This window comes from Lissotriton helveticus, chromosome 2_1 (genome assembly GCF_964261635.1).
Source record: "Lissotriton helveticus chromosome 2_1, aLisHel1.1, whole genome shotgun sequence".
NCBI classification, from domain to species: Eukaryota; Metazoa; Chordata; class Amphibia; order Caudata; family Salamandridae; genus Lissotriton; species Lissotriton helveticus.
In genome coordinates this window covers 1,941,185,937-1,941,258,025 of record NC_136059.1, presented here as the reverse complement: position 1 = coordinate 1,941,258,025, position 72,089 = coordinate 1,941,185,937, and positions in this window count along the sequence as shown.

The window sequence follows — 72,089 nt, the reverse complement described above, 5'->3', positions numbered from 1 at the left end:
GTAATCTGATTTTACCGACTCAAAATACCGAATTTTACCGAATTGGTATTTTAGAATCGGTAAATGGTATGTAGATAAAAAATCGGTAATAAATACCGAATCGGTAAAATTCGGTATCGGACAATCGGAAAATACCGAATCGGTATTTACCGATTCTGTATTTACCGAATCTGTAATCACCGATTCTGTAATTACCGATTCGGTATACCCCATACCCCATGCATTCCTATGGGCCAAAGGAATGCATGGGGAATACCGAATCGGTAAATACAGAATCGGTAAATACCGATTCGGTAAATACCGAATCGGAAAGCAAACAAAAGTGAAACTTAAGTAGGCAGCCAATCAGGTGCTACCACCCTCCCCCTCCCTACCAGGAAGTGGCTACACAGGCAGCTGCAACTAATCAGAAGCTTCTGGAAAGGCAGTTGGAGCTGAGCTGAGTCACTGAGCAGCAGAAAGGGTTTGGTGCACTTTTAAAACTGCAAAATGTCAAGCAGCAAAGATAAAGAGCAGCCTGGGAGGAAGAGAAAACTCAAATTCAGCAGCATGGAGTTTATTTATTATTTATTTAGTTAGCGATTTGTATAGCGCCTGGTGACCCAAGGGCATCCCAGCGCTGTAAAAAGGCTGATATCCATTGAGGGAAGGGAAGGGAGGAGGGACATTTATTTCGGGAATTGGTGCGTTTTCAGTTTTTTGCGAAAAACCAGGTAACTGGATTCCAGTCTGAGGGTGCGTGGGAGGGAGTTCCATCCCATGGCCGCTTGAACCGAGAATCGTCGTCCTCCTGTGCGTGTCCTTTTGAATTTGGGGATGTTGGCTAAGTGCTCATTCTCCGAGCGGAGGGATCTGGATGCTTTGTAGGGGGTGACCAAGCTGCTGAGGATCGCAGGGCCAGATCCGTTGATTAGTTTGTGTGTCGTGCACATGGCTTTGAATTCCACCCTTTGGCGCACAGGGAGCCAGTGCAGGGCCTTGAGGGCTGGTTTTGCTGACACTCTCGAGGGAAGGTTCATGAGCAGACGTGCCGCAGCGTTCTGTGTCCGCTGCAGTTTCGTCAATGTGGCCTCTGGGGCTCCGAGGTAGACCATATTGCTATAATCCAGACGGGACAATACTAGTCCCTGGATAAGGAGTTTCCTGGAAGCAGGTGGTAATAAGGGGAGAATCTTACGGGTAGTACGCATGAGCCCAAAACAGGTACCCGCAGTTTTGGCCGCTTGCGTCTTCATGGTGAGCTCAGGTTCTAGCCACACTCCAAGGGTTTTGATTTCACGCTTCGGAGAAGGGATTTCTCCGTACACGTCAGGCCAGACTGTTGGGGGGATGGTCGCCCATTGTTTTCCCAGGAGCATCACTTCCGTCTTAGACCCATTTAATTTTAATGATGAATCACTCATCCAGCTGTGGATTTGTGTGAGACAGTTGGCCAGGTTCTCTGGGTGGTCGACTAGTTGGGATAAGGAGACGACCAGTTGAGTGTCATCAGCGTAGCTTACCATTTTTATGTCAAATGGTGTCACCACGTCTTCAAGAGGGGCCATATATGCATTAAAAAGCGTCGGGCTCAGGGAAGATCCCTGAGGGACCCCGCTTGTGAGGGGGAGGGTGGATGAGTGGTAATTGCCGTCCCATACCTGGAACGTGCGTCCGGTGAGGAAGGATTCTATCCAGCTGAGTGCCGTCCCGGTGATCCCTGCTGCCGCGAGTCGGTGGAGAAGGACACGATGGTTAACTGTGTCGAAGGCTGCACTGAGTTGCAGGTCCTTGTGGAGGAGGTGGTGAAGGTGCACCTCAAACTTTATGGCAGGCAGTCCCTCACTGTGGCAGAATCTGCCAAAAGAAAAATCTGGCTGGACATTTTGGACAAAGTAAATGCAGTTGGGGTGACCACCAGAGACACAGAGGACCTTAAAAAACGATGTTATGACCTCAGGAGCCAAACAAAAAAGAAATTGGCAGACCATCACAAGCAGGCATCAAAAACCGGCGGAGGCAAGAACCCAGCACCCCCCCTCACTGACCTGGAGGAGATGGTGGCCTCAACCATTGAACCAGAAAGCGTCTGCGGACTGGTAGAAGTGGACAGCTCAGCCAGAGCTGCAAGCAAAAAAGGTAAGACAAATGCACAACATTCCCCCCATACCATCATCCTTACCTGTACCCTTTGTGGGTTAGTGAACCCCAGACCAGTACTGCTAGCACTATACAGGGCCAATGCATGATGCCATATGTAGTCAGGGAATGTAAGAACATGTCATACAGCACACCAACCAACTATTGAAGGAAATGACTGCATAGAGAATATAGCCAATGAGACATTTATTTAATTGTAGTGACTGTGAGACAGTAGCGCTTAGCTAATGTACGCTCATATGTCCACAGGTGAAACGTCTCACAGGCGTTCGCAGGAGACTGAAGGCACACCACCTGAGAGGGAGGAAAGTCAGGAGGCAGGTCCTACTACCCACAACGTACCACAGGACACAGGTGCATCAAGTAGCCATCCTCCTGCACAAGACTCAGATATGCCTCAAGAGTTCCTGGCATCCCCTGGCAGATCTCAATACCCTCTGTTGCTGTCATCCCCAGAAATGCCAGCATCACAGCATGATACAACACCTGCATCACAACCAAGCAGGAGGCATGTTGTGGCGCCACTCCTAGAAATGGAGTCAGCAGCAGCTGACATGGAGGGGGACGAAACACACAAATTGCCTGTAGATGTCAGCTCTGGTACAACGCACTCCAGTGCAGGGATGGCCCATAGTGGTGCAAGACGCCGCAGAGTCCAAGAAAGGCCAGCAGATGCACCAGTTGAGGGTCCAAGTGTGTTCCGTGGTCTGGAGGGGAGCATGGTGAGAATACAGAGGATGCAGGGAAGAGCCATCCAGGCATGCCAACGACAGGTGAGGTCCCTGAACAGTAACATAGGAGAAATAGGAAAGGGCATCAGTGAGCTTGTTCAAGTCAACAAAGAGATGGCAGCAGGGATGCGCAGAATTAGCAACTCGGTGCAGCTACTATGCACCAAACTAGACACTGATTTTCATGCAAGGCGCAAGGAGAGGCAGCGTGCACATGACCAAAGTAAAGCCATCAACTGCCTGGCCACTGCCACATCCCTGTTATGCAGGAGAAGCAGTAACATGCAGGAGGCTATGACCCAAAACACCAATGAGGTCTCTAGGGGCATGGGCAGAATGACCAGTGCTCTTGAGGCGCTGTTGAATGCCCAAACTGCACATACAGCAGCTCTGGATGTGCCTGTAAGTGAGGAGAGCACAAGCAGGAGCAACATTGGAAGCACCCTTGTCCCAGAAACAAGGAGGAACAGGCGCCACGCTGAGGCCACAGGCCAGCAAGAGAGTGAGCAGGGTGAGCAACCTACAAGTGGTAGTGGGAAGCGAGGAAGGAAATGACTTGTACAGTTCATGGTGAAGTGAGCCTGGACTGACATCATTGCAGTTAAATAGTTTGTGTTGCACATTTGTGCTTTAAAAACCTACGTCGTTACAAAATTAAACTACTTTGGTGCATACTCCACCTGTCTGTGTCTCTTTACTTACTTAAAAGTAGTTGCGTGTGATCTCCTCCCATCTGTGTCTGCCATCAGTTGGTGTTGCAACTCCAGATGCGTGTGGTTCAGGCACTGCTTCCTCGTCATCATGGTCCTCATAATCTGTGAGATCCACTTCTGTGCCCCTCTTGACTGCAAGGTTGTGCAGCATTGCACAGGCTGCAATCATCTTGCAGCAGGTGATTGGCGTGTACTGCCGGGCCCTTCCACTCTTATGAAGGCAGCGAAACCTGCTCTTCCACATGCCAAAGGTGCGCTCCACAATGTTTCGGGTTGATTTGTATGCCCGGTTGTATCTCCTCTGGCTTGGTGTTGTAGGGTTGAAGTAGGGAGTGAGGATGAAGGCCCGGAGGGCATATGCACTGTCCCCTAATAGTAAGAAGATAAAAATGAATCACATGCACACACACACATCCACCTGCAATACGTATCAAGGGACTTTCACACAGTCTGTTACCTAGCAAGTATCCTTCTCCAAATTCCCCTGCAGTCAGGTGTGCGTAGATCCCACTGTTCTGGAAGATGTAGGAGTCATGGGTACTCCCGGGGAATTTGGCTACTAGATCAGTGATAATGTACTTGGCATCACATATCACCTGTACATTTATGGTGTGGGTGGACTTCCTGTTCCGATAAATGTACTCTGTGGCAGCAGGTGGGCATATTGGTATGTGGGTACCATCAATACAGCCAATTATGTTGGGGAAATGCGCCATCTGATAAAAGTCTGTCTTTGTCCTTAGCAGTTCTGCATGCGTTGCAGGGAAGCTGATGTAGTGCTGCATTCACCGCAGCATGGCATCAAGGAATCTTTTAAAGAAGCGTGACAGACAACTCTGGGACACCCCACCTACCGCAGCAACCACACTCTGGTAACTCCCAGATGCAAGCAGGTGTAGGCTGCACAGCACCTGCACATGGGGTGGGATGGTGTGTGCCCTTGTGGTTGGATGTTCCAATAGTGGGTGGAGGTCCCTGATTAGGTCCAGGATAGTTTGGGGTGACAGCCTGTACCTTTGTAGGATCTCTGGCTTAGTTAGCTGGAATAGAGTGATCCTCTGCCTGTACACCTGCTCCTCCCTCCTCCAGACCCTCTCTCCTTCTGCCTGTAGCCGTAGCCGCCTCGCAATGACATAGAATGCCGCCATTCTGGTGAAAATGTTGCATTTTGGGGCCTTTTTTATACCCTGCACCTGTTTACCACCTGATTTCTATCCATGTTAAATACCGACTCTTAAATACCGAATTTCATGCAAATTCGGTATTTAAGTGGTTACCTACATCTCAAATACTCATTTTTACCATTTCTTAATTTCCGAATCGGTAAATTTACCGATTCGGTAAAGTTTCCGATTCGGTATATTTACCGATTCGGTACATTTTCCGAATCGGTAAGTTTCCGATTCAGAAACTGTACAGATTCAGTATTTTTACCGATTCGGAATTTTTCCCGATTCGGTAAGGTTTCCGATTCGGTAACTTTACCGATTCGGATGTTTTTGGCTCCCCTACATCCCGAATGCCCAATACCGGTCGATAACGGCCGAAATTCGGTAAATTCGGTCATTACCGATTGGTATTGGCCTACCTACATCTGGCCCTATGTCTTGCTCTCAGCGCTGGAATGAGACTAGGGCTGCTTCTCAATTTCTAGTGCTGGTGGGAGCTTGCTTCTGAAGCTCGCATGTGCTTAGCATCTGTGCACCTCTGAAGACTGAAGAATGCCATATCCCTACTTTATCCTCAAGGGGACACGTTTTGAAGCACTATAAGAGCATGCTCCAACCTCACTCTAAGCTACCACATCTGTGCTGCTGGAGTATGCCCTGTACTTACTCCCAGTCTCACTTCAGCTATTGGCAGCATGTCCATAAGCGCCAGAGTGGCAGCCTGCCCCCTGGGCATGCTGAAATGGAGGAAGGAAATCTATCAGTTCTTCAACTTCTAAGTTGTTAACCCAGTGCTTTGATGCTTGCCTGAAAAATAAGGACTGACCCCTCACCCCATCCCATCTCGGCCCCCCTCCCGACCGCTCCAAGCCTAGGGCATTCAGTTTACTTGTCAAGACTGCATTAAAGACACGCAGATACCACTGCGTTTTATAGTGTTGTTTCCCTAAATTAAGAAAATATTGGTATTATCTGATTTGCATATGTTTATCATTTTATGCCTGAGGTGAATGTGACAGTAACAAAACATGCTCTAGTTATTTAATGAGTTCTTTAATATGAAACCACTGCTAAAACATAAATAGAAATCGCAGGCTGTGATTGAGGGTTGGGTCGTGTACATGGCAGAAGGCACGGCAAAGAAGGTATCCTGAGTGAGTCAGCGGTTGAAACGGTTGCTCCTAACCAAGAGATGAACCGCATGTCAGAATGAAAGGCTACCGGGAGTCGAACTTCTGTCAGCAGGTGATAAATTTCGATTAGAAACGATAAAAGTGTGTTGTGAAGCGATAAATATAAACCAAGCTAATTTTATCATAATATGTATTCGACCATCTGTTACACGACTCTAGTTGATGGCCCACTGCATATGAAGACCTCTGTGGCCATAAAGCAGTTTCCTCCAACTCCAGGTTCCCTTTTCCAATAGGATCAAGCAGCTACAAGTAAACAAGAGAGTTTATACTCGGTTAATTCTGGGTGAGAACCCTGGTGTGCAAAATATTTCCCAGCGATAACCTGATCGTATTACAAGTTTTTTAAATTAAGGATTCTGAATATGTGTTGTAGCATTGCCTGAGCTCTTTCCTAGGGCAGGCAACAGACTTTGACCTGCAAAGTGCAGGTCTGTGACCTTTTGCATACCTGTGTTTTCTGAAATATATGAGGTGCAGATATTAATATAACTTACATCTACAACAATTATTCTTAAACAAAAGGGCCTAAAAGCATGGCCATGGATGCACCCATATTCTAGGGATGGTGGCAGTGAAATCAGGGACCTCTTTGCCCCCAAAACATCAGTGGGTTTACCTACCTTTGTTCCTGCAATGGCCAACTATCTCCTGGTATAAGGCTCAGGTAGGGGCAAGGAGTGGAAACTCAAAAAGGTAAACATGACTAAAAGAGCCCTGTTTTCCTTCTGTTCCTGCTGCTGCCTTCATGAGTCTGTAGGACTTACACAGGGGTAGCGTGGGGCGTGCCATGGGTGGCAATTGGCTATGGCAGGGGTGGGACTAGGGCTACCCCTATTTGACCCTCATAGACCAAAGCTATAGATTGGGAGTGGTCAAGTGTTAATGACCATTAAGCTGAACTTTCAGAGCGCCTCGAACATTGAGTGACATCCACAGAGAGGCTAATCGGTTCAAAATGGAAGAAGGATGAAATACTTCTGAAGATTCCCACTAATAAAGCAGCTGCTGCTTCTCTAAGAAGAATGCAGGTGTTGTGGGCTGAGGGTCCAGGTGCAGTCAAAGGGACAGGAGCAGCAGTGGAACAAAGGTGTGCCTGTGGCTCTCAAAACTGATAGTCTTATCTATTACCTTTAATCCAAGGTTGAGTTCCAGGATTAATGAGTCTAATCCTGCTCTGAGACTATTGGTCCTATAAATACGCATTCATAATGAAATACCAATACCTAGCACTTTTCTGGCATGTACTCCAACTGGAAAACCAGAGCAATAACTGTGTAACCCTAGGCGGCTGGATTACATGTCTACGGCCTTCCAGAGTTCACCATCCTTTGTCTTCATGACTGCAAGAAGATCAAACAGAGTTCCACTCTCACAGTAGATCAAGGGAGGGGGAGCAGAAAGCAGGGGTGGTGATGGTGGTGAATCTGTATAGTATGTCTGCCCATTTCTCTTTGCAGGGTTAAAGTATTATGCAGCGATCAGCAAAAGCGTCAGGGGAAATATCTGCTAGAGAACAGGCAAAAATGAATATAATGAATAGAAACAACAGCAACTGTTTTATGGACACAGTGAAAACGCCTGATGATTTTTGAAAAGCAACTCTGAATTGGTGTGCAACATACGTAAGAATTCGGATGAGTTGCCTTATTGACCAAAATGTGAGAGCCACTAGGATCTGAATGAGGTTACTTCTCAAGAGTTGGAGCCCCAGTACCCATTGACCCTCCTTTGCCACTCCATCTCCAACGTCCTGTACTTCTCACTACATTTCTTCTAAACTTAAGAAATCCCTGTGCAGTTTTCCACCAGAATATTGACTGCAAAATATCATGATAAAATATCGAGAAAAAAATATTGTGAAGGTAAGTGCACCTATGTTCCTGGAGATGTTATAGTTAGGCTCAGGTTTCACTCATACAAAACCAGAGAAATTCAGTAGTTATAGTTAGCTGAGCTAACTATATATAACTTGCACCCCCGCATGCACTGCTTATAACCTCACATATTACATCGTGATTATTGACACAAAGGCATTCATTTTGGACTACCTTCAAACAGGAGTGAAAGGGTTAATAGACAGTAATATTTCAGAAATGCAGTTACAAGACTGAAATATGAAAGCAACGTTTTTAATTTATGACTTTTGAAGTATCAGGCAATGCAAAGTTCAGAAGGTTGAAATTTAAAATATCTTGAAATAAGATGAATAATGTACTTTTTTTAAAAATAGATGACAAATACAACAATACGTGGTGCACCATGCAGATGTAATGTTCAATATCTAATTATAGAAAAAACTAAGGACATTATAGATAAGAAATAGAATTTTTTTTAAACTTAAAAATTCACTGAAAAAAACAAAGCTTATAGGGATGTTTAGTTAGGAAGTAGAATTGTTTTTAAATGTAGAAATTCACTGGAAAAACCAAAGGATACAGGGACTTTACAGTTAGGCGTACATTTCAAATTCAGCAGTTATAGTTAGCTAAGCTAATTATAACTTGCGTCCCCTGCAATGCACTGAATATGACCTCACATATTACTTCACTCATGGCATGGTCAGTGACATTACTGATGACATCATCCACAGATTCACTGACACATCCACTCACACTCCCATAAAACCTTTTATACACCCATTCCCATACTGTCATTCTCTACCCCATTCGCACACCCACACCAGTACTTAACACCCAATCTCTGATTCTTAGACCTGCACACACATCCACTCACTCACCCATATAGCTGTTCATACACCCACTCAGTCACTATTATAGCCACTGACATATCCACTCATATACCCATGCAGACACTCACAGACTTAGTCAGGCAGCCATAGAGCTACTCACACACCTAGTCACTCACACATCCAATCACACAGCCACTTAATCACCCATGCAGTTACATACACACACCCACTTACTTGCTCATACAGATACTAACACATGCCCACTCATCTATACTGTCACTGACACAAGCACAAACTCACCCATACAGCTCTTCTCACATTCACTCACTCACCCACACAGTCACTCAGATACCCCATCACTCACATATACTGCCTTCCACATACCCAGCTGCTCACCCATATACCATTGACACATCTACTTACTTACTCACACACACAGCAATACACACACTCACCCATAAAGCCCCTCACACACACACTCACTAATCCATACAGCCACTTACCCACTCACTCAACCATACAGGCAGTCACACAGCCCCTCACCTACCCCCACAGCCACTCAGACAGGTACTTAGACAATAAATGAATCATCCCTACAGCCACTCCTGTACACACTTACACATCCCTACAGCCACTTAGACACCAACTAACAGACTGATACAAACATTCACACAACCAGTCACTCACCCATACATTCACTGAGATACCTAATCACTCACTTATACAGTCAGTCACGCACCCACTGAATCATCCACACAGGCACTCATACACACACTGATTCACCAATACACCTTGGTATATATATTTAACACTCATAAACTTTTAAAAAAATACTCAGTCTCTAGATTCTGTCATCAGTGATGTGATTTCAGATGTCATCAGTAATGTCATCAGAGATGTCACTGACCAAGTCATGAGTGAACTAATTTGTGAGATCATAAGCAGTGCATTGAGGGGGTGCAAGTGATAGTTAGCTTAGCTAACTATAACTGCTGAATTTCTCTGGTTTTGTACGAGTGAAATGTAAGCCTCACTATAACATCCCTGTAACCTTTGTTTTTTTCAGTGAATTTCCAAGGTTTTTGCAATTCTATTTCCTAACTATTATGTCCTTGTAACCTTTGTTTTTTACAGTGAATATAGATAGATAGATAGATAGATAGATAGATAGACAGTAGATAGATAGATAGATAGACAGACAGACAGACAGACAGACAGACAGACAGACAGACAGACACACAGACAGACAGACACACAGACACACAGACAGACAGACAGACACCCACCCATATGGTGACAGTCCCAACTGTGTAGTTTTAGTTTTCCATGGGAAATAGATATTTTGTTTTAATAACTTTAAAATTATCTTGGCGTCCTTAGACAAACCTTCACAAAACAAAGGTTCATCCACCTCAGCTCTTTTTTTGGGGTGGACTTTCAAGTGGGGACTTCCAGAAAGGAGGGGGAGTCCCAAACACATGTACCCATGTAATTTTAGGGACAGCTAAAGCTAAAACAGTTAAACTTACACTAAATTTGGCAGAAAGCTAAATCTTCACCCAGAAAACATGCTTTTTGTGATTTGGTGTAAAGCCGTTCAGTCGTTTTTGAGAAACTAAGGTTCACAATGTATCGATATCTAGCACTGCAGGACTCTTGCCTGGCCGCACCGGCAAAAATTTAACATCATTGGTTGAACCAATGGGAGTCCTGTGGAATTTACTGATGTGATTGTCTGGCCAAAATGAAGAAAAATGTTGAGCCTCCATTACAGGAAAAGAAAATGTAGTCACTGTCCCACAGGATTCCTGGAGGACTCAGTGTGGCGCCCAGTGTGGTCCGATGGGACTCACAAAGGATGAAAAAAAGAGAGAACGAAAAACCACCAAAAACTGCCATGCACAGTTTACGTCCTGTAGAGAGGTATTTTGGGGAGGGGTCAATGCTCACCAAACTCTACTAAGCACAGCTTTTTTCCTGGCAAAATTCAAGAGTGGCACAAGGTTGGACACCTGCAGGCAGGCAGGAGGGCGCAAGGCCTGGTTCCCAGCAGGTCCTGAGCCCAACCCCACACAATGCACGGTCATTGGCCATGGGTGCCAGGGGGGGAGGGGGAGTCAGCTGCCCATGGTACATAGGCCACGCACTGTGATGTCATTAATTATGTTGTTTTAGATGTCATCAGTGATGTTCTCAATGAGATCCTAGAACAAGTCATCACTGTTGTAATTCATGAGCTCATATGTGAAGTCATAAGGAGTGCATGGCAAGTGCGTAAGTTGTAGTTACCTGATGTAACCTTAATTGGTGAATATTAGTGGCCGTGGGCAGCGAGGGGGTAGGTCCCCGCCCCGGGCTACGGACAAAGCACTGGGACACTCTTTGGAGTATGCTTGCGCTCTATAAATCCCTCAGCTCCATTATCATCAAAAACAAAGGTTAAAATAACATTGTTAGGAGCTGTAATAATATTGTTATGTTGAAAGAAACCTTAAGAATTCGCTAACAAAATTATAGGTTAAAGAAACATTATAGTTAGGTGAAAGTGTCAGTTAAAATACACAATGTCATACAAAGAAAAGTACAGAACTTCACCACTTATGGCTATCTCAACTAACTATAACTTGTGCCCTAAAATAACTGTTACTGATGAATTTCAGTGGTTTAGTTCATTGAAAATGGTATGCTTTAATTGATGTTTTCAGCTAAGTATAATGTCCCTTTAACCTTTGTTTTTTGTCATTGACTTTCAAAGGTTTTTTTAATGCAAAGTTAGATATTCTTACCATACCTAACTATAACATCAATTTAATATTTTGCTTTTTCAGTGAATTTCTAGGTTTTTTGAAATATAAATTAATATTTTATCACAATAGGTAATGCCAACCCCATGCCTCTCACAGACTTCATCATTCGGCCCCACATTTAACAACATGCTTGGTGGTGCCTCAACCTCTTTTAGGGGCACCTCCAAGTTCAAATAAATATAATTTAAAATCCTCCGCAGGGCATTATGGGGCACCCCAGCACAGAGCAATGAATAATAAATCAGTGGCTTCTGCCATTAATTTTTCCTTTGATATATTTATTTCATTTTAAACTATAGTGGGTGCTCCTGTGCACAGTTGGGGCATCAACACCTTTTTTCAGTGTGGTGGCTCGCAAAGGGGAGCCTTCCCAAAACTCTGGATCCAGTCACAACAGAGACCTAATCCGGTTTCACTGAGTGGGAATCTGTACCTGGTGAAACCAGATGAGAGGTGGTGGCAGGGTAGAGCTACATGTAGAAGCACAGCCTGGTCCCTATCCACCCCCTGAAGCACCATGGAGGTACTCTCTGTGCTCCTCCAGGCCTCCAATACCAGAACACCCTCTGGGCATACCACTGTCGGTCACTTGTAATACATATTGCAAAGGGGAGATGAAAGGTGCATAACTGGTTTAAGATCACTAGAGTTTGTTTCCTAAACTGACCCTAAACTAACAGCAGGAATGGAGAAGAAATATAAAGAATGGGTGGGAGAAGAGCAACAGTAAGTATGAGTAACGAGTAGATTATATTACAATGTAGAAATAGTTAAGAAAGAGAGGATGGTAGAATGAAGTAGATAACAAAATAATGGAAGGAAACTGAGATATTGGAATGAAGAGACATGGAGTAGTGGTGCAAGAGAAGAGTGAGAAGGAAGCAATAGGGATTCACCCTGATGAGAAGGGTAGAGGACAAACAAAAGGGAGTAGGCAAAGGGTTATAAGGAGAAGAGAGTCATGGAAAGTAAGGATTATGCTGTAGAAGGAGGAGTTGAAAAGTCTAACCTGATTAGTAAGACAGTTTGAAAAATCAGAGAGAGAACAAAAAGGAAGATTTAGCAAGAGAGGCAGAAAGCAACCATGCAGGAGACTGAAAAGTAATTAGAATGGAAATGATAAATGTGGTCCTGATCAAAACTCACTTAATGAGACAACATTTCGAGGTAAAAGGCACTCACCAAGTTGGATTAGTTAATTTGGCGAATGTCTTTAAAATTTTCATGGAGACAGGTTAGAAGGCAACGTGTTCCACCAAGTTGATTTTTCACCAAATCACATAGAGCCATTCTCTGTACTTGACGGTTCTACAGGGCGGCAGCTAGCTATGTACGATTCCAAAATACTGAGCTTTAGTGACTCAGCAGTGCAATCAGTCTTAGTGTGGGACTATCAAAGCCACCTTTAGGGAACATTCTGGTTCAGGGCCCAATCCTTTGAGAAAACACTGCGAATAATCATCAGATGGTGTGTTTGCAAACATGGACACCAGATAGGAGAGCTTTTCTTGTTGTAGAAACCTCTCTCAACTGCACCTCTGCCATTTAAGGTTTGGTAGAGGGAAAGGGTGTGCCTCTCTTTCTTCCCTGACTGTGGGAAACCTGTAACAGAATACTCAAGTTTAATTTCATTATCATTGGTTCATGTGCTATCTTTGTGTGCTTACTGTCTATTTTTGTCATAGGAAGGGTGGCCTTCATAATGTGCTTGAGACTTTGGGAGATATGTACCAGGAAGTGGAAGACAGGGGCGTTGGGTGACATTTGAAAGTGGTGGGGCGCAAAGTGATTTGCATACAGCACCGTAGCGAGCGAGCGCAGCGAGGGAGCCCGAACCCCTTAAGGGGGGTTTGGGGGGATAACCCCCCCCCCCCAGAAAATTTTGAAAAAAAAGAAGAAAAATCTCAGCTCTAAGAGTAGAAGAAGTTGTACAGCAGTTGGGAGACAGCCTTTACAAAGCCCTCTGTACCACTCGTTTTTTGTACCTTTCTGCCCCCTGTTCCACACGTTTTTGTGCCCTTCTGCCCCACTCGTTTTTGTGCCTTTCTGCCCTCTGTCCCACTCGTTTTTTGTGCCTTTCTGCCCATAAGGGGGGTTCGGAAAGTTTTGAAAAAAGAGAAGAAAAATCGTGCATTTTCAAGCAAATTTGAGAAAGCAAGAAGGTTAATAAAGCAATTGTGAAAGTGCAGTTATTACATTACAAACACACGCCCACACACAGAGACATGCTTTCACATACAGACTCACACACACACCCACACATCAATCCACACACACACTCACACAGACACCCCCCCCAAACACACACATGCTCACACACACATATCTAGATAGATTCCACTCTCCACAGTCACTACATGAGGTGCCAGCTCGCTATCACACATGCCTATTCTTTCGAAAAGGCAAATAAAGGATCTAGCATACACACACAGACACACACACTCACACACACACACACACAGACACACACACTTGCTGTCAGGCTGTTTGAGGCCTAAGTACTTGCAGCCAGTTTTTACAGTCTGTCTTTGTTTACATCTTAGATGTACCCCAAAAGTGAGCACATCCCACCAGCAAAACCGCAAAACCATAAATATTGTAGCAAGGCCAACTCTGAAGCAGTGTAGTCTTACAGGCTAAGGGAAAGATGGAAGCAGCGGGGCCCACAAAAATATGGTGGCACTGTGGCAGCCATTGTGTGCTCTTTAGTCACATTAAATTGAAGATGACCTGATTTTACTGCTTTGGCATCGGTTCTGTTTTTCTAACAACTTTCAACCTATTAACTTTTAATAAGCAGTCTCTTTCACTCACACCCAAAGCACCGCCTATTCATAGCACATTCACTGCAGAGTGTGTACAGGTGACGTTTATCAATAATCTGAGCAGCCCAATAAAACAGGAGGAGCGTGAGCATTGCTCTCACTTACAAGCTGAGTATAGCATCCTCTGGCCCAACACAGTTGAAAGCTATAAAGAACGCTTGTGTTTGAAAGAAATGTGCAGCCCCTATGCACACCAGATGAGTCCTGATCCAGCTAAACTTGGCATATAAATGACCCAAGAGAAGCACACTTCCTGTTGGAAGAGAGCATGAACCCACTCATCCAAAATGATGGAGGCTCCCTGCAGTGTGTCATGAGGGGCCTCGAGTCTCCTATATCTGGCTTTCGGCCAGGGCTGGAGTGTACAAGTGCAGTTGTGTACCTACAGTGGGTTCAGGGGCCTGCTCTACCCGTCTGCACTCCTGCACTCTTTCTGGAAGTCTGCACAAGTTTATCCGACACAGTAACCAGAGTACAAAACTGTGAAAGCAGCGACAAGCCCCCTAGCAATGAGCAAATAAGGCAAACCACGCCCCAATTTGCATGACCTAAATATTTTCTACATATATTGCTTCGAATGAGGCACACATAACAGAAACCAAAACTCTCATTAGCAGTTGCACTGCCTTCTCCTGAAAGGAACAAAAAATAACTTTGAAAAAGATACAACGAATATAAAGTCTCAGATGCTGGCCTAGTCATTTGTGAAACCTCACTCAGAGAGGCCAAACATGAGAAGGAGGCTGTAAACATCAGAAACCAGAAAGCTGAGCAGGCCTGTGTACAACATGGACACAATACAAGACAAGGCGTTTGGCACTCTAATACTGCAAAATGGTCTTGGAATTGTCAAGGGTGTCCAGTCGGTCAAGCAGCCACGACAGCGGTAATACTTCGAGATTTATTGCTTTATCGAATATAATTAAGTTCATGTTACTAATCATCCTCGGAAGTTTGATATGCTCGCAAAGGATATTTTTAAGGTAATGATGGCTTTATAAAGAACATGACTGGCTGCCCTTCGAGTAAACTACTTCAGGTAGAAGACCTGCTGCTTTATCTTCAGTGTGCAGTCCATCCTCCACAGTGATACACACTGTTTACCTACACCAATACAAGAAGCCATGGCTCGCTGACTTCTTAAGGTTTGCACCCAAGATGCAGAACACTCCAGCACTGATCAGACAAACGTGTTCACTTCAGAAATGAACTCAAAGCACATCTCTTGAATGACCAGTTCATAGCTAGAGCTTTTGCCACACGGGGGCATCCCTGAGTTTTCCACCCAGTGACGGCCGGTGCTGGTAAGAGCGGGGGTGGTGGCGACAGATGATGAGCGGGAGGGGGGACAGACAACACCGAGGGAGAATAACATTTCAAAAAAGAAAACTTACCTTGCGCTCGCCAGCGCCCCATGAAAGTGCTGCCTGAGGTGCCCCCCCTCACCTCAGCCAACCAACTGTGAAAGAGCACTGCATCCTTCACCGCTGAGCAACCTTCCTGTTACCCCCAGCTTCAAGGCAAAAACATCAGGCATCTCCACACCACTGTCAATACAAAGCTGCACAATCTCAAATCGCTACCCCCGAGTGTTAGGTACATTATTTAGTCTATTTTTTGGTAGCACATTTTGAAATATAGCAGTATCTGTAGCAATTCCAATACCACACAGGTCCTGAAGTCCGCAGCTCTCTGCACATACATGAATAAGGACAATCATTGTTATTAACTGTCAAAACCGTTCCCATCCCAAAAAGAATAACATTAAAAGATATCAATGTTTCCCACAGCGTGCTATAAAGAAAATAATTAAGTCGAAAGGAAGGTATTTACAAAAATAGAAGACAGAGCTCTCAGGCTGGCGCATCCATTCGAAAGAAAACCTAACAAAAGAAAACAACCACAGGAGGCCTTTCTGCTAGCTGACGTCTCAGAGGTCAGATGCTAAAAGGTTTCTTCTAGTCCTCGGATTACAACAATGCTCGTCTCCAAAAAACAGTAGTGACTGCACAAACCCTTGGGGTACAGAGACTTGAAAATTAATCCTTTACCAAAGTTGAATGCTTTTCAGTCAGTTTACAGCATTTCGGAAAAAGCACACAGATCCGCCCGCGTGTTGATTTTCTGGACGCAGGGTAATATTTGAATAAAGAAAAGGATGCAAATATTATGCTTACATTTCCTAATTGTCGATGGAAGCAGAGAGGAGGAATACAAACTAAAACAGTTCCCTGATGCAGAGGTCAGACCCGGGACCAGGGTTCAATCCCCGACGCGGCAGGGTCTTCAGCTCAAAATGTCCACGGACTCGATAATTCTCGCCTCGGTGCCTACTCGAATCGTGAGTTCACAATCTGCAACTCTGGGCAATAGCTTGCTTAATCTCCACTACGGCCCCACCATGATGAGATGCCTGGTCATCACCTTGGGGATGCCCAGTAGGGGTAATCTCGCAGGGAAAGGCCAGGACGGGTTCCCAAAGCAAGCGCCTTGAGACCTTACGGTGAAAAGGCGCTATATAAGAACGTATGATTTACGATTTATTTCTTGATGTAAGACAGTCATCCATTATCATAAGTTAGCTTCATCATCAGCCAACACTGAACTGAACGAAAACATAATTATTAGGGCGGCTACAAAGTGCACAGGTAGTAGTAATCTCTGTGCCTTTAATAAAATCAAGATTTTATATCATGTCAGATTTGTAAAATATCATTTTATGTAAAGACTGAGGCTTAAATTATGCTCATTTTCAAGTTGATCACAAGTTGATCACAGCAATTTGGGAAGCATGAACAACCATGTTGAAATCCACCAATTACAATAAACAAATACATATTTAATAAATAATATTATTATTATTAATATTGAAAAATATTAATTAGGCTGAAAACACGACGGTAATCGGGGCCTCACTCAGGCAGGTCCCACCCCGTAACGGCCCTCTCAGAAACTGGGGACAGATTCGGTCCGAACTACAGTTTGTTTTTTAGACATTACTGTGCACGCAAATAGTCATCATGTGTACACTACAGTAGTAGTTAAATGAAAATACCTGAAGTAAGTAGTAAGCAGGGCAGGGCTGCGAGTCGGGTCGAGAGAAAGGGCACACAGGCTGGCTCATGCACACGGTCCACACGAGGCGAGACTGGTGGCGAGTAGAGGATCTGACGTATGCTCAGCAGTGCCGCAAAATGGCCAATCACTGCATGACTACATGAAGTCACACACAGTGATTGGCCATTATGCAGTGTGTGTGTCACCACCCACGCGCGGCATCCAATAATGGATTGCCCTGCCCTGCTGCGCGGTGACCGGCCAATCCTGGCGCTGCAAGCAGCGCCAGGATTGGCTAGGGGGGCTCACTGACTGCTCGCCCTGTATCGCCTCTGTAAAGCCGGGGGCTGCGGCCAGGTTAAACGAGCACCCCCCCCGGTCCCTCTCTATGGGGGACCTTTCATGAGCATGCTCGGGCTAGTTTCTGCCCCAAGCATCACTTGCGCGCTAGATACCTTGGCTGGCCTGGCTGTCTGCTGCTGCAGCTGAGTGAATGCGTTGCGTCACGTGGACTGTCACTCAAGCTGCGCAGCAGTCCAAACCAGCCCCCCTGTGCAGCGCTCTCCCAGATTACTCGGGTGCTTCCCGGATTCCCGCCGGCGCACGCAAGACTTTTACTAAATTTTTCATCAGTCAGTGTGACTGTGTGTTTAGAATTTCTTGCAGCAGCCGAGCAGTGTCGTCCATGGGCTTGTGGGGCTACGCCCCTACGCCCCAATGGACGCACCGCGGCTGGTGGAGGAGAGATGCGATAGCCTTCCTGGCTTGACGCCTCCCTCCTCCACTTCTAAAACGCAAGGCTGCACCATATTTATAAGAATGTGGTGCAGCCTTGCGTTACCCACTGCGATGGCGCTATGTACAGCAACTTTTTAAGAAAACAAGATGCCAGCCCTACAATTCGTTTTTTTTGGGCTCGTGAATTCGAGCAACAAATCAGTCTTATTTCTAGATTTGTCCGGTATAATTTATTTATACCCTTTACTTTTTCATTTGATCAATAGAAAATATTTTTGCATGAGAAAAACACATTACATTAAACATTACACATGAACATAAATTATGACATTACATATAGAAACAACAATACATTCAATGAACATTACATATACATTGCACATCTATTATCTAGCAAATATTCAATCTTTGCATGGTATTTCTTCTAATGTATCATTTATAGGATAAATGAAATGAAATGAAATGAAAAATTATATTTATATAGCGCATACATACCCGAAGGCCTCGCAGCGCTTGAACTGAGTAGTGTGGTGAGCAGATAACAGGATTTAGCACATTTTAGCAAACAGGTGAGTTTTTAATGTTTTCCTGAAGACCATCCGGTCACTGATCTCCCGCATATTCGGCGGGAGCGAGTTCCACATCTTTGCCGCCATGTGTGAAAAAGCCCGACCTCCCCAACGAGCCTTATTGACTTTAGTTGTAGTGGCAAGATGTAGGACGCTGAAGCGAAGGGTTCTCGATGGAATGTAGGGTAAAACCAAAGAGCGCAGGATAGCTGGGCCTGTTCGATGAAATGCTTTGTGCACAATGCACATAGCTTTGAAGTGCATTCTGGCAGCTATTGGGAGCCAGTGGAGTTCTTTTAAGGCCTTCTTTGCTGATTGCCAGCGAGGGATGCCAAACAAAAGTCGAGCAGCACAATTTTGTGTGACTTGGAGTCTGTTGATCACTGCTACCGGGGCTCCCAGATATAACGCATTTCCGTAATCCAGGCGGGAGAGTATTAAGGCCTGAACCATGATTCTCCTCGCCTGGAAAGGAAGCAGAGGGAGGATCTTCCGGAGCATTCTCAACAGTCCAATACAGATGGAAGCAGTTTTGGTGGCCTGCACAGAAAAATCTAATGCTTTATCAAGCCAGACTCCAAGGCTCTTGATGTGGGGTTTTGGTGAGGGAGGAGAGCCAAGACAGGCGGGCCAGATGGAAACCAGAGTGGTCGGTGCGAGATTGCCCAGTAGCATAATCTCTGTTTTCTCCCCGTTGAGCCTGAGACATGAGGAATGCATCCACTTTGCTACAGCCTCTAGACAGGGCCCCAAGGTGTTGGATGAACCCTTTGTGTGATCAAGTCACGTTCAAAAGGAGATAGAAAAGATTTGACTGGACGTATTAATCAATATTGCAGTCAGTCCCACAGTTTGTTTTCTCCTATCTGCGGACGCGTTTCGAACTCGTTATCTCAATCTACGAGTTCTCATCAGGGCTTTATCACTTTTATCTGCAAATTGTGCAAAAGAAAAAATAGCACTGAGTTAGTTTATATATCATTACCACCCTTTTAATATCACACTATGCAGTTTTGTCACAAATAGTGTACCTTCGACCTATTTTTTAGCAGGTTTCCCGGGTTCACTCTGGGTGCCTGTCGTGGTTAGGCTTTCTGAAAGATAGCAATAGTCCAAATTTAGTCATTGCCTAGATGCGTAGCCTGTAGTGTGACTCTCTTAACACTATTGTGTCCTACCTGTGCTTTTCTTAGTTTGCTTCTGTGTTTTGTTTGAGCGCACGGGGGATGCACATTCCCGCGTCTGTCTCAAGTTCTTAAATGCCAATAAGGTTCCTGTAGATCTATGAGGGAAAAATATATGTCACTGGGCGTGCCTATTGAATACTAAAACGCCTTGCCCACAGTAATGGGCATATACCTGTGTTATTATCGGCGCGGCGTGCTCTCTCAATTTCTTCAATGTGATGCCGGTTCGCCTGAGAAACATAAATGATCCGTGTCACTGGTTGTGTTTTTAGAATCATAGAACACTTCGCCCGCAGGAATCAACACATACCTGTGTTCTTTGTTTCCAGCGCGGCGTGCTCTGCACTGAATCCTTGCATTTGTGGTTCCACCACTCGTGATCTAATCTCGGTCCTGTCAGAATTTTAAACATGCGGTTAACAACCGGTTCCTAATCCTTCTCTACACTTAAACCATTATCGCATTCTTTTCACCTACCCGGTCTCTTCTCATTAAACGCTGCTACACTCATTCTGCTTGGCTCTCGGTGAGTGCGCCATGTTGGGAACTCGTGATGTTTATCTTATCACGTGATTTCTGGAATGTGTAGTCCCTCAAGTCAAGCTTTGCTGATTTGGAATTGTGGACAGTGGAATCGGCTGGATTTCTCACGTGAAGCATTACACATCCACCTATGGCGCTGCCTTATTCTTTTACAATCTCGAAATTTCAGACATGGTATTCAGGCCTGTCTGAATGCTGTTAAATCGCAATATTAGGTATGCCTCTTTTCTCAATATCACATCATCCACATCTCTAGTGCATTTTGTTTGGGTCATTGTGTAAAGAACCGTCCATTTGAAATCGGTTTCTGCGTGGCCCCTTTCTATAAAATGTTGGACCATTGGGGCGTTCATCACTTTATTTTTTAGTCGTGACCTATGTTGCGTGATTCAAGTATTAACCTGCTGGTTAGTTTTTCCAATATAGATTTTGTTGCAACCACACATGATTGCATACACAACATTCCGGGTCTTGCAGTTAGAAAACCCTTCATTTTTCCATTTTACGTCCTTGTGGGTGAATTCACTGACCTCGATCGTTGTGTCACAAGATACGCAGTTTCCGCATCTGTGATTGCCTCCTATGGGCTTTAAGCCCCATTTTGAAAGTAAATCATGTTTAGGTTTTTCCACCATTACGTCGGCACGCACAATCTGTTGGCCAATGCTACGATTTTTCTTATATGCGAAAATCGGTCGAGGAAAGGGGCATTCTAGTTGGGATAACGAGTTCGAAACGCGTCGGCAGATAGGAGAAAACAAACTGTGGGACTGATTGCAATATTGATTAATACGTCCAGTCAAATCTTTTCTATCTCCTTTTGAACGTGACTTTATCCTATAGATGTTATATTAGAAGAAATACCATGCAAAGATTGAATATTTGCTAGATAATAGATGTGCAATGTATATGTAATGTTCATTGAATGTATTGTTGTTTCTATGTCATAATTTATGTACATGTGTAATGTTTAATGTAATGTGTTTTTCTCATGCAAAAATATTTTCTATTGATCAAATGAAAAAGTAAAGGGTATAAATAAATTATACCGGACAAATCTAGAAATAAGACTGATTTGTTGCTCGAATTCACGAGCCCAAAAATAACGAATTGTAGGGCTGGCATCTTGTTTTCTTAAAAAGTATTATATGGTCCAGCTGACCCTACGTGCCAGGACCTACCTCCTCTATTTCATAAAATGTATAGCAACTTAGCACCAACGCAGGCACCCTTGCACCAGAGTGCAAGGGTGTCTGCATGCAGGGGAGGATTGTTTATGTGTAGGAGGTGTCTTTACTTGCGCATAAACAATCCTAGAAATGCCATTCTGTCACTTTCATGCATTCTGCTTCATACAGCACACATGAAAGTGACAAAATTGAATTTTTCTAAAAGTTTGTTTATGTATAGAAAGAACCACCTTCTTATACATAAACAAACAATGGCATTTTGCTTTTTCCATGGTGCTGCACAAGGCAGCACCCATGGAAAAAGCAAAAATGAGGAGAAATAATGCATTTCTCCTCATTTTGCTATCTTAAGACCAGTTTTTACCTGGTCTCAATTTTGGCGCTGCCTCCTATGTACGCCACACTTGTACATAGGGGGCAGTGTCAAAATTAATGGGTGTTGCGGTGGAACGCCCACCGCAACACCCACTGGCCACCCCTTTCACGCTAACCATAGCTTGAAAGGGGTACTTATGTACAGGGCAGCGTTAAGCCACATGAAGTGGCTTGACGCTACCATGTGCATAAGGCGCAGCCCCTATCGCCACCACAACATCAATATAGGTGACGTTGTGCTGGCAATACCGGCTTGTACATATGCCCCTTAGTCTTCCACTGAAATGATATTTTGCTCAGTGCATGGGCAGTGACTGCAGCCTGTGTCCAAATCATCCACTTCAACATGCAGCAAAACACTCTGCTGTGTTTCTGTTGCACAGTGTTGGTTGACCAGTGTGCTATAGGCTGGCAGCCAGGGGCACGCTATCTCTTTTATAATAATAAATTATTTTTATATTGCGTTTCATACCACACTCCTACGATTTTTAAGGCCTGCAAATAAAAATCGTTATTTTATACAATTTACAAACAGCAGAAAAGATGGAAGGCTGAGTTTCCATTTCCAGGATTCGAACTCAGGTTCATTAGATCACAACATTTAACAGTACCAAAAGTTCAACTCACTGAACCATCCTGCTTGCTGTATGGGATGCATGGAGATGTAGATGCATGACAAATAGCCACTGAGGAAGTCTACTTCAACATATAAAGTGGCAAGTGAGGAGAAATCTGCAGGATCATTTTTCTGCATTCAAAATGTTTCTTTTGAACCCACCTCCTTAATAATGTTAATGCAAAATTATTGTGACAATTTTTCATGTGCCCAGCAATACAGTCCATCCGCAAGATGGTAAAAATACCCAGATGGTCATTGTGGTCAACATTCAACTCCTGTCCTTCCATGTTCGTGGGTAGTGCAGGCCACTCCTCTCTGTGGGAGCTCATTCCTCTTGGACTTGCTAGGAAAAAACATATTTTTCTGAAATATTATTTATAATTTTCCAGAAAGCATACATTTTGTTTTAGATTTACCTTTGTGCTTTATAGAGAACCTGCGATTCCCTTGCTAAATGTCTGTTGTAGGATTAAGTGGAAACACCTATCACCTTGTGATGCAGCTTAATGCAAAAACATTCTGTCAGATAAATAACTATAGAAAGAAAATGTAAAAAAATGTTTAACTTTATTTATTATTTTTCAAAACATACACAACACAAAAATATACCAAGTCGTGGTTACCATATTCACAAACACATAACTCTAAATCAGGACACGATAACATTTATATATAAAGAAAAAGAAAAAAAAGGGAGAAAAGACAGTGGAGAAGAAACAAAAAGTTAGATCGATACCCATTATAGAAAATAAGAAGCATAATTGAAAGAGAAGGCTAGATGTAAAAAAACAGGAGATTCTCAAAGCTTGGACGAATGCTCTAGAGGGGCCCAAATCTTAGAGGCCAACCGACGCCTTCTTCTCCCCCTTAACAAATAGACGGAAGACTCCAAATTATGCTGAGCTAGCATCCTAGCTCTCCAATTAAAGAAAGTAGGAGCCTCCAAACTTAGCCACTGCGAGGTTATACAAAGCTGTATCATTGCCATGGCTATAAATAAGAATGCTCTAATATATCTTGATCTTTCAATAGTTCTAGAGTATTCACACCCCAGTATGACCAACGCTGGAGAAATCTCCACCGGGATGTTAAGCACCTCGTTGATAAAAACCTCAATATCCCCTAGAAAATCCCTCAAATTTGGGCATGAATAGAACATATTAATTGCATCTGCCGCTTGGAATCTACACCTGGAGCAGGAGTCTCCCTTTCTCCCCCCCCCATTTAGCAATCTTAGCCGGAGTGAGATATAAGTCAAACATAGCCATGTAGCTTTGCGTCCGTAAGCTGCCTGCGACTAGAACATAGCTAGCTAATTCCAACGCAGGTCACAAATCCACACCTGCGAAAACCAATTTCCCCACCCACTTAATATTCTGAGCATCCAAGTCGTCAGGAAGGTCTGATAAGAGACATCGATAAATAGCACCTATTCTGGCCCTCCTTTTAACAAGTTCCATTAGAACAATTTTATCATAAATAGTAGGAGTATTATGATCATTTTTATCTAAGAAGCTCCTAATTTGAAGATATTTAATAAAAATCGCTGGAATGCAAATGGAACTTTTCCCTTGGAGAGGAGAAAGAGGCCAGCTGCCCATCGAGACCCAGGTCCCCAATATCTTTCAGGCCCATACTCTGCCATTTAAAAATAACACTATCCTGAAATATAGGTGGCAGCACACTTACAGCATTGAAGGGCGTATAGAAATTAACCTTCGAGATTGTGAATTTAAGGCGGATTTTCTGCCAGACTGAAAACATGGCCCAGATAACCTTAAACCTTGTTTTAAAATAACTCGGCTCCAGCACCCGCATTAGGATGCCCTTGGCAGCGTCCCTCAGGGCTCTCTCATATATAGGTGGCCTGGTGCAAAGGGGAACATCTGCCCTATCACCCAGCAATGGTGGCCCAAAGTGTTGCAGCATGGCAGACCAGTAATAGAATAAAAGATTAGGGACCGCCCAACCCCCGCGATCCCTGGGAAGGCAGGTCCACTTAGCCGCTCTTCGTGCCCGGCGATAACCCCAGAGGAACCGAAGACAAATCCTCTCAGCCCTAGCCAACGTTGCCTGTGAGATCACCAGAGGGATTGTCCTAAATAAGTATAAAAACTTTGGAAGGATTAACATTTTCAGAACGTTGCAGTGGCCATACAGTGACAAATGCAGATGATCTAGCCTCTCCAACTTAGTATTGAGGGAGTCAACAACCAGGAGAAAGTTTAAATCCGAAATTTCCGTAACTGCAGAAGAGATTTGAACCCCAAGATATGTTGCTTCCATTACAACCGACACATCAGAAAGGGGCATGGTTTCCGACTGAATGAACTGGGTTTTTGTAATATTTAACTTATATCCAGAAAGTGCTCCGAATTGTGCAGCCAGGGTCTCTAAAGCAGGGAAGGCAGATCCAACATCATTAGTTAAAACCACGATATCGTCGGCATAAGCCAGTGTCTTATACTCTACCCCCTTGACCCTAATCGGACAGATGCCTTCGCTCTCTTCAATTATACTAAGAAAGGGCTCAATATACGGGCGAAGAGCAGGGGCGAGCAGGGGCATCCTTGTCTGGTTCTCCTGCTGATGTTGAAGCACCCTGACTCTTGTCCTGAAATGCGAATTGTAGCAACTGGAGAGATATATAATGACTGAAGGGCCTGGAGGACCTCGGGGCTAAAACCCTTCCAGCGCAGCACGGCCCACAGGAACCCTCAGGAGACCCTGTTGAACGCCTTCTCAGCGTCCAACAAGATCACACCAAGGGGGGATCCTGTGGTCTGGGCCCAGTCCAGGAGCGCAATGACTCTACGGACATGATCGGCTGTATCCCTGCCCGGGATAAAACCGTGCTGGCGCAGCAAAACCAGGGGGCAATGACCTGAGCAAGTCTAGTAGATAAGATTCTGGAATATATTTTACTATCTGTGTTGATAAGTGAAATTGGCCGATAAGAAGAAGGATTTAGCTCAGGTTTACCTTTCTTTTTAAACAATACCACCGTGGTTCGGTGCCAGGAGTCATGTATGACACCACCCTGTGTGGGCCTGAACACTGAGAGCATATCCTGGCTGACCAGTGCAGAGAACGACTTATAAAATTCTAAAGGAATAGAATCCGGGCCAGCAGCCTTCCCATTGGCCAGAGATGTAATTGCCGCTTCAGCCTCTTCCCAAGTAATTGGGGCAGAAAGTGCCTCATTCTGCTCTGGTGTGATCACCAAAGTGTCTAAGGTCTGGAGAAAGTCATCCGCCGAAGTCTCACTTTGGGAAACACCGGAGTCCTCATCATACAGCGAGGTATAAAACTCTTAAAGACATCCATTACTCCCACTGGAGTATCCTGAATGCGGCCCTGCTGGTCCAAGACTTGAACAATGCGATTTGCAACACTTTTCTGTTGTAATCTTTTAAGCAAGAATTTTGCCAGAATTTTCACCAAATTCATACATCAGTGTGCAAAATTGCACGTATTTTGCGGCTAGGTCCTGGCCAAAAAACTCCAAAAGTTTGGATTTTAATATAGCAACCGCCCTCTGACTCTGATCGGTCTCCCGGCTGAGCTGAATATTAGATGTTAATTCCAATTCTGCCGCCCGTAACTCCTCAAAGCAGCTTTTAATCTGCACCTGCATGCTCCTCCAACGATAAGCTGAAAAGCTTTTTGTCTTGCCCCGCAATGCAGCCTTAAATGTATCCCAGACAATACAGTCTGAGGCAGTTCCCCTATTGATATCCATAAATTCAGTAATCCAACATTCAATATGGTCCCGATATGATTGATCTAGAAGGAGCTTTCTCTCAAATGTCCAGGATCTAGGGAATTTAATAGAGCGCTCCCAAGGACATTCCATCACTAATGCATTATGATCTGATAGAGTCCTTGGCAGGATAGCAATGGTGACCGCCCCTACATACTGATCAGAAATAAAAAAAATAATCTAAGCGGACCATTTTGTTATGGGTGACCGAATAATATGTATATCCATCTTTGTCTTGATTATGACAGTGCCAGACGTCAATCAGACCATGCTCTAAAACTACAGTCTGGAGGGCCTTAAAAACCCAAGGTTTACTGTCAGAATAATTTTGATCACTTGCTAGATTAAATTGGCTTGGCAAATTAACATTGAAATCCCCACAAAAAAACATTGGGTGTGGCCAAGTTGCTAATTTGATATTTAGATATCTAATGACTTCCGGGTCGTCTAGATTGGACGCATAGATCGAGCACACAGATAAAGACCTATTATTTATAACAATTTCAGCTATCGCCCACCTGCCCGCCTTATCCTCTTTAACTTCCTTAGTACACCCTACTCCTTTCTTTAGCAGAATAGCCACACCTCTGATCATAGATGTCTGGCGGGAACAAGCTATAAGATCGTAACCAGGCAGTTTTAGAGATTCGCGCTTCCCCCATGGTATGTGGGTCTCTTGCAGACATAATATTTCAACCTGCATTATTTCAACAATCTTAGACAGCAGCCACCTCTTTTTCCCATCATTCAGCCCGCAGATGTTCCATGAACTAAGTCGCAATCTATTATGCCCCATTAACTAAAAAAATTAGATCCTGCTCTCCACTGATACAGAACATATTTTTAATCATCATCATCCAGAAAAAAAAACGTTACAACACCTGCAGACACCAGTTCCATGACTAGGACTCAAAACCAAAAAATAACTCACCCACCACACCCACCAAACCCCCCACAGCCCCCACTCCCTCACCCTGCACCCACCCCAAACTCCTCCCACCCAACCCAACCCAACACCCTCACCCCCCTTATGTGGCAACAGGACCGAATTCCTTGCGATGGTTTAGGTTGGTACCCCCCACTCTCCCCTGGATCCTACCCCCCCTTTTAACAACATCTGAGGGCCCGCACTGATCACCAAACACGAGAATACCAAATATAGCAGAAAAGAAAGAAAAAGAGATCAGGTCTGCCCTCATTATAATACATCATCATCAATGGATACCCCAACCCTAATGAACAGCAAAAACAAATTGTTATCTAAATAGAGTTCAAGAACTCCTTCGCCTGGACCTCGGAACAAAATACTTAGATGATACAAAGTTTGTTTCCCTCAGGTTACAAAGTATCGTCTCCAAGGTAAGGTCTGGGTGAATACCAAGCTCGGGAGAGATTCACCAGAGGAGACCAGGAGACCTGACAGCAGCCTTCTCAGCCGAATGAACGGCCGCCATCTTTCCTCCCTAGAAAGAAAATGTAAACTGATGTTTTTTTACTGATCTCTGTGTTATTTGAACAACAACGTTTTTTTGTTGTAAAAAAGGGGTGTACCTCGGTGGAAGTGTTTACAAGAGTGGCGTAATTGTGCTATAAGCACACAAATACTGTGAACGAAAAACAGAATAAAAGGTTTGGGACGGATTACAATAGTCTCCGTCTGTTACAAAATGCTCATCAGACCGATTCTTGCTCCTTATGCCTAAAAAAAAAAGTTTTTTACGCAACGGAAACTGCTTTTTTTAAACACTGCATTGCATATACAGTACATCATTCAAAATAATTAAACATTATTAAAATATACATGTTTGCAGTATTTTGCATCACTTCACCACATTCATGAAGGCAGCACACCATCACACAGTATGCCCCAATGGCAGGGCACATGGATACCAATGATAGGCCATTGTATTTTGCATTTGTACAGTCTATATTGGACATATTATATTGCTTTAGGATATGCACGAATAACCAGCTGCTAAAACACACATTGAAGACAAAGGTTGGATTCACAAATCTTTTAACATCTGCCTACAGATATCATTAGCATTTACCAGAACTCATGCCACCCGCACCAAAACACGGACACACAGAGCCGAACGGTGCCTGATTGGAGAACATAAGCCAATGATTTCATTGTGAACATTGACATGTAATTTATGTTCGATAACTCGTTCCCTTGTCCTTTTATGCTAGAACAAGCTTTGGAAAAGTCGATAGGCCTGGCTGTAATGTTCTAAAACATGCATGAACAAATGAGCACAGACTACTAGTACCTTGTCTTTGTACAGCCTTCCTCTTTCTCTGCCTCCCATGCACATGCCTGTGTACATTGCCAAAGTCTGTGATGTTGCATGGGAGAGCAGAACCAGGATTCCACAAGTGGAACAGCATCAAGGTCATAGCCTTGGATGACAGAATGTAAGCAGATATAGTGGTTTCATTAAAGGCCACAGAGCTACAATTCTGAAGGACATCTTTACTGTGATGTCTAGGAAATTGATCACTAGATTGAGAGTTTGCCTGAGGTTGCATAGACAGACAGTTGAATAACGTAGTTAGGACATTTTTAGTTCTAGAGAGTTTGGTAATGTGAAGTGGTGTAAACTCTGTAATAGAGAATTTTGTGTACGTGAGATGTAATGCGTGTGCAGGAATTCTCCAACCTTGGGGGTTGGTGTTGATGTTGAATTCTTCAGGAGTAACTTTGTCAAGTGAGGAGCATGGGAATGTGGTAGGAGAGCAGTTCCTCAGAGATGAGCACTTGTGGAACAGAGACTGAAGTTTGGAGTGTAAACACTATGGGGTCAATTAGGATGGTGGAAGGACTGCCACCGACATCCATGCTGTGGCGGTCCTTCCGCCCACCAACCGTGAGTTTCCCCCCCGCCAAATTAGGATGGCGGGGAGAATCATTTCTTGACTGTGGCCAATGGAAAGACCGTCCGCCAGATTGCCTGGCGGACGGTCCAGGGACCATAAAAGGGTGGCAGTCCCTAACAGACACCGTCCACCAAATTATGATGATTGAAATTTCAAACCTTTCCATGGAAAAGCATGTGGGGATTACTCAGGGGGGCCCGTTGCGGGCCCCCATGTGTTGGGGGGAGGTGAGGGTGCACTTGGGGGGTACCCATGGTACTCCCCTACATTTCACAGCACTACTTGGCAGGCACCGTGTGGTGCCTGCCACGTAGTGCAGTGAAATGCACAACATGCTTTTTCGCTTCGCGGCGGGTGCTGCTGTGAGCAGCATCCGCCGCAATGTTAAAAACCAAAATGCAACCGCGAAGGTGGCGGTCACATCCTGATTTGGTATGGGGGACCGCCGCATGTATTGCGGACGGTCCCGGTTTACTACAGGATGGCGGACGGACCCTGTCCGTCCGCCATCCTAATGACCCCCTATGTGTTTCAGTGCAGGTTACCCAGTTTCAGTTGCATGTCAAGCACTTCATTTTGTGGCGTAGATAATAGATTTGTACTCTGATCAGTAGTTAGTGGTGAAAATTAAGTGAGAGGTACTCCTATGGTTAGTCAAGTCCTGTGAAAAGTGATTCCAATTGGTTTGATGTAGCTACACTGGTTAAGGGGGGTCATTGAGGGATGGAGGCTGTATTGAGGGCTACCAAAAGGGCTCTAGGTTTTGGTCCTTGGCAGTATTATGGTCTCTATTAGTGTAGAAGTTGTTTTACCCAAGCTATGTTCCAGAAACTCTGCTTTATTCTTGCATTATGCTGTCTGGTTGCATTCCCCATAGCAGGTGTGGGAGATAGTGGGGGCGTGGGTAGATAGAAAAATTTAAAATAAGGTGCCCATGTCATTTCATAGATGCTCATGATTGGTGAAGAATACATGTGTTTTTGTGATGATGCATGTACACACATTAGTCATCAACCATGAACGCCCACAAAATGACGCAGCCAGTGGTCATGGCATTACATTTTTTTTCTTTTAACTAATGCTGCATAGCCTTGGCAAAAATACCTTTCGCAATGCTGCACAGCATCAGCAAAGAGCATTGGCACAGCCTATAGGGCCAATGGTGACACCTATTGGCTTTGCCACTGCTTGTTTTTTTCCCTGAAAGATTGCGATACTGTTTCTCGTGAGACCAACACATCTTTTCTTTGATTTTGGCTTCGATTCACATAACCTTGTAAGTCTTTACCTTCACGCTCCCTGTACATTACAATATTTTACCAACATTAATTTACCCTCAATACTTCTTCCAGGGTCTCAAACCAGTTACTGTGCTCACAAAGGTACGCCTTTATGGCTCTCTAGTACCTTGGCTACCTCACTAATGGTGCAATGGTTATCTGCTGTAACGTTTCCATCACTGCCACTTTAGGGAACACTTTTTTGTAAATAGCATAGTTGGACTGGTTTTCAAAACAACATGTATGGACAATATGTACTTAAATTATTTAGAAGTCTTTGTTGTTCCCTTTGTGCAGGCATTTTGCCGTCACATATTCTATAAGCACAACATTACATATGAACCTGTGATGTCAGAACTAGATGGTGCCCCATTGTTTATTTTGTCGCAACTGATTGTGCTGGAGATGCACAAAACCGCTGGATGATATTCTTGAAAATGTTGGATATTTAACAATGTGGCCTGTTGTTATGTTTTCCTTTCTAATAGTGACTTTAGACAATACCAAGCTGCTCTTCATACATTGGATTTTAGTGGCCAAAGCACGGTCTTTGTTTAACAGACTTTCCGATGCAATGTTATGTTTCTACTTAGAAAACAGTCAACTACCAAAAAATGTAGGGGTATTTCTATTGAATTGAATACCTTTTTCACTTTAACCATTGCTCACACTGCACCTTTTTTGTTATACTTGTAACGTTTTTTACATAATGAGTATCACCATTCTTATCTTTTCTAACGTCAATGACTCATAGGATAACGAAGACCAATAGACTAGTTTTTCCTATACATTTTTTAAGCCTCCATCGATGCTTACTGATGTGCTCTCAATAACCAATTGATTAACATAAGCAAATGGCTCGTTTGGAAAGCGTTTTCTAAGCACTTCCTACTCCTCGAAAAAACAAACTTCAGCTTTGAGTACGACACAAACCTTTACGAAATCAGGCCTAGAAGTACAGATGTCTGAATATTTCTCAATTCAGCAAAAAAGGTTTGTTAATAATAAAAACATGTTATGTTATGTTATGTTATGTTATGTTATATAACTTTTATATAGCGTACGGCTACTCGGTAGGAGTGTCCCGACGCTTTCCACCATCAACTCATAATGAAATAACACAACACAGCTAAAAACAGACATCAGAAAAAAACAAAAAAAACAGTAAGCAGTAAAACAGACTAAGAATTAAAAAGCCAAGTCTTCAGGCCCTTCCTAAACTGGAGCAAGTTGGCAGTGCTACGGAGAGGAAGTGGAAGCAGATTCCAAAGCTGGGGGGCTCTGCAACTAAAAGACCGCCCTCCCGCGCGGGCCTTCCTCACCCGCGGGACCACAGCTTTAAAGAGGGATTCCGAACGGAGGGAACGAACTGGACGATAAAAAGTCAATCTCCGCTGCAGATATCCAGCTCCTGATCCATGCAGAGCTTTATGCATCAGGGTCAGGGATTTAAACTGGATCCGCTTCCTAATGGGGAGCCAGTGAAGCGTCTGAAGCAACCCAGAAGCTCGAGCTCGTCTCCCTAGGCCAAAGATCGCCCGGGCAGCAGAGTTCTGCACCACCTGAAGGCGCTGGACCAGGTAATCGGGGAGGCCAAGAAAGAGAGCATTGGCATAATCTAGCCTCGAGCCGACAAGAGCCTGCACAGTAATCCTCCTGTGCTCCTCAGACAACAGAGGCAAAAATTTGCGGAGCATTTTTAGTATTCCATAGCAGGTGCCGGCCAGGCCAAGAATGTGAATTCGTAGCGACAGCTGGTTGTCCAGCTTGACGCCCAAATTTTTGGCCACCACGGAGAACTGTGCAGGAGGGCTCATGTCGGACGGCCACCAATGCTGCCACTCCGGATCGGCAACGCAACCAAAAAATAAAATCTCGGACTTGCCCGAGTTGGCCCTCAGACTGTTCCGCTGGAACCAGTCGAAGACCAGCGCAAGGCAGTCCCGGATTCTCTCTCCATCAAACTCTTGATCTTTCCCGCATGTGAAGAGGAGTTGCGTGTCGTCGGCATAAGAGACAATCTGGGCCCTGTACGCCTCCACCAAGGCCGCCAAAGGGGACATAAAGATGTTAAATAACGTGGGGCTCAACACAGAGCCCTGTGGAACCCCAACTCCCAATAGCGGCATCTCGGCGGAGCTCTGGGAAACCCAGACCGTCTGGCGGCGGCCTTCAAGGAAAGAAGTAAACCACCTGAGCACCGTCCCCCTAAGGCCTATGTCAAAAACATGGGTTAATTACTCCTAATTGTGAAGCTCATAGAAAAAAATGCTTCATGAACCAGGTGCTACAATATGTGTAACATTTTCATTTAATCTGTTCTGCCTGAAAGCCGCACCTTGATCAAATCAGGGAGAAAACAACAATACTCGCAGCAACATTCTCTTTTTTTTCCAACGTGAAATGAATATTGCATTCCTGAAAATATTCAGAATATGCAAATATATATATATATATATATATATATATATATATATATATATATATATATATATATATACATGTGTGTATGTGTGTGTTTCTATGGAAGCATCTATTCCTATATCAGGTACTAATTCTTCAGAATTGTTGGCGCTGTCATATACAAAGAAAATCGAGGAACTTGCTTATTGCCTGTTTGCCGAACTAGACCTCATTTACAGGGTTTTATCTTCCATGTTATGGAATAACCCCGCCTGCACCTCCACCTCCTATTGTATTGCTTCTGCAGAATCTCACACTGCTACATAATTTACACAAAATATAATACCATCTCCAGGAACCATCCCTCCTTTATGCTGTGCCTAAATTAAGGGTTCAAGAAAATTGTTAAACTGAGCAACAAGGTAATAACAATGTATGCTTAACTAAGCTAGTGACAACATAAGTAAAGGTCCCAAACTTAATATGCCCTCTACTTATATTCACATAGGTACCCAGCCCCGAAGCCCTGAAGAAGAGCCTGAACAAGTAGAGAGACAGGCTCAGAAACGCGTCGGCTTACAGGCTTTTTCATTCGTCTTAAATTCGAATGTCTTTTTGTTGCACATAAGGCTTTGTTTTATACAATCAAACATAATTGAATGTTCATTGCAATACTTGCCTTTGCGCCATTAGGCCAAAACATAGAAAAACAATTGCATCCTAGTGGCCTGATACAGAAATAGTGGACAGGGTACTTCAACAAAAAAGTAATTTATTCGTTGAATATGTTCTGTTTGGAATTGTTAGAAATGTCTAATTTTTTTTCGTTTTTCATAGTAATGTATGTTTGTAGTCACTTGTAAATATATGTGTCTTTGTGTAGGACAGTGAGTAAATCTTCGGACTGTCAGAATTATGTAAAAATTGATGCAATCTTCTTTTTTCATCCACTTAAAATAAAAATATACATCTAAGGATTAAATACCTTAGTGTATGACTCTGCTCTAAATAAAAAAGACAGCAGAACAAAAACCAGTGACCGGGTCCTCTTTTTCTTTCCAAGTGCCTAAATTAAGAGCATCATGAACTTAAAACTAAGTACTGCGCCATTATACAACAGTCTGTGGCACAATGCCCTAGATGTACTGACTTTCGTGCAACAGAGCACTGCATAAAACATTGCAGAGCCACACTGCACAAATAACAAAAAATAGCGCCGCTCCAGATTTAGCAGGTCACCCATTGATTTGCATTAACAATGTCTGTGGTGCCTGAACCTCAGCCTTGCACTGTGGCGGTAAGGAAGACCGCAGTTTTCATCATGGGGTTTGTACAGGAGGCATGTCCTCCAGTACAAATTCCTGCGTGTAGATCAATATAAGACTTGTGCTTCAATCTAAAGCACTCATGTTATTCATAGGTATACCAGGTGATCACTTGGTGTTAAGATTTGCTACAAAGCAAGATGTACAGATATGTGCAATTTCGTAGTAGCGAATTTTAACTATTCGGTATTAGGAAATCGCAAACAGCGATGTACAACAGTGTGTTTGATACTGCTAGCGATTCGCAGTGGGTCGCAAATGACGTGTCACATCATGTAGACCACCATGTCTGTGACTGCTTTTTAAATTAAGCAAATTTTTTTGTAATGCAACCCGTTTTCCTCAAAGGGAAACAGGATGCATTTCAAAAATAAAAATGTAAGGCTACCTTTTTATTTTTTACACGTAGGAAGTGGTCCGTGGGACCACTGCCTGCGCTTAAAAGATGCTGGTGCCTACATTCACAAAGGGGAAGGGGTCCCTTAGGAACCACTTTCAGTTTGAGAATGGGCAACCACCAACTTGAAGTCAGTGGTAACTGTGAAAGTTTTGCGACTGCATTCCCAGTCGCAAAATATTCATTCATACCAGTGCTATACAGTATTAGGAATGAAGCCCTAAACACACCCTTTCCTAATACAGAATCCAAAAAGCAAAATGCGATTCTGCAACAAGTTACTGAGTCACATTTTGCCTTCTGTACATAGCTGCAAATGGCCCTGTGGGCCATTTGCAACCTATGAAGTGCTTCGTACATCCGGCCCATCGTACTTTAATAGATTTGGATTTGAATTTGAATTTGCACAAAACCTAATTTTTCCACTATTCCACAACAGGCATGCTCACTTTGCGTGCATTAAAAGTGTCTTAGTGAAAAGCTGTTTAGGGACTGTACAGTGGGATAACTTTTGGTGCAAAATAGGTTTTGCGTTTGAAAGTTGATTGTCTCTGCTGTTTGAGCTGCTTAGGCAGTGTTGCTTCGCTTTCTATTATGCGAGCACCAGCTCAGTTCTTTAGCAAATGTGGACATCTGGGCAAATACATAGAAAGCCATGCAATAATCAGGCACTATGTACACAAAGAGCAGCAGATACCAGGCCAATTAGCATATTTTGGCACATTGACCCTGTAGCACTGCAGTTTTTGCACCTGCTGCGGGGCATCACGACAACAAGCCTGGTGCCTGGTCAGATGAAAAGAATGAGGGCTCATAAATCACTCGGACAGTGATGTGTCTGTCATCATCTGACAGGAGACCCAGAGGCATCTCCTGAGAGGTGATCCGGCAGATCCCTCCTAGCGCTCTCTCAGATTCCTTCCATGGTCAGATTTCAGCGGGGCATGTCTCATTCTCTCTCCGACGCCACTGGTTTACACTCCAGAGTCATTTTCCTCCACAAAAAGCCGAGACCCTGCTTTATTGGTCCAGCTCATATTACCTCGTGTGTGCATTGATAGTAGCAGAAGTGCCCAAGGGAGTGGAGGGTACGTATCTATAATAGCAAAATACTAGGGCTAAATATTATTTATATTTAATGACGCACTACAACAACCATAATAAAGGATACCTCGCTTACCGAGTATAGCACTAAGCAAGGAAATCGCATGAACTGTGTAAAACTGGTCAATACCCTCCGTTCTTCCTAATGTTATGCTTTGGAGCGATTTTTATCAGCAACTGGGATGCGCATGTCTAAATATCAAACTGTTTAATGTGAAAAATGTTGCAAATGGCAAAAAAAAGGAGTCTTGTTGTTGGGGAAGTAGTAGAAACAAAAAACAGACCAACTTTCTTCGTGGAGAGTGCTATAAAGAAGGGTGGGAGCTCAAATTTTTCACAGTGAGTCAATATGGAGCCGCATTCCATTTTTGCAAGCTCATTAATGAATGACTAAGCACCAGGGGCCTCATTTATGAAAAGTGACGCATCGCTGCGTGAAAACAGCGATGCGTCACTTTTCACTGCTCCCTCCTTGCGAGACTAATGATGCGTCATATTTACAGTATGACGCATCATGGCGCAAGGAGTTACAGATACGTCAGTGTTTCTGACGTAACTGTATGGCGCAAAAGTGACGCATTGCTGGAGTGTGTCACAAAAGTGACGCAACTCCAGCAATGTGTCCTTTCACATGGGGCAAGCCCCATGTGAAAGGGCCTGCGTCAGTCTTACACCTGCTGTGAGGCAGGCATAAGAAATTAACGCATTTGTGTCCTAGAAGTGGCGCAGTGAAATCTTATAGATTTCACTGCGTCACTTCTATGACCCTGTGTTGCGTCAGAACCCCCCCCCCTGCATACATTATACCTGGCGTAGATATAATGTGGCGCAGGGGTTAACAAAGTGACGCATCTACCTAGATGCGTCACTTTGTAAATATGGTTCAACAAGGCACATTTTTTACGCTGCTGGTGCGTCACAAAAAGTGACGCACCGGCAGCGTAAAAGTGACGCACGGCCTCATAAATGAGGGCCCAGATTTAGAGTTTGGCAGATAGTTTACTCCATCACTAACGTGCCAGATATCACATCCGCCATATTAAAAATCTGATATCCAAAACAATAATAATATGGCGGACTGGATATCTGTCACGTTTATGAGGAGTAACCCGCCCACTGAACTCTAATTCGGGCCCTTAATCCTTTATTATGGTGTTCTCAGTAAATCTATAGAGACATTCGGATACTGCTGAGATCAGCTTAAAAACATTATTACAAAGAAGAATGTTGCCATCCTGCATAAATATTTCTGCGTGCAGTAATTATGTGCATTTTGGCTGCATGCAATGTTAGCAATGCACTAACAATGCTTGTGATATTACAGCATGAAGTTTTAATGCAGGCGCAATCGCTGCACCTAGTGAACATCCAGAGATCATGTTTCAGAGCACTGCAGACATGATAGATAGAGTATGTTGGAAGTGTGTGAGGGTACCCTCCATATTTTGAGAAGAGAGCACTGCCCAAAACAGAGAACAGCATCCAGCTCCATGCTCGACCTCAAAGAAAGCACCAATAGCAATTTGAGACTCTTTGCCATGCATGAATTACAATGACATTCACATATGCCAGTAGGTCATGCAAGCTCAAAGTAGGAACTTGAAGTGCTAACAGTAGCATTGGTCAAAGATAAGAAAAGACTTGTTGGCCTTATAATGGCCAAAATCTAAACCAATGTTTGTTGGAGACTATGGCGTGGTAAGGTGAACAGAATATCTGACATCCTTCAGATGTTCTGAAAAAGCAGCAAAATGACCTAAAAAGTAAGGTTCAGAACATTAAGGCCATACATACCTTGGCCACCTGTAGTGACATCACACCTCATCTAAAGCTCTAAGCTTTTTTGTGTAACTGGCCAGAAAAGTCTGTAAACAACAGGCAACTCATAATAAGGTGGAGTGGTATCCTCTCCTGGAACCATCTGTCAAACTCATAATGAGGGTCGAAGTGTAGCATTACGTTTAAGGAAATGTGCTTCAAGGGACATGCTATGGACATTCCAGGGAAGCCTGCACAAGCTGGAGTACACACACAAACCGGTGAGCTTGGACGTTCGCAGATTCTTGTAGGCACACTGCCTCTCTAGATATGGTCTATATTTGATGGGGATATAGGGTAAGTGGTTTCTCTGTGGGAACTTTCACCCCATATTGATATTTAAAAAAAGAAGTTTGCAAGTGCAATACAAACTGACTGTCACATTTACTCATTATCAATTTACACTTACTACATGTAAGCCATTTGAAATTCACAAAGAATACTAACTCTACTTTGGAAAATCTTTCTTAGCTTCCCAGAAGTAATCCACGCATTAATGGTAAATAAAAAAGAAAAACAGAATTGTAATACAGATCTAGCATAAGCTTAGAGGTGTACTTTTCTTTCTCACCTTTTTTAGAATAAAGGCCTGTGGAAGCCAATGTAGTTTCAATATTGTGTTTGTGGGCTTTACTGAGAGGGTGCACGAGCTAAAGATGTTGACCACCCACAAGCCTTTGTAGATAGATGTACTTCCTGAAAAGTGTTGCAAATGTACTCCTGTCAAAGGCAAGATAAAATGAATTCCAAAATCAGACTGGCGATAAACATCCCATTAAACTGATGGTGTGTACATAAGAGGTATGTACTTGAGGAAATTATTCGCCCTGTGGAGAAAACAAACAGTTACAAAGTGAAAATAAATTACAGCATCACTTTTTGTGTGCATATGTTCACCTTTGTTACATTTCCACGAGTGGAAATGTTTATGCCCGTAAGCTCTACTTAGAATATGCCAAGCCAAGATTTTTTTGAATTCCAGGTCGACCAACAATTTGGTAAATATATGGTATCAAATTTCTGAATTTCCCCAAGAAAGCTTTGAGAATTGTGTCCATTGCATTAACTAACATTCGCTCGTGGCGCATTTTTGATGCTGAGATGCATAGAGAATTGTCAAGCCAACTCTGGGACTTAGGAAAATTGGGAAATCCTGTTGATAAATGCTGGCTATTGAACATGGAAGCACAGCAACCAGATAACCTGCCAGCACACTGAATTCCCAAGCACTTGCAGTGGAGGGTTAGCGCGGAGAGCGGTGTGTGGCGGGGGGGAAGTCGTCAGACGACGGAATATGTATTATTTATTTAATTATACCTATTCTGTCATCTGTCGACTTCAGCCCCCTTCTTCCCTACCCCGCCCACGCCTCACTGCGCTTACCTGTGCCGGCCGCTGCTGAGCTCTTGCTTTTAGGTTGTGAATGTCAATGGGTATCAAACTCAAAAAAGCAGGGCTTATTCTGTGAAGAATGTGTTTTTACTGTCTTTGCCTGTGGTTATTACAGTTAAAGATTGTAGTTTTAGCCTGCCTTTAATTGCATATTTGATCACCTGTGTTGTGTTTTAAACTAGTGGTTTTCCCTGCTCAAGATTGCCTCCATTTAGCGTGTTGAACTGTGGGATTTGCAGTCCAACCTCTGTAGTTTGTCCCTCTCATTCCTTGGTGACAATTCTGTTTTCACTCCAAATTTCTCCTTTGCTCTATGCTAAGACTAGTATGTTAAAACAGTGCCCTCCCAGCCACCATTTTGTGTTCACAAACCAGTGAGACCAGCCCCCCTGCCTCCCCCCCCCCCCCAGCAACAGGGATTTTCTACATCAGAGGGTGCTTCTGTGAGCTATTTAAACTGTATTTACTAGGGCCTGTGCACTTCGTTTTTTGGCCAGCAGAGGGAGTAACGTTTTATTCAAACAGTATTTTTAGATTTCAAGTTAGTGAGGCCCTTACCTGCTGAAGTCCGAAGTGTGGCTTGAGCCTGTCTGTCTCCTAGGAGATTCTGAACAGTCGAAGAAGCTGCCCAGCCCCCACCCCCAGGCCAGCAGACCATTGGCTATTCAGCTACCAGGCAAGTCTGAGCCCTCCTCTCACACCTGCCCAGGCCCCTTAAGGCCTTTCTGGGTGCACCCCAAATCATTGTCCTCCATCTTGTGAGTTGCAGCCTACCTGTGCCCCAGAATGCAGTGAGCAGAGTCCAGGGAGTGGTAAGGAGACAGACTAGTGCTGTCTCGTCCCAAGACAAAAATTTGTTTAAAAAAACGATTTTCACTTTCTGTTTTTACTGTCTTTGCCTGTGGTTGTTACAGTTAAAAATTGTACTTTTAGCCTGCCTGTAATTGCATATTTGATCACCTGTGTTTTAAACTTGTGGTTTTCCCTGCTCATGATTGCCTCCATTTAGCGTGTTGAATTGTGGGATTTGCAGTCCAACCTCTGTAGTTTGTCCCTCTCATTCCTTGGTGACAATCTGTTTTCCCTCCAAATGTCTCCTTTGCTCTGTGCTAAGACCTGTATGTTAAAACAGTACACTCCCAGGCACCATTTTGTGTTCACAAGCCAGTGAGACCAGCCCCCCTGCCCCCCCAGCAACAGGGATTTTCTACATCAGAGGGTGCTTCTGTGAGCTGTTTAAACTGTATTTACTAGGGCCTGTGCACTTTGTTTTTTGGCCAGCAGAGGGAGTAAAGTTTTATTCAAACAGTATTGTTAGATTTCAAGTTAGTGAGGCCCTTACAGCTGAAGTCCAATGTGTGGATTGAGCCTGTCTGTCTGTAGTGTTGGTGTAGGAAGCAGGAATCAGACGAAGTGGAAGGTTAAAGTATTTATTCCAAGTTTGGGTTACATGTATAAGTCAAGGAGGAAGAAACCCCACCAGGAGCAGTATGTTACTTGCTCAGCCCAGTTATCAACTGACTCCTAGAGTCCAGTACCTAGTATTCCATGACATCACATGAATGATAACATTCCACAGGATAACTAGACAGGCATAGAAGAGATGCCAGACACGACACATCTTCCCCTTTATAATGGAATCGAAAATGTAAAGCATAACCACAACAAAATAAACATAGATTGGACGATGAAGAAAGAATATAGTAAGAAACTAAAAGGAAGGGTATAAAGGACGAAGAAGAAAGAATAAGGTAAGAAATTAAAAGGAAGGGTATAAATGGAAGAAGACATAAATGGAAGAAGACACTACACATCTTCCCCTTTATAATGGAATAGAAAATGCAAAGAATAATCACAACAACATGAACATGGATTAGAAAAAGAATAAGGTGAAAACTATAAAGAAGGAACATCAAGAATAAGAAGAGAAGACAATCAAAAGTATTTAGAATATAATGGAAAGAATATAAAAGGTCAAAAGTATTGAGAATATAATGGAAAGAATAGAAAAGGTAAAAGAAGTAAAAAGAGACACATCTTCTCTTTCAAGGACAAAAGAGAAGTACTCACAACGTTCAAGGTTATAGTAAAACACACCAATTGGCCAGACTGGTATGAAGACATGAACCGGCGAACGGAAGACAATAGAGAAAAACACAAAAAGGATTACAAGAAAAGTGCTTAAAACAGGAGAAAACACAAGAATCTCCCGGAAAGAAGACATAAAGAAAGGTGTAAAATTACATCGAACAGGAATAAGAATAAATAGAAAGAGAGAAAAAATTAATTGCCAGTACAATTCTAGACAGACATTTTTAGAAAGAAACCCTTGCGCAAGGTAAATTAGAAACTGGCAGAACATTTAAAAAAAATCATTCAGAACTGTTGAAGAAAATTCATATAGGATTTTAGGAAAGAATAACAAGGAGAAGCTCCATGCACATACTGATGTCAGTAACATAAAGTATGAAACATGAAAAGTGCTACAGAACTTTTGAAAAAGAATTACATGAAGAAACTCCGTGCACATACTGATGTCAGTAACAAGGTATAAAACATGAAAAGTGCTACTGATGAATACCCACTCACATAAAAGAGAAATGGAAATTACATCACATAGTATAAGCAGTACTCAACTACCAACTGTTACATCATGAAGAATAAGCAGTAATTTTTTTTAAACATTACTTAAAATGCAAAATTTACTGAAGAACATCCACTCACCTAAAAGAGATATGGAATTCACGTTATGAAGCTTAAGCAGTATAATTTAAACATTACCTAAACTGCAAAAGTTACTCAAGAACATCCACTCACATAAAAGAGATATGGAATTATATCACAAAGTTCTCTCTTGTTGACTCTGCGGGAGTGCTGTTCCGGTGTTCCCTGTTGTTTCTGGCTGTTACGCCACACCTCGCGGCCCCCGCTCCGCGGGTGCCGCTCGAAGGAAAAAGACTCTGCTGGGAGTTTGTTCTTGGGTCCCTGTCGTGCATTGTAGCACCAACGCGCCTGCAATTTTGATCATCCACTGACCAGGGCTAGAGGCGGGACTGCGAGGACCAGCCTGCTGAGCGGCGCTGAACGGCCGCAGCTGGTCCTCTTCCCGCCCCCTCCACCCGTTAAAAACAGCGCGAAGTGAGAGCTGCCTTGGTTCTCTCTTGTTGACTCTGCGGGAGTGCTGTTCCGGTGTTCCCTGTTGTTTCTGGCTGTTACGCCACACCTCGCGGCCCCCGCTCCGCGGGAGCCGCTCGAAGGAAAAAGACTCTGCTGGGACTTTGTTCTTGGGTCCCTGTCGTGCATTGTAGCACCAACGCGCCTGCAATTTTGATCATCCACTGACCAGGGCTAGAGGCGGGACTGCGAGGACCAGCCTGCTGAGCGGCGCTGAACGGCCGCAGCTGGTCCTCTTCCCGCCCCCTCCACCCGTTAAAAACAGCGCGAAGTGAGAGCTGCCTTGGTCCTCTCTTGTTGACTCTGCGGGAGTGCTGTTCCGGTGTTCCCTGTTGTTTCTGGCTGTTACGCCACACCTCGCGGCCCCCGCTCCGCGGGTGCCGCTCGAAGGAAAAAGACTCTGCTGGGACTTTGTTCTTGGGTCCCTGTCGTGCATTGTAGCACCAACGCGCCTGCAATTTTGATCATCCACTGACCAGGGCTAGAGGCGGGACTGCGAGGACCAGCCTGCTGAGCGGCGCTGAACGGCCGCAGCTGGTCCTCTTCCCGCCCCCTCCACCTGTTAAAAACAGCGCGAAGTGAGAGCTGCCTTGGTTCTCTCTTGTTGACTCTGCGGGAGTGCTGTTCCGGTGTTCCCTGTTGTTTCTGGCTGTTACGCCACACCTCGCGGCCCCCGCTCCGCGGGTGCCGCTCGAAGGAAAAAGACTCTGCTGGGACTTTGTTCTTGGGTCCCTGTCGTGCATTGTAGCACCAACGCGCCTGCAATTTTGATCATCCACTGACCAGGGCTAGAGGCGGGACTGCGAGGACCAGCCTGCTGAGCGGCGCTGAACGGCCGCAGCTGGTCCTCTTCCCGCCCCCTCCATCTGCCCTCTTTTCTCCTTGATAATCAGTGCCAGTAAACGCGCACGCGGGACGCGCACGGGGCAAAGGCCGGGGCGAAGCCCGGGCAAAGGGCGGGCCGTCTGTGGCCGTCCGGGGACGATCGAGGACGGGACGGGCCACCCCCCTAACGACACCACCCGAAAAAAATTTGCGCCCACCAAGGAGACAAACTATCGCAAACTAGGTAACTCCCTCTTTTCGATTTAAGCGTCACATCTCCCTTAACTGAGCAAGGGGGGGTTTTTTGTCTTGAGTTATACATCTTACTGGTACGACATTCTCCGTGATTTAACTAGTAAAATTACTAGGAAAACCGTAACCGGAAAGACAAATGGGTTTAAAAAAATTACGTTCGCGTACGATATTTATGAAGCGAATGGGAACGGAGGAAGCAGTAAGAAAATCTACAGACAAGGCAATAAAACCTGGTCGAAGTACCTTAACCCCAGCAATTAACGAATATTTTTCTTCTCTACCATCAAAAAAGAAACTTGATAAAGGAATGACTGGGATGGAAAACGAACCACCTGGGAGTTTAGGGGATATAACATGTCTATCTGAATCCCCCAATTTGTCTAACAATGAAAGTGACAAGGCGCCTATTAACAAGTCTATTCACTCAATATATGATCAACAATCAAAAGTCTGTGATTCTACCGCTCTAAAATCATCAACCCCTATAAAAGGCAATGAGAGTGTGTATAAATCAGAGGCTCTAAGCATACTCAATCACAAGTCAGAACAAAATAGTTTGATCTCTAAAATAATCACTACAAAGGACAACGTGACTCTACAAAAATTGGAGGATTCAAGTATATTCCAACAAAAAGCAGAAGAAAATATCTCTGAAAAAAAGTTTCACAAAACAGATACAAAGAAAAAATCAATACAAGAACAAGATTCCTTTCTGGACCCCTTTCTAACTGAAATTAACAATCTCGATAAATCTTCATTGCCTCTATCTAAGGCTCTCTTCTCCCTACAAGAAATATTAGAATCGGTTCTCTCCTTCTTGGGAAACATCCTCGAAAACTCAGACCAAACTCTTGATGTCCAAATTGGTATTCTAAAATTTTTAGTAGAAGAGAAAAGGAAAAAGGAGTCCTCAAAAATTATAGAAAATCAATTAAAGGATACCACTAAACGAAATGAAAATGAACAAAAGCAAAACAATTGTCACTCTTCTACTCAGACATCAGAAGGAGCTATTATAGAAACCTATAAAAGGAAAAAAACGGAACCTTTCAACGAATCTGCACTCTATTCCTTAAAAAAACTGTTTAGTGAAAAATCGCAAAAAAAGCCAAAGCAATTTCCGATCTTTAACAAACACGGATAAAAGGACAGTCATGACAAAGACCTTACAAAGGAAGATGAAGATTCCTGTACAAAAACTACGTTAGAACCGTTAATAGGTGATATAATTGCTAATAAACCTAAGGAAGTTGAGCAAAGAGGAAAAAATAAAAAAAGGAAAAAACCTTTCAGAAGGATCCCTAAAAAGAAAACTCGTAAACTAAAGTTCCAAAAAATTAATATATCGCAGGAGAAAAACAACGAGAAAAGTACGCCACAAAATAGTAAAAAAGGAGAATTCCTCAAAGGAATAAACACAGATACAAAGCCAATACTGAATCCAAGGGCGGAAGAATATTTCCCAACTAGGATAGAAATGAAGATAGAACATGAAAATATTGACGTCAATAGAAGTAATGAGAAGGAAAATAAATGCTGCGTTGATATACAATCAAATGCACTCCAATTTGAAGAACTTTTCCCCACCGATAATACTCCACTCAACAGAGGCAGGATACTCAACCTCTTGCAAAACATAAAGCCTCTTGAAATAGATCTAGTAACCTTTCCCAAGAGAGGTCATAATAAAATCGCCATGGTCTCCTTTTGGTCTCCCGTAATACCGGGGATCATACTTCGAGAAAAGGAAATAATACACAGATTTGGATATGATGTAATCGAGAAGGTCGAACTTAAAGGAAATAAAAACTATAAAACCGTAAATAACAACATGCAATCAATCTCTAAAACATATCCAAACAATGGCCCTAGATCTACCCTGATATCTGAAAATGCAGGGGCTAGCTATCTTATAGATAAGCGACAAGGAGAAGATATCCTGAAAATTCGTGTGAAAAGAGGGGAAAGGGAAGTGTGGTACTTGGAACCTAAGGAGAATAAAGTTACTGAAGTCGATATTGAGAAATCATGGACCTGGCTACCAGGGACGCTGAATTGTAATAAAAGTTCTAGCCAACTGAAGTATCCAGTTTAACCAAGGTCTAAAGTTTATTTCGTGGAACATCGCAGGGAGAACAACAAAGAAAATGAAGGAAGTCCTCAGCAATCATCCAGATATTCTTACCCTGCAAGAAACTTGGGCAATAGATCCCTTCTCACAAAAAGGCTACTATGTTTATAACATATCTGCAAAAGCCAGTAATCGGGGTCATGCCAAAGGAGGTTTGGCTACTTTAATAAGAGAGGATTACATATGGGCACAAGAGATAGTAGAGACTAATAGTGACAATCTACAATGTATTAAGCTTTTTCTAAAAACCTATAACATGACTCCACAAGGAGCAATGTTGCTCTTTAATATATACGCCCCCCCTGGAAAAAAGTATGATACCTTATATGAAGATACGCTGGAAACCATAATGCGAATAATAGAAGTCCATCTGTTCCCATCTTACATAATCTTGGGTGACTTCAACGGGAAAATTTCCAATCCCGAAATAATAAAGTGGGGAAGAATCTTTGAAGAGGAAAGCCTGGAATTATTTACTCCCCAATTCCCCAAAGACATTCGATCCAATAAAAGGGGGAAAATATTGTTATCAATGTTATTGAATATAAATGGAGTAATCCTGAATGGGAACATTGAAGGAGACATCCCGGCAACATACACAAGACAGGGAAACGGGAGATCTTCGATAATAGATTATATTATCTGTGGCAAAGATCTATTTGAAACTATGTTACATCTTCAGTCCAACTTCACATCAGACAGCGATCACGCCATGATGCAACTATGTACCAACTGGTCGGCTCAATCTGTAGAAGAAAGACCGATGATCCTTGATAGAAATGAAACTCTGGTAAACAGCGATCAGAGACGTATCTTTTGGAATCCATCCTCTATGAATAAAATAACAACACTGGTTGAGCATAACCACCTCTTAAAGAAACTGTATTCGGAAGATCCTATAGTAAACTTTGAGAATACGCTCACCGAACTTAAAGAGGTTCTAATAAAAATGAATCCCCAAGGAATTGTTGGTAATAAAATGAAGAAAAACTCAAATAAAATCTGGAACACAACGATAAAGAAAAAACTAAACAAAATGATACGAGCTCGATATCTACACTCTTCTCCTACTAAAAAGAAAGAAATAAATAAATTGAAAAACCAACTGAGAAGAGAAAAAATAAGTAAGAAAAAAACCATTCAAGATCGTAACTGGGTTGATCTACAAATTGCTGCAAAAGAACCAAACCAGAGAACATATTGGTCATTAATAGCTAAAATCATAGGAACAAAAAAGAAACTATTAGCAGTACCGGTTCCTCCGAAAGAGTGGGATATTTATCTGACAGACCTCTATAAAACAAATATGGTCAAACTACAAGAAAACTGTGCAGATAAAGAAGAGGAAAAATTGAAAACCTTAATTCCTAAAACAACAACTATAATGGTTGAAACCCACATTCGGAAGGCAAGAAGTACAGGTGCCTTCGGCCCCGATCAAATCCCCATCAAGGTCCTACAGATGAATCCTAAGGAATGGAGTTTCTTTCTAACCCCGCTCTTTAATCATATTTTGACCACTGGACAAGTACCAAAATCATGGCAGGGGAGTATCATCATCCCTATTTATAAAAAAGGTAGTAAAACGGTAGCAGGAAACTACCGTCAAATAGCATTGATGGATGCTACCGGAAAAATCTTTGCTGCTGAAGTATTATTGCAATTAAAAAACGGGGCTTTCTCGCTGGGTCTGATACCCATGTTCCAGGCTGGTTTCAGACCGAAGCATTCTGTCACGGACAATATTGCAATTATTCAGGTTATTCTTGATAAATATGTCATACAAAGAAAACAGACGGTCTACATGGCATTTATTGATTATTCGACCGCATTCGATCGTGTTGATCGATCTACATTATGGAATAAACTGAGGAGTTTTGGAATTAATGAATATTTGCTACAGGTAATAATAAGCCTTCATACTACAACTTGGTGTCAAGTCCAAATGGGGGGCGAAAAAGGTTTAACGAAAGTTATAAATACAGAAAATGGTTTAAAACAGGGTTGTCTATTAGCCCCTATATTATTTTCATTATACCTCAGTGACTTTCCAAACCAGTTACAGAAGGGCTCAGGTCTGCCTCCAAAAATAAGCAAACTAAGGGGCCGATTAGGATGGAGGATTTTCCGCCTCCTCCGGGCCGGCGGAAGCCACCGCCGGCCCGGAGGAGGCGGAAAATCCTCTGCGGAGTCACCAAAGACCCACCGCCGCATTACGATGGCTGGTGGGTCTTGGTTTCTGTCCGCTGCTTTTCCGCCGCGGTCGGATTACAACCGTGGCGGAAAAGCTCTCATTTGGCTGGCAGTGTCTATCAGACACCGCCAGCCAAATTAGGATGCATTAGTAAACATGCTTTTCCGCGGCGGTTTTTCCGCCGTGGAAAAGCATGTGTACTTTTGATTTTGGGGGCCCGTTGCGGGCCCCCAGGGTGTAGGCGGGTGGGGGGTGCACATGGGGGGTACCTATGGTACCCCCCAGTATTTACATGCACAAAGCGGCAGGCACCGTGCGGTGCCTGCCGCTTTGTGCATGTAAATGTAAAACATGCACTTTTAACATTGCGGCGGGTGCTGCTTGAAGCAGCACCCGCCGCAATGTTAAATATCCAGGATGTGACCGCCAGGGTGGCGGTCACATCCTAATTTGCACGGAGGGACCGCCGCAGCCCATGCGGACGGTCCCTCCACCTCTGGGATGGCGGACGGACGCAAGTCCGTCCGCCATCCTAATCGGCCCCTAAGTATCTATTCATTGCTATACGCGGACGATATAGTTATCTTTGATCTTACTCCATTCGGTCTGCAAAATTCTCTCGATATTTTATATCAATATTCAAACGAAAATTATCTAATTCCGAATGTGAAGAAAACAAAAGTTGTTGCCTTCTCTGGGAGGAAAAAAAGTGTAAAATACAACTGGAGGCTAGGAGGTGAAAAGATTGATGAAGAGAAAGAATATATATACCTTGGCAGGATTCTCTCAAAGAATCTAACAAACACAAAGCATATAGACAAATTAGTAAAGAAATCTGATCTACATGCAGGAGCACTTTTAAGACTCTACAGTGCCACGGGGAGCAGGCATTTTTCTACATTGTTGAAAATATATAAGGTGAAAATTCCTGCAGTCCTGTCATATGTTATGGAATATATTCCTATAAAACAATGGGGCTTCATGGATCGCCAAGAGGGAAAAATTTTGAAAAGAATGATGAAGGTCCCGGTTGCGACACCGGTACAGGTTTTAAGGTTAGAATATGCAATTACAAGTGCTTTTGCTACGGCCGTGGCCAATATTATCAGGTGGGCCTATAATCTTCTCCATGCAAAGGAGGGAACACTTAGGTTCCTGCTACAAAAAGAAACCTTTGATATAGAAGCAGTTAAGCAAACCTTTCTAGTGAATATGTCAGCAGCATTTCGAATGGCTGAAATTTCTAAAGACATTTTACTGACCTGGACTGCATCGCAATTAAAACTCTTTCTAAAATGTTTCACACCGAGGCTGAGTTTTGATTTGGACTATGCACATAGTAATAAACTAAAATCATTCAAATTATATACTGAACGTATAGAGTATAAACATATGCAACCCTATATATTGTTTTCCCTAACTCATAGTGCAAGGAAGGTAATCTTGATGCTACGAATAGGGATTTTACCTGTTGAATCCTATAAATCAAGAAGGTCAGCTGGTGAATCCTCTTATTTGTGTTCGCTATGTCAAGGGGGCGTGCAGACCGTGGAGCACCTATTATTTGTTTGCCCTAGCTCAAAAACAGTAGCAGCTCGTGCTCAATATATTGATCCAATATATAGAACCTGTAGGTTAACAAAGGAAAAAGAACTATTAACAGTGGGCATAATGCCTCCGAACGAATTTGTATGTTACAATTTCTACAAATTTTTAAAAACTATGCTGTTTTTATATTAATCTGTGATGCATTTACTTTGTTAGTTATTTTTTGTATTTTATGTTATATTTGTGGTCCTCTGTCGAGTACCAACACAAATAAAATCTTTTTGACTTTGACTTTTTTTTATATCACAAAGTTTAAGTAGTATTTTTAAGCAGTACCTAACCTGCAAATAATACTCATGAACATCCACTCACATAAAAGAGAAATGGAAATTGCATCAAGTATTTGAACAGTCTAACCTGCCAACGAAAATAAGTAAAATACCATTAGAAAATAACCCCTGCCTACCTTGTGTTTTGGTTAAGAGTTATCAATAGTATAAATAACTCAAAAAACACACAGAATTTTTTTTTTAGCTGATAAATGGTACTGTGAAAGGAAATTAGCGTATAATTAATTAAGTTAAAATTAATAGAACTTGAGCAAGGAATGGCAAGCAGAGCTATAATCAAGTCTCATGAAAATAATAAATTAAAATAAATAAAGTAGTCACCGTAGTCATGGAATAGGACAGCAGCTCTGTAAACATCTCCATGGAAATATGTGTAGTAAGCAAACAGTACCTTCCTCATGAAGATCGTTAAGAAAGATAGTTTTTAAATGATGACACCAAGAACATCCGAAAGTAAATGTCAGCCATAGATGAATGAAAAAGTGTGGACACAACGTACACAGGATCGTCAAACGAAGTCCAAAACATTTTTAAAGTGAATCCTTCTGTTTGGTCATCAACTAGTTTCCTTACTCAGGTTTAACTTTATAACTCCCAAAGTTTTCACGTAGGATCACTGGACGTGAATAATAAATCTCTGACGGCATCTCCGACGGCACTCAAACACATCGTATGATCTTATGATACATCCTAAGATGGCGGCACGTCCCCTGACGCAAAGCCGGGTGGCTCACAACACGTCAATTAAGCAGAACGTGTATCGGCAGTTTAAAGAAAGCCGTGACATCAATAAGGATCCAAGAGCGCGCTACTAGGCTCGAGAACAGGTATGGACTCGTGCAGTTTGAATTTTGTAAACGGACATTTTGAAAGCGAAATTCATACGTGTGTACAGATCTACATTAAATTAAATGCTTAACTGAAGCTTGAGATCGATGGAAAAAAGGCAAAAAGAATTAATCCTCACGAACAGCAGAGTTTTGAAATTGACAGTTTTCCTCTCTGTAAATACACACAGCTGGCAATGACAAAGTGTTTAGGCTGACAGAGATCATGACCCATCACTCGAATTAACGAGAATTGTAAATGTTTTCACACAAAACGGCATGAACAGAGATGGACTCAGTTTTTTAAAATCGTTGACTTTTTTTTTTTTTATTCTTATAAAAATTAATTTGAAGTTGCAGAAATCATAGCGCTGAACCAAAAACGTAGACAGCAACAGTGACTGTACAATGTCTCATTTTTTTTATTTTTTATTTCAAATTGCTCAAGAAAGAAGATGCACTCCAAGAGTTAGAATACTCGATTGGTAGTAAAACAGAGCTTCAGGACAGTAATTCAGACATGCAGCAGGAGAAGTATTCCTCAAAACAGGCAGGTAGCAGGTTATAGCAGGGAGAAGAATTCTTCAAGGAATTTAGGAGAAGTATATAGGCAATTAACAGCAGAGATTGGCACTTAACGCATGTGGGCGACAGTTAGAGTGGTCACTGGTGGGGCTTGCAGGGTGCCAATTTGCTTATGAAATAGTAGATTGAAGAAAAGGAAGTTCAATACCTTGAAGTTTCTTTAATCTTAGAAGTCCTTGGAGTAGTAAGTAGAAGTTCACCAAAAACGTCGCCAAAATTGTAGTGTTGGTGTAGGAAGCAGGAATCAGACGAAGTGGAAGGTTAAAGTATTTATTCCAAGTTTGGGTTACATGTATAAGTCAAGGAGGAAGAAACCCCACCAGGAGCAGTATGTTACTTGCTCAGCCCAGTTATCAACTGACTCCTAGAGTCCAGTACCTAGTATTCCATGACATCACATGAATGATAACATTCCACAGGATAACTAGACAGGCATAGAAGAGATGCCAGACACGACACTGTCTCCTACGAGATTCTGAACAGGAGAAGCACCTTCCAACTCCCTGACCAGCAAACCTTGTCTGCGGTCGCTGGGACCTTATATGGTCTGCTACTAGTTGGTACATGTCTACACTAATTGGTGGTTGTATCTGGTGTTTCTATTGGATTAGGGTTAATGTCCTCATTAGAAGTGTATTTGAGGGTTCTGATTGGTTTCTGTGTCTGTGATTCAATCATTGTAGGGTTGGGACTCGGGCTAGTGTTAGGATTTCTATTGGAAGTAGGGACTAGGGCTTCCTATGTTATTGGTTGTTGGGTGTAGGGTGGAACTAGGGCTAGGGTTAGACCTTTAATTGGAAGTAGAGATTAGGGCTTCTGGTGTGATTGGTTGCCAGACTAGGTGTGGGACTTAGAGTAGGGTTAGGCTTTCTATTGGAAGTAGGGGCTAGGTTTACCTGTGCCATTGGTTGCATGAACTTGTTTTGGGACCACTGGTAGAGCTAGGGCCTTTATTGGACGTAGAGATCAGGGTTTTTAATCTGATTAGGTGCTTAGACCAGGGCTAAAATTGGCTGTAAGGTCCTGGTCTCCTATTGGTTCTAGATTTTAGGGCTAGTGTTGTGATTGGATAGTGTTAGGGCTAGGGTTCCCATTGGCTGAAGGGGTCACCTGATTACTAGGGCTATAAAAAAGGCCAAGGTTAGGGCGTCTCAGTCCGGGCGTCGAGGCTAAGGGCAGAGAGGACAAGGGCAGTTGCCTGTTTGAGCCTGTTAAGGGCAGAGAGGACAAGGGCAGTTGCCTGTTTGAGCCTGTTCGAGACAGGTCGGGACTAGGGCCAGAAATGCTGCCCTTTTTCTCATTTAGCAATACCCAGCCCACACCATCCACATTCACAAATAGAGCAACACACTCACACCAAATGTACACCACGCACAACACTATGCACAGATTAATGTACCAGCATGCACTACAAACCCACCCAAACCACATTTACACACCCTACTATCCCAAATACCACACATATCCACCATCACCTACAAACAGAACACAAATCTATCCTATACCACTAACCAATACACTCATCACTAACACAACACCAATCAACACCATACATAACTACATCCCATTCAGACACACTATCCCTGCTGTAATTACACCTAACAGACCACTTTTTATCACTAACAAACATATAATCATCCTTCCATCAGTTGTCCAACAAACACCCTCCTCTTCCTTCTACCATAATAACACTAATGCACAACACACACACTGCACACCACCACACTTTGTAACTCTTGTAACAAACCAGTCTAAAATAAACACTCTCACCTCTACTTCATTCCCTCCTATACACAACATACACTCTACTCATAAACACATCACCACCCCCTCTACATCACAACCTCCTCTCACAAACAATACTACACAACCAAATCCACTGCATGAAACATATACATCAGCACCCTTTTTCACTACTCCTCAAAAGCAAAACATATCACACACACCAGCACAACAGGATCTTCAAAGTACAACACCTCATAAGACTTACCATCACAAAATACAAACATATACCCACCTTTCAAACCACACGAAGGAACAAACTCCAATGCCAAGCTTTCACTCTTCCACCACACCTAACACAGATACAGCAATACAGCACATCTCTTCTAACCACTGTCATCCATTGGACAATTTAGAACATTACTACATGACCCACATGCTGTACCACCTCCCCTGACTCATACACCTTCCGCCTTAAACACATGCAAAAAATATAAGCAACATGCCACACCTCACAACTTTGCTTCCTCATGTCTACTTCACAACAATGTTACACCACAAAAGCAACATAGCACTCCAACTCACTCTCAAACACCATCTCCAACACATACACATGCAGACCCATCAAAATGCCTTCTTAGCATGCTGGATGAGGAACACGATACAGAACAGCTACACAATTGCTATCCTAATACAGCTAATACCAGCACTAAAAACACACCTGCCACAAACCCACACAATACTGATCAATCTTCTACCAAACAAAGTCCCACTATCACCAAAGGCCACTCACTAAACTGTCTACTAATAAATGCTCAATCCCTCTCTAAAACAAGCATCACATCTACGACCTTCTCGCCGATGCAAAACCAGACATACTATTCCTAACCGAATCATGGTTGGGAGAAGATATGGCTCCAGTCCTGCATGAAGCCATTCCTCTAGGCTATCAAGTAATCACCCAAAATCGTATAGTCAAAAAAGGAGGTGGTCTAGCTGTTGTATTCAGGCAAACAATACATATGACAACATCTCCATAAAGAAACTAGCAAGACAACATTCCCAGACGCACTTCTAGACACAGTTTCAAACCTGATAACAATGCACTCCAACCTGTGCGTTCTGGGTGACCTTAACATTTGGTTTGATAAACCCAATATGACCCATCCAAAAACTAAAATCACCAGCCTAGACACATTGAACCTGCATCAGATTGTCCACAATCGGACACATACCGCTGGACGTATGCTAGATGTCATTTTTGCTAATACTGAACTAGTTACCTTTCAAACTATAATTTCAGTCACATAGTCAGACCACCACTTGCTTGCCTTCCAACATAAAACAACGCTAAGCGACTCACCTAAAACTACCTTACATCCATCCACCTATCGGCCGTGGAACAAACTCAATTTGGAACACTTGGGAACACAACTAACACCCAGTACAAATCTGGAAACCATAAATTCTGTTCAAAATCTATATGAGTGGCTACAGGAAGCTTTTGACATCCTGATACCACTCAAAACCACACAACAGAACAAAAGAAAAAAAGCGTCTTGGAGAAGCATAGAAATAAAAGACATAAAACAACAAATTAGAAAGCTGCAACGTACCTGGCTCAAAACAAACGCCCTAACAAGACAAACTTCACCTACAGAAAATTAACAGATTATACAAATCTGCTATCAAAAAAGCTAAGAAAAGGTACCATTCAGATAGAATTCAAAACGCTAAATGTGCAAATAAAGAATTCTATAAAATACTCAATGAATTTCGCATACCAAATTGCCTAGAAGGAACTCATTCTGTTACTCAAGATTTCACAGACAAAGTGACAAATCATTACAGGGACAAAGCAGACACGTTGGAATCGTACTTAAAACAGAAACAAAGCACCAGCACTAACCCTTGTACAAAACAACAATCCAAGAATGCTCTTATCAGACCTCTCCGTTCCTTCCAACACATCTCACACGATGAATTTATGGACCTGGTCAAAGCAAGCAGGCCTGCCGGCAGCCCTTCTGACCCCTGTCCGCCACAAACTTTCAAGACAATTCTTTTAACAACCTCTGCTGCCACTGCAGTAAGAATAATCATCAATGATTCCTTAACTACTGGAATATTTCCAGAAGAACTCAAAAAGTCATACATATGTCCTTTACTGAAGAAAACAAACTTGGACCCGCTGAACCCTAACAACTACAGACCCATTACAAAAGGACAGTTCCCGGGCAAACTGATAGAAAGAGCAGCGTTCGCGCAGATGTCACAATTCATTGAAGAGTATGACATACTTTCAGACTTCCAAACAGGATTCCGTCCGGGAAGAGGCACTGAATCTGCCCTCATTGCCATCTTGGATGATCTAAAGAATACAGTTGACCCCAACGGGGTTGCTGCGCTACTCCTCTTGGACCTCTCAGCTGCCTTTGACACGGTTGACCATGACACTCTGAAACAAAGACTCTATGAAGCCGGCTTAGAGGGAACTGCTCTAGACTGGATCGTGTCCTACCTTCGAAACAGAACTAATGTCATCCATACTCCACCTTTCTCGTCCAAACCGTACTCCACAAAAGCAGGGGTCCCTCAGGTTCTATCATCTTGCCCATGCTTTTCAACATCTACATGAAGTCATTACCAGTACTGATCAATAAATTTCACCTTACGTGCTATAGCTATGCAGATGACACGCAAATACTCCTTCAACTGGAATGCCCCAAAGACATTGAAAAATCACCAATTTTCAGCTGTCTCAGAGCCGTGGATAAGTGGATGACCTGGAGTCATCTCAAATTGAATGCTTCAAAAACTGAAATACTCACGTGTGGCAATTGGAAACATCACAACCCGCTTGCCGCGTGGCCTAATGATCTGGGATCACTGACTAAAGTATCGAACGAAGTAAGAAACCTCGGAATGACCATGGACTCCAAGCTGTTGATGAATGCCCAAGTGGATAAAATAGCAAGATCAAGCTTTGCTACTATAAAAACGCTGCGACTAATTTTCCCTCATTTGGGATTTCCACACAAGGTCCAAGCTACCATCTCCCTTGTTCTATCCAAACTCGATTATGCCAATAGCCTCTACCACGGGTCACCTTTAACGTACATGAAAAGACTACAACGGATTCAGAACTCGGCTGCCAGACTACTTTTGCATATCAAACCGTGAGACCACATCTCCCCTGCCTTGAAAGCCATGCATTGGTTACCGGTTGCCAGAAGATCCACGTTCAAGCTGCTTTGTATCACCCACAAAGAAATACATGGAATAGGACCACTCTTCATCAGGAATCAAATCACCAAACACATTCAACAAAGGAACCTCCGCTCTAAAGGAGCACCTCGCCTCAAAATCCCACCATACAAGAAAAAAAAACATGGGTGGCACATCCTTCTCTGTTCAAGCAGCCATACTATGGAACTCTTTACCCCCCTACATAAGGTCCATTGACAACCACCTTATCTTCAGAAAACTACTCAAGATTTGGCTCTTCCCCACATAAGCACCATACACAGAAATTTACAGCATATACCTCTGTATACAAGCATTTTTTTCACTATAGAACTATCTTTGTGTACTAATTTGTATAAACATGTAAAATAATTATGTTGTTGAGAGAAAAAAAATAATAATAATAAATAAATGAAAATCATCTTTGGTCTACTTGTACATACTTCCATTGTGCATCTATGTACCTTCCATGTACTTGGATCTGTGTGTCTGTTACTTTTCTCCTGAAAAAGCATATCCAATGCACTACCCTATTTCTCATCCTGTGCCTCTATCAATATCTTCAATCTACATATACTTACCTCCTTTATGTGTCTATATACTTTCAATGTAATTATGGATCTATATATTTATCACTGTCTTCTAATTTAGCATTTCCAATGCACTACCCTATTTCTCAGCCTATACTTCACTCAATATATCTTCTAGCCCAACCTTCTGACTCATCTCAAACTTCTTCTACTACTCCTTCCAATGCACTACCCTATCTCTCATCCTATACATCTATCAATATATCCTCTACATCCACTCTCTCATTTATCCCAAACCCCATACCACTACTACGATTGCCAAAATAACCCTTTCTAGACTCTCTCCTACACTACCCCTCCTTGCATCATCTTACACCTCTTTTACTATACTGATCCCCTAAAACAAACCTTTCTAAACTCTTCCCTCTGAGTCCTCCCCTCCAAAACTCCTTTTTACTCATCCAAAAGCCTCCTCCTACTGCTAAGACCTAAAAATAATTTTTTTAAATCCTTCACTCTTTTATCCCTCCACTATCCTTTTCAATCGAAATTAACAGACTAACATGTTCACTTCTCAAATTCCATATTAAACTATACTAATATACTACCCAAATAACTGAATAGCATATCCACGACTCAAATTACTTCATATATTTTTACAATACTAATTTTCAACAGTAATCCTTTATGGGTTCAGGAGTAGCGTGCTACTCGCCAGAAAAGTGCTTCAACACCCATCAGGGGTAACAAGTGCTATATGAATGCAAATCTGTCTTCTCCTTTTATCCCTCCGCTATCCTTCTCACTCCAAGTAACTGACTTATATTGACCACTGAAATTACTTCATATTTCACCATACTAATTCACCACTAATACTTTGTAGGCTTCCTGAATAGCGTGCGTCAACAAGCGCTATGTAAATACAAACTATTGTCCTCCTCTATCCTTCTGCTATCATTCCAAATCCAATTAACTGACTAACCTATCCACCACTTAAAATGTACTTTCATGTTTCACTATACTAATTCAACACTAATCCTCTATGGGTCCCGAAGTAGCGTGCTACTCGCCGCAAAAGCACTTCGACGCCTTGTCAGGGGTAGTAAGCGCTATATAAATGCAATAACAATACAATATAATTTACTATTTAATGGATTCAGTCTCAGGCAGAAGACTTATGACCTGTTTTCCACGCTGGTTTACCTAAACTGCATGTGGCATTTAAAAGGGGTGCAGCCAAGGGTGTCAATTGTGAAGGTAAGGGGCAGTGGGTACCGCTGCACCTCCATGCTGCAGCTTGCATTCTAATGAGACTGACTCTGTTCTTATTTGCTAGGACTCTAGCAGCCACCTTAAACTCACCAGCCAATAACGTACTCAACTCCTCGCTTGAAACAAACATTGTGCCGACACTCTGGAAGCAGGCAAAAATGCTGCCGCTCCTGAAAAAATCGAATGCAGACCCCAAAATTCCCACGAACTACAGACCCATCTCCCTCCTCCCTGCCTTCTCCAAAGTATTGGAGAAACATGTTAACAAAGTACTCATGGAGTATGCAGAGAATTACAATATTCTCCACTCCACGCAATCCGGCTTTAGGGCCAATTACAGCACTGAGACAGCCCTGCTAGAGGTGACGGAACATCTCAGAGGCAAACTCGATCATGGGGGCAGAGCTTTTCTTATCTTGCTTGATCTGTAAGATGCATGGGATGCTCCTTGACAGACTGAGGAACATTGTGGGGAGGGCACTAGTCTGGATTATATCTTTTTTGGAGGACAGAGAACAGGTCATCTGGACCTCCCTGTTTTCAGCCTCAAAAGCCCAACATGCAGGTTGCAGTCCCTCAAGGCGCCTCACTAAGTCCAACTCTTTTTAATCTATATGTGTCACCCCTAGCATCATTGGTAGAGGCACAGGGCGCCAAAATATTTTCTTATGCTGACGATACGCAGATGATTTTCACATGTGACAAAGGCACTGACTTCAATCGGGAGGCAATTAGATCCTGCCTCACAAAGGTTTTTAGATGGCTGAAGGAGGACCAGCTCAAGTGCAATCCCGACAAAACTGAGATTGTCTTTTTTTGCCAACCGCTGTGATCAATTGGAGCCAGTGGTGGCCCACAGAATTCTTCCGTCCCAGTACTGCTCAATTTACAGTCAAAAACCTGGGCATCTACATCGATAATGACCCCCCATGCGATCCCAGGTTCATGCCCTTGTGGGAATCTGTTTTGGCTTACTGAGGATGCTGAAGAAATTCCTTCCACTTCTCCCCACAAATTCCAGGAAGACAGTAGTGCAGCCACTGGTTATGTCCAGATTAAACTATGCCAATGCCCTCTACCTGGGACACCTGGACTACCTTCTTCAGCACTTTCGGGTAGTACAAAATTCAACAGCTAGGGCGAATCTCAGACTGAAACCCAGGTCGCATATGACCCCTCATCTTAAGTCCTTACATTGGCTTCCAGTGAGAGAACGGAAAAAATTCAAGGCCATTGTTATTATCTTCAAAGCTTTCCATGGCATGTGCGCCTCTACCTTAGAAAACAATCTAGCCGATACACACCTATTAGAGTACTCAGATCATCCTCCGGTGAGCTGGCCTGCATCCCCACAACACGTCTGGTTCGTAGAGGTGGTAGGTCTTTCGGCTTCCTAGGACCCCAAGCTTGGAACAAACTGACGACAGCTTTGAGAGCATCAACAGTTCTCTCCCATTTACAAAAAAACTGTTGAAAGCATGGCTTTTTAAGAGCTAAGCCTCTTAGTAGGGCAGCTTCATGTGAACTGTTAGCTCCAGGACAATCCTACCGGAGTAGCTGTGTGCTCTATAAGCACCGGTCATTCATTCATTCGCTGCCTTTTGGTGAATTGACGTTCATGGACAGCACTGCTCTAGCATTAACACAACAATGCATATGGTCTTGTGCAGCTGGTAGGAGTGGAGGACCCATGTGGCCCTTCTGACGAGCTAAGCGGGATGGTTGCCTGGTACACTGCTCCTATCACCCTGCGGACATCTGTGAGGAGTGACATATGGCCTCCTCTAGCCCAAAACACTCTTACTTCAATAGTTGCACAAGAACTTTGCCTTGAGAGTTTAAGTCCAATATTTAATAGAATATGTTCATTTAGTAATGTTTTCAAAGTATTGTGTCACGGCAATGACAGACTTTTTTCCCGTTCTCTCACTTTCCTATAAATAGAGGAATAGTAAATCGTCCTCAGTCCTACTCTACTCCACTACACATATCTAACGTGGGTACTGATACAACACCAAGGACAGGTCATTCAAAATGACAGACGTTGCTGTACATAATGTGTGCTTTTCAAAGCATAAGTCACATAGACATATGATAGAGACAATGAAGAGGTTGTCAGTCTTCACTAAAATGCTGTCCATGCCAGGAGACTCAATCTCCCACAAGCGCTTTTGTTTTTTCGAGATGTTGCCCGGAATCATAACAAAAGGGGGGTTTGGGGCACGGCCGAGCAACGCGAGGTCTGCCCCCGGGCAGATTTGGGAGGGGGAGGGGGACAAGCATGAGGGCAGCCATTTTGCTGCTTTGGGCTGCCTGGGGATAGCCCAAAGGCAGCCCAAATTCGGAAAGTAGCCCAATGGCTATATTAGGGGGTTTCGCGCTTGCCCAGCCACCATTTTAGGTACTGGTGACCTGGTGGCTGGGAGCGCAGTAGGCAGGGTGCTGATTTTTTGGTGCTGATTTTTTGCGGTGCTTTGTGGCTTGTGGTGTTGTTTGGGTGTGTTTTTTCTCTGCATTTAATTATGGCGCGAGACGATTTCCGTGTCGTGGAGGCCATCCGCCTGCTTAGTGAATCAGGGCGGATGGACTTGGTGGTGGCCCCTCAGGGGGGGCGCGCCCGGTGCGACGGGCGGCGGCCGGGGGCGCGGCGGCCATGTTGGCCCGTGGGCCGCCTCGTAAGGCGGCGCGGAGCCAGGTACGGGCGCAGGGCCTTGCTGTGGAGGGGGGTGAGGTCCTGCGGGTTTTGCCGAGAGCGGAGGTTAGTGGGGGCCAGGGAGGTAGTGGTGGTCGGCGGGGGGGCTCTGCTGGTGGCTCCCCGCCGCAGGCTTACCGGGAAGCGGAGCCGGGAGGTCCCCGGGGCCGGGTTTTGAAGGCGGTGGGGGAGCGGGCTGGGAACGCTGTTTGTGGCTCCCAGCCGCTCTCCGTAATGGAAGAGGCCCATCCCGGAGTGCAGGGCGGGGCCGAGCGAGGGGGCCAGGCGGGCTGCATCACTCGATAGCACGCTGCTCGGGCCTCTGCGCAAGTGCTGGGAGGCCTGAGCAGTGGGAGAAAGGGTGCAGCCTGGGATGGGGGAATGCCCCCCCCCCCGGCGAGCATGCCAGAGCTGGCCGGCTGCCCCGATAATAAGGGGGCGACGGTGTTGACCGTCGGGGGACCTCGGGGGTGGGGGGTAGGGGAATAAATGCTGGAGAATGGGGGGTAGGAGGGGGAAACATGGAGGAGGCAGCGCCGCAGTGGGGCGGAGGCGGAGGAGGGAGAGCCCCTCCCCTCCCAGGCGTGCAAAAGTGTCAGTGGGGGCTCGGGGACGGCAGGGGCACAAGGGGGGCCGGGAAAGGGGGCACTGATATTGCCTTGGGGTGGGCATAGGTGGATGGGGGAATGGCAGAATGCAAGGCGGATTTTGGGGGGTGCAAGAGGGGGAGCACGGGGGAGGGGTTTCAGGAGGTAGGGGGGAGCCAGGCGGGGGGTGGGGATATGTCCCCGTTGCTGCTGGAGTCTGAGGGGAGTGAAGTGGAGGTGGGGGAAGGGGCGGACACTCAGGACGGGGGGCACTTTCTGGGGCAAGGGTGGTTGAGGTGGGGGGGTCCCGCGAGGCAGAGGTGGTGGGTCCTTCTGGGCGAGGGGAGGTGCTGGGGGATTTTTCTTCGGATGAGGGGGGGCGGGGGTTGGGGGTGGGTGTGGAGTGAAGAGGGGGAGAGTGGGAGTGAGGATGGGGGCGGGGCATGAGCAGGGGGCTGAGGGGGGTAGGGGCCTGGGGGGGTAGCATGTGGACTGGCGCGGCACAGTTTGAGGGACCCAGCACACCGGACCTACCTTTTCTTTTTCAGGAGGATGTTCAACTATGGGCTCCAGACTTGGCAGGGATGGGGACGGCCCCTCAGCGCCAAGGCGAAGGGAGGGTCGAGCCTCCTGCGGCTTTCCCGGTGTTGACGGGGATTTGTTATTGATGTGGACAGGGCAGGGTTAATTGCAGGAAAGGGTGCAGGTGATTGGGGATGAGGAGAGTTTGGAGGAAGGGGAGTTGAGAGATGGTGAGGAAGGAGGATGGTGCGCTAATGGTGTTGGTGTATTACAGGTGTCACGGGCCCACGGAATGGATGGCCCAGACATCTTACGCGACATCGGTGGATCGGAGAGTAGAGGAGCGGCGGGCGTTGTCCTGGGCACCAGGTAACGGCGGGGCGCGCATTGTGTCCGTTGGGGTTGGGGGGAGGGGGGAACGGGGGGGGTTGTTTGAGGAGGGGGAAGTATGTTGTGGATAAGGGTGTGGGCCCGGAGGACGGGGGTTTATCAGAGGGGGCAAGAAGGTGGTGCCTGGGAGTATGAGCTGCGCGGCGAATGGTAGCGCAGCAAGCGGGGCTGGCACGGCAGATAGTGGGGCAGCAAGCGGTTCGGGAGCGGCGAGCGGGGGGGCAGGTGTGGATGGGGCGGCAAAGCTGGAGAGTAAGGAGCTGAAGATTAAGCGGCTGCCTTACATGGGCATTACAAAACTGTTTGGCGCGCACTTGATGTTAGCGACTAAAGAGCGAATTTGGAAGGGGGAGTATGTCGAGTTACTCAAATTGTTGCATTGCGAGGTACGGGCGAAAGAGGGGTCCAAGGAGGAAGAACACCAGCTCCAGAAGAGGCCTAAGGTGCCCCTCACGATTGAAAACTGGACGGCGGCATTTTTAATTTTTGCCAGTGTGTATTGTGAAAAATTCCCGGAGCGATCAGTGTCCTTGTTCAAGTATACGGATGTAATACGGAAGGCCCAGATCACAGGCAGTGGCTATGCTTGGGCTCAGTATGATGAGGAGTTTCGGGCCCGGATGGCGTGGGACCCGGAGGCGAAGTGGGGTGAAGTGGATTGTGATCTCTGGCAGCACACAATGGGTTTGGCTGGGTCGGGGAAAACTATATTCATGGCGAGCGGTTTCCCATCTTCTATCAGCCCTTTCAGGGCCGCCCCACCCGTGGAGGGGTGGGAGCGGGTTCAAAACCACAGTCCGGGTCGGGGGGCCCCTGTTGGGACTTCAACAAAGGGGCGTGCGTTAGGGAGCACTGTCGGTTTCAACACGAGTGCTCGGGTTGCGGAAAGTTTGGTCACCCAGTGCTTCGGTGCTGGGGAGCGTCGGGACAGCCACGGGGGGCGCAGCAAGGGTTGGCCGGGGGAGTGCGATCGGGGAGCACTCAGCAGCCTGGTGGCGGTAGAGGGCACCAGGGGTTGGGCCCAAGGGCTCGTACTCCAGTTAGGGTGGATCGTTTGGTCGCGGCCCTACAAGGTTACCCAGACAGGGGGGCCGTGGAGAGGTTAAGGTCCGGGTTCGTGGAAGGTCATCGGTTGGGATATGAAGGGCCACGGCAGGGGGATGGGCTGACGATTTGAGGTCGGCCTGGGAGCACCCGGAGGTGGTTTTGGTGAAGTTGGGCACAGAAGTCAGTGAGGGCCGCATGGTGGGGCCCGTGGAAGGCTGGCCATTGGTGGAGTTGATTGTGTCCCCTATTGGGGTGGTGCCCAGGAAGGAGGCATTGCAGTTTCGCCTTATTCAGTATTTGGTCATGGCCGGAAGGTGGTTCGGTCAACGAATACACTGATGAGTGGGAGCCGGCGGTGTCCTACTAGTCCGTGGGCGCTGCCTTGGCACTGGAGCTGGCTGCGGGCACGACGGCGAAAATGGCAAAGTGCGACATCATGTCGGCTTTCCGGCAGCTTCCGGTTCACCCAGACGATTGGGGCCTACTGGGGGTCCAGTTTAGTGGCCAATGTTATGTAGACAAGGCATTGCCGATGGGCTGCTTGATGTCATGCGCACTTTTTCGAGTGTTTTTAGTACGTTCCTGCAGTGGTTTTCACGGTACGGATGGGTCACCATGGGGTTACGTACTACATGGATGACTTCAATTTTGGTGGGGGCCCCAGACTCCTCGGATTGCCAGGTGGGCTGGACAGGTTCTGGAGCTCATGGAGTACCTGGGGGTGCCATTGGCACCGGAGAAGACAGTGGGACCAGGCACGGTGCTGTCATTCTCGGGCGTTGAGTTAGATTCGGGGGCCATGGAGGCCCGATTATCAGTGAAAAGAAGCAGCAGATGGTGGGGCTGCTCGAGGTCATCTGGACAAGGCAAAAGTGCGGTTTGGAGAGTCGGGTGCTGGGGGGGCACCCTAACTTGCTTGCAGGAGTGCTAATGGGGTACCTGGGTTGCCGTTGTTACAGGAGAAGACAAGCGGGACCAGGCACAGCGCTGTCATTCTTGGGCATTGAATTAGATTCGGAGAACATGGAGGCCCGATTATCAGTGGAAAAGAAGCAGCTGATGCGCTGTGGGTGAAGGGTTGGCCCACAGGCGGGTGTCGTTCAAGGTGGGCACCATGGCGGTGGTGCAGGTGGTGACATGAGCGGGTGCTGGCGAGGTTACGGGTGTTTTGGTCAGGTTGCCTGCGCCGTAACATTGCTTTTCGCGCAGCGCACGTTCCGGGGATCAATAAGGACATTGCGTACGGGGCGTGTTGGCAGGCTCCGGGACGGGAGAGACGAGAGGATGTGATGTAGCTATACTGTCGCTGATGGCCAAGGGCGTTACGAGGGTCACTATAGCGGGCGAGTTAGCCGGGTTTGCCTTTATGGGCAAACTTTTGTGGGGGTGCGCACCATCGGCGGGTCGGCTCGGAGCACGGTTGTTGGAGGGCTGGGCCTGGGAGTGTGGGAGTTCCGGTCGGGTTCGGCTCCCTTTATCTGGGGCGTTGCTGGGGAGAGCTGTGGATGCCCGGATGGGTGTAGGCGGTGATGGCAGAGAGGCTTGCTTGTTTTGCTACTTTGATGTCTTGGATGTGGCAGGGGCGTCTCGGGTGTCTGAATTACTGGAGGGAAGGGTGGCACCGGGTTTCGGTGGTCGGAGGTGGATTTTGGGGTGGGATCGCAGCTGTTGGCTGTGTTGCGTAAGTCGTTGGAGCGGCTGGGGATGGACGGGAATACATTTGGGATGCACTCGTTTCGCATTGGCGCAGCGTCAGAAGCGCACAGAAGGGGATGGGGGAGAAGGGTCATCATGCATTTGGGGCGCTGGTCATCCGACTGTTACGGGCGTTAGGTGCGCTGCGATGAGCCGCAATGCTAGCGCTGTGTTTTTGGGTGGCCCATGTTTGACTTCTGTTTCTCGTTTCAGGTTCTGGTCTCCTCACCCGGGACATGAACAGTTGGATGGTAGGCCACTCCTTTGTCAAGCGGGCCCAGTTGCAGGCGCAGGATAGCTATTTGGAGGGAATTTCGGCTCTAATCCCACTAGTTTTAGGGTGCTTTGGTCTGGGAGAAGGGGGATGCGTTGGAAGGAGTTGGTTGGTTCGACGGAGCTGGTGGGGACTCTGAATGGGATAGTAGCGGGGGGCAGCTGCCCGGATGTGTCGGTTCGCCATTTGGGAGGAAATGATATGGTAAGGACAATGGTTTGGTTCTAATGAGGGCCATAAACAGGGATCTGGAGGAAATCAGGAGGAACTGGGCGGGTTGTTCAGTTATTTGGACTGAGTTTGTTCCGCGTCGGGTCTGGAGAGGGGCGGTAAAACCACAGGCGGTTGATAGTGCTAGACGTAAGCTTAAAGTGGATATGGTGCATTGTTGTAGGCACTTGGTGTTTGCAAGGATCTGGCACCGGAAGCGCCAGAATTGTTTCGAGGGGACGGGATCCACCTGTCTCGGTTGGGGATGGACTTGTACCTTTTGGAATTAAGAGTAGTGTTGTCCACACGGTTGGGGGCGCGTCGGGAGTGAGGAGGAAGAGGTGACGTGTCCAGGCGCGGGTTGTGTGGGAGGGGGGGTGGGGGGGGCAGGGGAAGGTGGAGGCGGTGTAACCACCTACCCATTCGCTTTCCCCTGGGTGGCGGAGTTGTTGTTGAAGTTGGCCAAGTTTGGCTGGAGTTTGGCAGTTTATCGGTAAGTTTGGGAGTTGGTGAGCGGGAGCTGGGAAACGTTAAGCGGTTGGGAATTCACATTGGAGGGGAGTTAGTTACAGTTGCAGGAAGGCAAATAGGATTGTAGGTCTTGGGAGGGTAGGAGTTATTGTTTGGTGAGAGGATTGTGTATTATTGAATGTATTGCATTTATGTATTGTATGATGCAGCGTGGGGGGTTTTACCATGTGGGGATCGTAGGGGTAGGGGGAGGAAATGTAAAAGGGGGTCAGGTAATTCGATGTTTAGAGAGGTTTTAGTTTTGTAAGGCGAATGGCCAGTTTTAATAAAGTGTGATGTGCACCTGTTTCAATAAAGCGGCCGTTTACACACACAAATGGGTGTCAGTGTTACTTGCCCCCCTTTCCTCCCTCCCAAGGGGGGTTTGGGGGGCGGCCGAGCAACGCGAGGTCTGCCCCCTGGACAGATTTGGGAGGTGGAGGGGGACAAGCATGAGGGCAGCCATTTTGCTGCTTTGGGCTGCCTGGGGATAGCCCAAAGGCAGCCCAAATTCGGAAAGTAGCCCAATGGCTATATTAAGGGGTTTCGCTCTTGCCCAGCCACCATTTTAGGTACTGGTGACCTGGTGGCTGGGAGCGCAGTAGGCAGGGTGCTGATTTTTGCCCCACCCACCCTCCCTAGGAATAGGCTTTGAAGGGGTGTTTTTCTTCGGTTAGGGTTGTTTTTTGCCTTGGGGCCTGGTTGGAACAGGAGCGCAAAGGGGGTAACTTTTGTTATTTGTCGCTTGGAACAGGTGCGGGCGGAGTTGTTGTTGAAGTTGGCCAAGTTTGGCTGGTGTTTGGCAGTTTATCCTTAAGTTGGGGAGTTGGTGAGCGGGAGCGGGAAACATTAAGCAGTTGGGAATTTACATCGGAGGGGAGTTAGTTACAGTTGCAGGAAGGCAAATAGGATTGTAGGTCTTGGGAGGGTAGGAGTTATTGGTTGGTGAGAGGATTGAGTATTATTGAATGTATTGCATTTATGTTTTGTATGATGCATGGTGGGGGGTTTTATCATGTGGGGATCGTAGGGATGGGGGGAGGAAATGTAAAAGGGGGTCAGGTAATTTCATGTTTAGAGAGGTTTTAGTTTTGTTAGGCGAATGGCCAGTTTTAATAAAGTGTGATGTGCACCTGAGGAAATAAACTGCGACGAGAGTTGTTGATGTGGGCCACCGAAAGCTGGTATTATGTGACAGTCTACACTGGCAAGCTTGAATGTTATCATCACCTGCTCAACATTTACAATAAACTGAACACATTGCCAGCTTATTGTCCATCGATCTCTGCTTTGCCCACTTTATCTATGCATAAAGGCGGCGGCCCGAGAGGGGGGTCTATGGGCAGCCCCCTTTCCCTTGATAACTCAGAGGGGTTCCCTTCACAATGCTGCCACCAACCCAACAGGTTGCCTAAAAACGTACCTGGAGGAAGTTACACTCCATGATCAAGGAACCCATTAAAATGCATAGCTACAGTGAAAACAAGCTGCAATTGAAACAAACAATGACACAGCCAATAGATCTCGATTTACTCACATATTGGCTTTGCCAATTGTTATTGCCGATGCTCTGGCTGCGACATCGTCAAAAAAAGAGAGAGAAGAGAAAAAAGGAATGATGACGTGGCAGCTGCTAGCAGCCATATTATTGTGTATGTGCGTGCATGATGACAGATGAGCAGACCTGCATCACCACACAACTGTGCACCTACAGAATGACCAGGGCATCATTTTCTTTTTTTTATTTACCAATGTAAGATGGCAGATGCCACTTAGATCATTAAAAACCAATTTATTTCATTCGCCCAACAACATTTTTGGGATAGCAGTGCAGCTCAGTAGCAAATGGCAGTTCTTGGACCCTACAAAATAACATTAAAACAAATATTTCAGTGATCGTGCATGGTGTGGGAGCAATGAAGAAGTGAGTAAAGTAGGTGGCAGGCGAGGGAGCAACAAAGGCACGCAAATGAGCTTTCTGGAATGCAGAGTGGCCTGACAGCAAATGGAAGGTACTGGACCCTCCCCAAAAAGATTTTCAGGGACTGTGATGGGCATGGGTGCAATGGAGGAGTGGGTGAGGAGCGGGTGTGGGCCGGTGAAGGTGAAGCAATGGACAGCGGATATTTGAGGAGGTAAGCAGCAAATGAGAAAGCACCAAAAAACACATGCACTCTCATACCTAGCCAATCAAGCTGGCTCTAATTCGAATGTCTTTCACCTTCCCTGGTTGCCATCACCTAACCAGCGTTCACCCAGTCTCACAGGGACAAAACCCCTCCAACCACTCCAGCAACATTTCATCCAGTTCTGGTAAATATTCTATCAATACTCTATCATACACTACCTTAGTTCACAGACAAAATCAATGTACTAATAGGGTTACTCATATGCTGGACTCAGCAGCCATCTTGAACTATTTGCTGCATAAGAGATAGAAGAAAGGATTTCTTCACCTCCCATAAATGCTGAAAAGGACCAGTCTTTATAACATCACATCACACTTTCCAACAACATCCACCTTAGAATGGCCTAGCCACCACTTCCAGGAACCAAAAGACCATGGATCAAACAGTAATAAAAAAAAGGAATTTGCACCAAACATGTGTGAAATTTTAACACCACCTCATCTTTACTTTTGCTGACTACACTGTGAAATTGGGTGCAAGCTAAAGAACCCTATCACATACTTCTAATAATCTATTTCTCTCTTTCGTTTTCTAAACATTATGTTTATTGAATTTTTTATTATTCAACGTATACGCAATGAAAGTTACATCACAATGGTGCCTAATTAGGGCTCAATGCTGTAGGATGAGGGCGCGGTCATAGGAACAATAGAGTCGGACATGTAGTCCGGAGCTCCGACGCTGCTGGGCTACTGGCGATAACACCGGATTCTACTATAGATTTCTCTAAGAATCCTCGGTCGACCGGACCTTTATTACCTGCTGAAAAGTGCAAAGGGGAGAATCAATGCATTCATAACAATTTAGCATGGACCAATTAAATTAATCTCAGAAAGGATCACTGACTCTGAATTCATATTTTGGGGTTTATTATAAAGCCAAAAATAACTGGACACACATGCACCTCATGACAAGGTTGTACATATACACATTCACGGTGCAGAGCAGGAATATCGTCAGAGAAATATCGTCTGACATAAATATCCCCGCAGAAATATCAAATTGAATAAATATCGATAACAAAAATATAGTTTGACCAGAATATCGACAGACAGGTAAGTAATATCGATAACAATAATATAGTTGTAATAAATATCATTTACAAAAATATAGTTTACAAAAATATCGATTTTTTAATAATGTCATGTATTTTAGTGTTTTTAATGAGAATTGTTTGTCATTTTATTATATGTTGTAGAATTTTATTAGTTATTAATGTATATTATGTTGAATTTTGTGTTATTAGTTCCGTAGCGGGTTGTGGGTTTATAGGGGAATAGGGTGGGAAGTAATTTAAATATATAAAATGTATTGATTAATTAATGTGTTAATTTATTAATAATTGTTTATTAATTATTTGTTAATTAATTTGAATTAGGAAATTATTAATTAATTATGTTAATTAATTATGTTAATTAATTATGTTAATTGTTTAATTAATTTTAGGTGTGTGTAGTGGAGTTTATATGTGTAAATGGTGTGAAGTAATTAAAATGTTATTGATTAATTATTAAATACTTGATAAATTAATTACCATTAATTAATTAGTAATTATTAATTGTAAATGTGTAATTAATTTTAGGTTTGTGTTGTGGTGTTTATAAGTGTATATGGTGTGAAAGCTGTCAATTGAATAATTAATTAATTAAAAAAATACTTTAATTTTCATTAATTAATTAGTAAATATTAAATGTAATTGTGTAATTAATTTTAGGTGTGTGGTGGATATTATAGTGTTAAATAATGTGTAATTAATTTTTTTCTATTATCTTTGTTAATAATAATATATTTAAATGTATATATTAATTATGTTTATATTGGAAAATAAATTTAATAAAAAATTTGATAGTTTTTTTTTTAAATTGTTTTGGGTTCCAGCGCTTTCCCTACTGTTGGACCCTTTGGAGTGGGAATAGTAATTTTTACCTCTATGCTATCCAACGCTTTCCCTACTGTTGCACTCACTGGAGTTGGAATAGTAATTTTTACCCCTACGCTATCAAACGCTTTCCCCACTGTTGCACTCACTGGAGTGGGAATAGTAATTTTTACCCCTACGCTATCCAACGCTTTCCCTACTGTTGCACCCTTTGGAGTGGGAATAGTAATTTTTACCCCTACGCTATCCAATGCTTTCCCTACTGTTGCACCCTCTGGAGTGAGAATAGTAATTTTTACCCCTACGCTATCCAACGTTTTCCCTACTGTTGCACCCTTTGGAGTGGGAATAATAATTTTTACCCCTACGCTATCCAACGCTTTCCCTACTGTTGCACTCACTGGAGTTGGAATAGTAATTTTTACCCCTACGCTATCCAACGCTTTCCCTACTGTTGCACACTCTGGAGTGGGAATAGTAATTTTTACCCCTACGCTATCCAACGCTTTCCCTACTGTTTCACCCTCTGGTGTGGGAATAGCAATTTATTTCCCTACGCTATCCAGCGCTTTCCCTACTGTTGCACCCTTTGGAGTGGGAATAGTAATTTTTACCTCTACGCTATCCAACGCTTTCCCTACTGTTGCACTCACTGGAGTTGGAATAGTAATTTTTACCCCTACGCTATCCAACGCTTTCCCTACTGTTGCACACTGTGGAGTGGGAATAGTAATTTTTATCCCTACGCTATCCAACGCTTTCCCTACTGTTGCACCCTTTGGAGTGGGAATAGTAATTTTTACCCCTACGCTATCCAGCGCTTTCCCTACTGTTTCACCCTTTGGAGTGGGAATAGTAATTTTTACCCCTACGCTATCCAACGCTTTCCCTACTGTTGCACTCACTGGAGTTGGAATAGTAATTTATACCACTACGCTATCCAACGCTTTCCCTACTGATGCACACTCTGGAGTGGGAATAGTAATTTTTACCCCTACGCTATCCAACGCTTTCCCTACTGTTTCACCCTCTGGTGTGGGAATAGTAATTTTTCCCGTACGCTATCCAACGCTTTCCCTACTGTTGCACACTCTGGAGTGGGAATAGTAATTTTTACCCCTACGCTATCCAACGTTTTCCCTACTGTTTCACCCTCTGGTGTGGGAATAGTAATTTTTCCCCTACGCTATCCAGCGCTTTCCCTACTGTTGCACCCTTTGGAGTGGGAATAGTATTTTTTACCTCTACGCTATCCAACGCTTTCCCTACTGTTGCACTCACTGGAGTTGGAATAGTAATTTTTACCCCTACGCTATCCAACGCTTTCCCTACTGTTGCACACTCTGGAGTGGGAATAATAATTTGTATCCCTACGCTATCCAACGCTTTCCCTACTGTTGCACCGTTTGGAGTGGGAATAGTAATTTTTACCCCTACGCTATCCAATGCTTTCCCTACTGTTGCACCCTCTGGAGTGGGAATAGTAATTTTTACCCCTACGCTATCCAACGTTTTACCTACTGTTGCACCCTCTGGAGTGGGAATAGTAATTTTTACCCCTACGCTATCCAGCGCTTTCCCTACTGTTGCACCCTTTGGAGTGGGAATAGTAATTTTTACCCCTACGCTATCCAACGCTTTCCCTACTGTTGCACTCACTGGAGTTGGAATAGTAATTTTTACCCCTACGCTATCCAGCGCTTTCCCTACTGTTGCACCCTCTGGAGTGGGAATAGTAATTTTTACCCCTACGCTATCCAGCGCTTTCCCTACTGTTGCACCCTTTGGAGTGGGAATAGTAATTTTTACCCCTTCATTATCAAAGGTTTTAACTACTAATGTTTTAATTTTGTTATTAAATGTATGTATTATTATTTTTAAATACTTGTATGTGTTAATTAAATATAGAAAATGTTATTTTATTCAAAATGTATTATATATGTTTTTATTTTATTTTTATATAATTATTAAAGTTTATAAATTAAATAAAGATAATAATAAAATGTATTTAAGAAAATATATGTATATGTACACATTTATTAAGTTTATATTGATTAAATTAAGTTTATTTGTTATAAATAGTTAAAATATAAATGTAATGTAATTTATTTTGTTAATAATATTAATATTATTTAATTATTTAATTTAAGTTATAATATCTTTTAAAGTCGATATTTTTTACATCTATATTTTTGAGTCGATATTATTGTACTTACCTATTTAAGTATAGGGAGTCGATATTTGTGTAATCGATATTTTTACATCTATATTTTTGTAAACTATGTTTTTGTAATCGATATTTTAACATGGAACCCATATTCACTAATACAAAGTTCATCCTACAAATCAGTCTAACCCGGTGTAGCGTAAAGAAAATGATCAACTCCAAGAGTGCTAAACAAGCAATAACTGCACCAACATCTATAGTAGTCTTCATTAGTGGCTGTAAAATAAATCTGTTAATCTATCTCTACACTGTCACTAGCGGGGCATCCCTACTTAGCATTTCCCAGGCAAGATCAAGAA